A 71,278-nucleotide genomic window follows, 5' to 3' on the forward strand; every position below is an offset into this window, starting at 1 on the left:
TGAGGCCTTTGTGTTCGTTTAGGTCAGAGAGACCCTGCCCCTGTGGGTGGATTAGCACCAATATCAACACCACGGGGGCTGAGTGTGTGTGAGCATGCACACCCACCAATTATCATGTTCTTACTGACCAAGGACACCTTGCCAAAAACCCAGCAAAGGCCCGGGAGAAAGGATCACCTCTTAGACCCTTGCAGTGTGTGTGTGTGTGTGTGTGTGTGTAATTGAGGGGAGAGTGCATGTGTGATGGATTGAGCATGTAAGTCAATATGGTGTGTATACATGTGCAACTGGGGAATGGTGCATGGATGATGTATGATGGACTTTTGTAGGTGAGAGAGTGAGTAATGAGGGAAGGAGAGAGAAAAGAGGGCAGGAAGAGATGGGCAGGCCTGCTGAGCTGCTGTGCCCACAGCATGGTGTGAGGCTGGAGGACCTGAGAAAGCTGGCAAGGTGAGATGGGATGCCCCCAGTGTCTCCAGAAGAGCGGGCTTCAGTAAGCTCCATCGCCTCCTCTGGAACTGCGGTGTCCAGGTTCTGCAGCATGTCTGAGTTGCTGCTCTATCATTCCATTGTTCATTCTTATGGCACACAGTAGCCCAACATCAGTACCCCGAACTTCAATCACCATTCCTGATAATAAGCGCTATTGGTGTATATACATCTCAGCCATCTAGACTGCTGCTGCCGCCGCCGCCTTGTGGGTTCCTGAAGCGCTCCTTTCATATAGCGCAAGTGTTTACATGGGTTAAAACCTAAAAAGAGCTCTAAATTCAAAAGACACACAAAGATGCCCAGGCCCGTAATCCCAGCATAGGAAGCCTTGGGCAGGATTATCATGAATGCTAGGCCAGCTTGGGCTATAGGATGAGACCATATCCCAGAACGCATATTCCATATACCTCTCTCTCTCTCTCTCTCTCTCTCTCTCTCTCACACACACACACACACACACACACACACACACACCTCACTTAAACACCAGTTACTCACACATACACATTCTATCGTATGAATACCCACATATACACAGTACATGCTTATGACTGTGCCTTTTGCCACCTACACACTCTTTACACACACTCAAATGCCTAACTTACCTGCTTTCCTTCACACTCACACAGACTAACCCTCAGTTTACACACCCACAGCTCAACAATGTTGACCAACCTCCATCCCTGTTCATGCTCTGTTGCTCACCCTTCCCCACAGTTCACAGCCTTTACATACTCACCCTTGATCCCCACATGCGTGACCCCAGGATCTCCCTTGTGCCTTCTGCTCTCAGAGCCAACGGCCAGCAACCCATGGGTGACCTGAGAGGCCCTTGTGAGCCCCAGCCTTCTGACAGCTGCCTTGGAGTCACAGCGTCCCTGTCTCTCACAGACACATCCAGAGGTGTGTCCTAGGTGATTCGAAGTCCAGTCCAGTCTGGAATAAGAGTAGACAGTGTCCACGATGTGTTCTCTCTCTCCTATCGAGAGGAAGAAATAGAAGTAGAAGCCAGGGTGTTTGGGAAGAAGAAGGGAACCAGCAGTGTGTGTGTGTGTGTGTGGGGGGGTCTATGGGGGCTGTAGAAGTGAGCACAAAGTGTGTTGTATGTATACATACAGAATCCAGCATTCGAGCCAGGTCCCAGATATCAACAAAACCAGCAGTAGCTCCACTCTCTAAGCTTATTAGCTTCTATACTGGAACATTGGTTGTTCGGAATGTTTTGGGAGTGCCCAGACTTTGGGGATGGGGTGACTCCATCTTTGATTTTAGGGCTCTCTCTGCACTTGTTGGGAGGAGCCATGTATGTTAAATATTCAACACTACCTAGAAGGTCACTGTGTTGACTCTCCTTATCCACAACACCCATTTCTTCTGCCATTACTAATGAATGGTCAACCAGCCAGTCCTACAGAAAACTCCTTCCAACAACCGCCTGTTTCTCCAGCCTCCTTTCAGCAACCTGGGAGAGAGTGTATGTCTTCATCTTTGTCCTCTTCACCCCCAGTCTCTCTGCAGGACACTTAAGCTTCAAGTCCAGCTTCTGTGTAGCTCCCTAGCGTCCTTGCCATTGCTGGTGCCCCAATCCTGCCTCCCTCAACAGCAGTGGCATCTTTGATACAGTCTTCTCCTTTCTCTCTTGTCTCCTGGATATCGTGTAGTCTGCTTGATCTCTCAGTCCCGAGGCTCCTTGATTGTCACGAGCTCCCATCTCTCTGTCCATCCTTACCTTTGATCTGACACAATCCATGATATTTTGAAAAAGATTTATTTATGTTATGTATGTGAGCACACTGCCACTCTCCTCAGTCACACCAGAAGAGGGCATCGGATCCCATCACAGATGGTTGTGAGTCACCATGTGGTTTCTGGGAATTGAACTCTGGACCTCTGGAAGAGCAGTCAGTGCTCTTAACTGCTGAGCCATCTCTCCAGCCCATAATCCGTGATTTTAAAATATATACCATAAGTTGTTGCACTTACCTGTGTATCTTGGCTCTAAAACTTTCCTGGCTCCAGACCCATAGCAATAATGAGTGTCTGTCTCATGGACATCTCATGTCTCTCTGATATCCCCAGGCTACTGGCATGACCACCTACCCAGGGTCTCAGGTTGGACATTTGGGGCTCATATTTGAATCCTTCCCCATCCAAGTCTCCCAGCCCATTCCATTATTTCTGCCTCAAAACAAATTCCTAGCTATTACCTGAGTGTCTGAACCCTCCACACAGCTCCACATTCTGAAATTCAAAGGCCCAAGGAAAGAAGATATTATGCAGTGGGGCTTTTGTAGGTGGCATCTGCTGTGAAGATGGATCATTCAAGGACGGGAATCAATGGTGTATTCATGAGAGTTTATTAAAGGGAGAGTAATAAATGCTTTAGTAAAGAGAGCGTTCCCCATGCCCTATAGCATCCGAGGGCACATCAAAGGGTCTGTAGGCCTCGATCTCAGACTTCCTAATCCCAGAGCTGCAAGAGCATGCTCACACACTCCCCAGTCCTGCTTGGGGGACGGGGGACGGGGGGTGGGACTAGTTGCAGGTCTCTGGAGGATACCGAAATCCTAGATGCTCACATCAGTTTTACAAACAGCGAGAGATTTGTGCATGACCTGCATCCCTCCTGAATATCAGCTCATCTGACTTGCAGAATCGTCCTCCATACAATGCAGATGCTTTGCAAACAGTGGTCAGACTATATTCTTTAGGGAACCACCTGATAAGAAAAAAGGTGAGGGAAGTGGTCTTTAAATGTTCGGTATAGGAGTGAACCACATGGTGAGGAGAGTCAATTTACTCTGTCAGAGCAGCCAGAAGTGATCTTCCTTTCTTCTGCCTACTTGTGTCTGTTAACTCTGCCCCATGAGTGCAGCCACTGATCCTCGGTCATGGACCCCATGAGAGTCTTCTCTGAAGACGGAACACCTATGCGGCCAGATGCTGGGCACACAATGCAGATGAGACCTATCTGTCCCCGCCTTCCCTCTCCTAATGGGACAGGCTTGAAAGACCCAGTGGCAGAAGCAAAGGTTGTGAAGGGACACGAGGCTGCTGGTGTGGTCATGAGGTGACTCTGAAATAGCTGTACTTAGACAGAGGCTTTGCAGGCTCGGAGCTTCCGGTTTACTTTGAGAATCTGGCAAGGATAAGTCTAGGAACTATATAATCCGCTTCATATGTGGAGAAATTCGCTTCTACTGCTGGGTGGACAGTGATTTAGAAAGGACTCAGAGGACTCAAGATGCACAGTTAGGTCAGGCCATGTGCTCAGCTCTTGGCCCAGGGAACTGGACCTGCCTGCGTGACTCACTGGGCAGGACTGGGAGGCAGCGCTCCTGAGGACGTTCACTGCTACTTTGAATTTGTGTTTACTGTGGGTAAGTTTAGTGTAGGAAGTAAAACTGCAGACAAGGACAAACTACCATGTGAGCATTCCAGGATGGCTTAAGGTATACAGGCAGGTGTGCCACCACTATCCTGACATTTTGGCATCCCCAGGTATCCTGGAGTGGCTCTCCCTCCAAGATTCTAGGGGTGTTTGTCTTATGCAGACCAATAACATAAAAGTGCTATTCACATTCGGAATATTTATTGAATAGGAGCTAATGCAGGGAAATTAGCGAGAACTCTCTTCTCCTTCTGGATTCAGGAGTCCGTACAGTAAGAGGCAGGAGCTGTCTGTCAGGGGTTCTCAAAGCGAGAGAGCTCACAGAGCTGTGCTCTATGTGGCCCAGGCTGACACACTGTCCCCTCCACCCCTCAGTGGAGTCAGAAGCCCAGACTCACTGAGAAAATTAAGCAGTGTTGACAGAGCGTACTTCCCAGTCACCATGAAGGGGCCTGACATGCGACCTTGCCCATCCTTAGAGACTTCTAGACTCAGCCGAATCTCTTCCTTAGGCCCAGATAGCATGCCTCCCATATTCCCCCGCACCCAGAACCCTCACAGAGTAGAGGGAGGGGCAGGACAGAGGCAGATGGTAGAGGCTGCACTCTGGCATCGCAGGGCCTGAATCCCGATTCTGTGACCATGAAACCCAAGTCCTTCCTGGAACTCACCCTAGTCTCTGCCTTCTTCACCTGCTGTGTTTGTGAGATGTTTGTGTGGTGCCTACTGAGGGCCAGCACATTAGGGGTCTTGGTGACAAATTAAATGTGGTCCTTGCTCCCGAGAAGCAGGAACTGAATGGTTACAGATTAACCCAGCCTGATGGGGTGGGTTGGCTGGAGCCTACCAGGGGAAGCTTCCAGAAGTCATGGAAATAGGGTTAAGGGATGTGAATGAGTGGGAGTGATCCAAGTGGGCTCTCTCTCTCTCTTTCTCTCTGTATGGGTGTGGGTGTGTCTGAATTTCTCTCTGTGTCAGTCTGTTTCTCTGTGTGTGTGTCTGTGTCTCACTGTATGTGTGTATCTGTCTCTGTGTGTATCTCTTTGTGTCTGTCTCTGTGTATCTGTCTGTGTCTCTGTTTATCTCTGTCTCTCTGTGTGTCTCTGTCTGTCTCTCTCTGTCCCTCTGTGTGTGTGTGTGTGTGTGCGCGCGCGCGCGCGAGTGCACGTGTATGTGCCTGGAATGGGTGATGACATTCCAGAATGAGAGGAGCATGTGGGCAACAGGTACGACTCTTGATCCACCAAATCCATGCATGACATGACCTTCTCTCTGTGACGGACTTCCTGTTCTGAGACCCCCCTCCCACCAGCATTCTCCCCCTCTTCACAAGGTCACAGCTAAGGGCTCAGTACCAAAGTGTTGATGAGAAGTCAGCAGAGAACCCAGGAGTCCATTTCCCATGTCATCTGTTGCCATGGCAATTCAAACTAGTGCCCCCCCCTCCTATTTGTGTTCTGCTCTGGGGCATCTTTCTATGGAACTGAGAGGGAGCGATTCCAGGTAAGGAGGAAATGACAGCCTTTAGCACTGCAGTGGTGGCTCACTCCAGATGGGTACAGAGAGATGCAGCCTGATGCTAGGAGGGATTGGGATACAGGGAGATGGGGAGTCAGCACATCAGGCTGCAGAACTTGAATGCCCATGCACAGGAGCCTGGACTTGACCTTGACTCCTAAAGTAGCTGTCCACGCTTCAAAAATGGTGAGAGTCATAGGGAGCACTGAGTCATGAGTTCTCACAGCCCCTGTCCCCCTTCCTACCCATGAAATGGGGGTCAGTCTCTTTCCCACCATTGGGGACCTCACAATTTCACTGTGGCCAGACCATGCATCAAGAGGCAGTCTAGGTGTCTTGCTGTTCTGCTGCTAAAGAAGCCAAGGACAGGAGGTGCCACGGCTGCTGACACCATGTAGAGTCCAGAACCAGGATCTCACCCACACCCCAGGGCATGCTCCTGCTTCTCCGTGGACAAGTGGGGATGGGTGAATGGGGTTCTCTCTCCTTTAAGTTGACTTACTATCTTAGCACTAGCAGGCCCCAGCTCAAGGGGGAGGCCTTGAAGATGGGTCAGAGCCTTTTCTTGTTTAGGTTAAAAGGGCGGGGGTGGATTATTTAAGAAGAAGCATTCAAAAGCTATTCCCAGGGGCTTCAACCTCTTCTCCAAATCAATTTTTTCTTAGATTCTTCTTCTTTTGGGTAAGGCCTGGTGAATCCAGGTAGGGGGAGGCTGCCTCTGGGCCTGTGCATCCGCGGTACCATCTGTCTGGCATGCCCTTCCTCCTTGTCTCAGTCTGCAGTCTGTGGATCAACTGCAAAAAGTATTTCAAGGCCCCACCAGAAGCCTCCTGTGATTCACTCAGGTCAGGTCAGGTATCCCTCCATGCCCTAGGCTTATCCCAGCCACAGCACTGTCTTGTAATAGTCACTTCGTGTCTGTCCTTGCCCTGAATAGTGGAGTCCCAGAGCAGGAGGGAGTTGTGTTAATTAGCTAAGTCATTGTACAAGATGCTGGAGATGGAAGCTCGGCCTCACACAAATTATGCAAATGTACTTCTGAGCCACATTTCTTTACCAGAGGTCCCTTGTTAGTCGTCCCTTCATCCCCCTGTCTAGAACCTTCTTGAATTAAACAATAATAATTTTCATATTGTGACAATGATATTTGGCCCATACAGAATTATTTGTTGCTATTATCACACAGAGAAACAAACTAAGAAAGTAAATGTGTCTGTGCTCGCGTCCACCACTCCCCTCTCAAGATCACCTTTGTTAACATCCTTGCTTATGTTTGTGAGTGTGTGTACATGCATGTGTGTGCCGCATGCACACACAGCATGAAGCCCATGGAGGGTTGGTGGAGGACAGCTTGCAGGAGTCTGTTCTCCCCACCCACCATGTAGCTTCAGGAATCAAACTGAGGTCTTCAACCTTGGGAGCGAATGCCTTTGCCTTCGGCTCCAGCTTTCTGGCCTGCCTTTGGCTTGCTGGACTGACTATCCATGTGCTTTTAAGGATGCATTTCTTTATTTTACTGTGGTGTTGGGGATTAAATTTGGAGCTTCTGGTGTGCTGAGCACATTGCTCCCCAGAGCTGCATCACCAGCCTCTGTGGGGCTGTGGGTGTTGGGGAAGAGGGGGGGGAGGGAGAGAGCCACGTCCTGCCAGAGTTCCTCCTGTGCTCTGGACAAATGGACGTGGGAGGACTGCTGGACGCTTTCCACTTGGCCCCAGGTGAGCATCTAAGCCACTGACCCCACTTGATGGGGGGGTGGACAAGGGGCAGCCCCTGATAACAGGGGCCTTGGGGCAACACCCTCGGCCCCAGTGATACGGAAGAGAGGGTAGAGGGAGAGAGGTTCCCACACAGGTGAGAGTCCTAAGTCCAGTCGTGACTGGAGCACAGGAAAGCCTTCTATCGGGAGATTAGAAATGGCTTGTTAGGAGAAAGTCTATCCCATCGTCCATGCACAGCAGGACTTGATGAACAGAGACGGTCTATGGTTTTAGAGCTTTATTGTAGAAAGGCAGGGAGAAAGAGAGAAGGTAAAAGGAAGAGAGAGATCAGCCATGGCCAAGAGGAGAGAAGGGGAAAAGGAGAGAGAGAAGAAAGGCTGGAGTAAGAGAGAGAGTAAGAGAGTGAGAGTAAGGAAAGTAAAAAGCTTAAGAGAGCGAGGAGAGAGAGTAAGAGGTGAGAGAGAGAGAGAGAGAGAGAGAGAGAGAGAGAGAGAGAGAGAGAGAGAGAGAGGAGAGTAAGGGGAGTAAGAGAGTGAGGTGGGGCCAAGCAGTCCCTCTTATGGTGGGCTGTTTTCTTTACTGTTGCTAGGTAACTGGTAGGAGTCTAGCCTGAAGGTCAGAAGCTTGGGACATTGTCTACATGACTACTAGCTACAGCTTCTCCTGTGGGGGCTGGGGGGCAGTAACTTCGACAGGAGCCAGGGGTCCAGGAGACATGAGGGAATGCCTACCGACCCTTGTAGGTGAATTATCACCACCAGGTTCTACCGGGGTTCACAACCTCAGCTCGACTGGAGACCAGCCTGTCTGTGTATAGCCCATTGCCCCACATCTGTTTATCTATTTTATTTTAGTTTTTAATTAGTATAATATTTATTCTAATGACATCATATCACACAGATGCTTTCGTGACTTTTTTTCTTGCTTGGTGTGTCTGGGGCATTCATGTCATTCTAAAGCTAGTCCTGTGAGTGAGTCTCAGACCCGTCACTGTGGTGTTGGAGAGAGAGGCTCTTGGCCTAATGTTTGGAGGATATGGTGTAAGCTTTAATTTTGCAAAACGTAATTTAATGATGGTTCTTAAATGCTTTAACCTCCCTTCTAGCCCACCATCCACCAGAGGTAGAAGAAAAGAAAGGTTACTAGGATATGGGGGAAGTGGACCTGCTTAGAAATTGTTCTTTGGAGCAAATCTCATCTGCATTGTCAGGAAATCAGCAGTTCAGTGCACAGGTCAGTAGCGGCAGCTCGATCCACTCGCAAACACTTCACAGATCCACCAGCAGTCCAGTTCAGTAGTGTCAGGATAGCAGCAGCGGTGGCTCAACCTAGCAGAGGCAGCCAGGCCTCAGCAGACTAAGCACGAGTCAGCAGGAGAACCAGGACCACCAGGAATGTCAGGAGTTCTTGGCTGTGCCTCTCTCAGTGAACCGACGATATGCCATTGAAGACGAGAGACCAAGAAGCATTGCACAGCTAGCTCTACAGGCAAGCCCCGTCACTGTCCATTGGGTCCTATTTATACTCCCTCCAAATGTCATGTGTCCTCTACGGGTCTTGCCTCGATATGTGTCTTGCCTCAGCACATGAGTCTCTCTTAGCAAAACTCCATGTGAGCTTGTATCAGCCGACATCACTCTAACAACCTGCCTGAGTCCACGGAAGCAGCAAGAAGCCACCAGTGCACCACCAGAAGTTTTTTGGTGTGTTTCTCTCTATCGGGCCCTGACAAATGATGAGCAACGGTAAGACACACCATTCCCACCCAACACCATCCACTGTCGGTTGGGTCCTTCTAAACAGCATGTGTCCCAGCGAAATGTTCCTTCACAAGTCTGCCTAAGCAAAATGTTCCTTCACAGTCTGCCTAAGTGAGACATCCTCTCACCCGTGTCTGCTTCAGGGAAACACTCCTTCGGGCGTCTGCCCCAGCAAAACACTATCTAACACAACTGACTTTCCAAAGAAACCAGAAGTCTCCACTTCAGTATGGCCTATCTGCCCGAGGGCCACTGTGTCCCTGAGAGGGCAGGCTGGCACTATTGCTGCTTGTTGCCATCCAGTCTGTCTCTGGAGCTTAGCTAGTGTGCAGAGGTAGCCACGCATGTTATCAATTATCGTCCTGAAAAGTAACTGGCTTTGTGACCCAGCAGAAACTTGCCACACCCTAGACCATGCCTCTGAATCACTGGGTCACAAATTCCTCAAGTCCTGGGATATTCATAATCCAGTCGCTAAAGCTATACGTTTAGCACTCTTACTATACTGTCTTATGTCTGTGTTCCCATTGCCTCTCTTTAAGGTTCCTGGCATAGGTAGGCTGGGTGAATTAAAGTGAGCCTGAGACCAGTGGCCTGAGGCAAGGATCATGTGCATGACCCACCTCCTGGTCCTTCAGGGTGTGGCAATCCTGGGATCCTGTCGGGGTCTGAGCTTCTCCAGTAGGCTCCCACCACCGTGCCAGGCCATCCAAAACCAGCCTCCAAGTCACGCTGATATCCCCACATCCTGAAAACACCAACCTGCAAAGCCAACTACTGGGTTTTCACTTTCCTGGTTGGTGGGTGACACCTGGAGGGTGCTGGGTGGGGTGGAAGTGTTGATCTGGATTTGACTGGAGAGCCAGCTGCCTGCCTATGTTGAGTTGGAGGGGCGCCACATTTCATCATGTCCACTAGAGGGAGATGATGTTTCATCTTCCAAAAAGCCACAGTTGCCTCTCTTCAAAAAGCTGAAACCCCTTCCAACTTCAGTTTTATGGCTTTCCAGAGGCCTAAGTGTGGGCTGTCCCTGAGCAGGGGCCCTTGTGTCGATCCAGGGAGGAAACCTGCTTAAGAGCCGTCAGGGAATGGCTTCTGAGGACATCTTGGAGAAGAGCCTGATGAGGCAGGAGAATGCCAAATTGGACTGTTGCCCCAGACCCAGTGGTGCACCCACCTGCTGACCTGTCTGCTCCTTGGCCGGTCAGCCCCTTTCTGCTGGTGGGACTCAGGACAGTATCCCTGCTGGCCAAAAGCTGCCTGCCTCTAATGCCTGGCTTTTCTGAAACCTTAGAAGAGACTCACCTAAGCTTAGGCCTCTGTATCGCTGCCACAGCAGCTAAAACAATGCCCCTGTGAAAAGGTGTCTCTATTTTTCAGGGCACAGCCAAAGAGGGCTTATGTGGAGGTGAGATTGGCACAGAGAAGAAGGAGTCTGAGAGGGAGCCGGGGGAGTGTCTGAAGGAATCCCTTCTAGAAACTTCTGACGTCTATCCTGTGCTGGCTCATGAGACCTTCCCCTAGGCTCATTTCCATCCCCCTGAAGTGGGCTGGCTGTCCCTGGGAGCAGTACAGAGGCTGGAAGCAATGACTGGGTTTCAGGCAGCTCCACTGCCTTTGCTGGGGAAGGCCTGGCCTTTCCCACGCCTCCCCTGGAATGCGAGACTGCTCCTGGGAGTTGAGCAAAAGTGTGACTTTCCCTCCAGAGTCAGAAGGTTAGCCTCCCAGGCCTGGACCAGCATTCTTGACCAGGAACCAAAACAAACAAGGGGACGGGGCCAGGGCAGGCTCAGAAGCAGGCCTGGTAAGCCCCTGTCTCAGCACCCTGGTTTCATTCTTTGTGGGAAGGAGGTGCGATAAATTTAGAGACCGGTTTGGTGGAGGTGGGACAGAACTCAATAGCCCCACCATGTGGTGGTAGACTGCAGGGAGCAGAGCTGTGTATAGCCCAGCAGGTTGTCACTGGGGGAAACAAACAACTGCCCAGTCCTTTTTATCCAAAGAGACACCTTCTAACACCCCAAGGGGGCAAATGCAGAAGATGGAGTTTAGGGAGGGGCCTCCCTTTCATAGATGGCTCCAGGGTGCAGTCACATGCAGAGTGACTTTTTGAGATGGTGGAGAGGGTCTCACACAGGAGGTAGGTGGAGTAGTGTGTAGGCTTCAGGACTGCTGAGCAACTCCAGAGCTGATCTTGTGCTGCGCGGGCAGCTGAGGCTGCAGTAGTGGGCCTTATGTACAGTCTCGGAAAAGATATCTAGGCCTAGGCGGGCCACATCTGGGACAGCAGGCAGAAAAGGGGACCAGGGCTGGTACCTCCTCTCTGGGTGTATTTAATAGTCAGGGTCAAGTTTTGTTTCCAGAACTGGATGCCCAGTTGAGTTCTCCCCATCTTCACGTAGAAGCCAAAACAACTCCCAGAACCAGGCTGAACCTATAGGAAGGTGAGACCCTGGTTCTGGGAGGGCACTATGGTACCCCATCGTCCAGATATGGCCACTGCTTCTCTTTGCCCATCTGTGTTTCAAGTTAATGAGTGGTCTTTTTCTTCTCTTTCTTTTCTCCCTTGTCTTTCCCCACCCTCTTCACTTCCTTCCTTTCTACTGGAGATTTAGCCACAGGTCAGCTGGGCTGCAGCAAAAGAGCCAGTCCATTTAAAGCCTGCCTCACCTGCAGGCCCTGCCCTCAGCGAGCCTCCTCCTCCTCTGCTTCCCTACAGGGCCAGAACACCTGGGGAGGTGGGTGAAGGCTGTGATGAAATTCCTTGGAAAGATTCATTTGCCTTGGTAGAAATCACCAGGTCTAGATGCTGGAGCAGAATGAAGAAGCCAGAGAAGCGGCTACACAGTAAGGTAGAGAACTCCTGTCTTTGGTCCTGCTTCTCTTTTCTATCAAATGCCAGTGGCAGTGAGGCCTTCTCCAGAGTTTTTGTGAGGGCCGGTGGATGAAATGGAAATCGTTCACGTGTAGGACGTGCTCACTAAATGACCCCTTATCGTTAGCTCTGTGTGCTACTCAGCGTGCAGACCCTCAAGAGCGAGGGAAAGAGAAGTTCGTGTGCATGTAAGATGGCCAAACCTGGGGTTGGCTCAGAGTCTGTTTGCAGGAGTGGTGGGGGCTTTGCACACTCAAAGAGAAACTGGAGAAGGCAGGGACAAGTGGGCAAGACCAGGAGGGACACTGACGACTTCCTTGCATTGCTGTGATAAAGCCACTATGACCAAAAGCGACCTGGGGGCGGGAAAGTTGATTTCATTTTATAACACAGTCCTTAATGAAGGGAAAGTGAGGCAGGAACTCGAGACAGAAACCTGGAGGGTGGAGCTGAGCTGGAGATGACAGAGACACACTGTTTATCGATTTCCTCCCCTCGGCTTGCTCAGCCTTCTTTCTTCTATACTCCAGGGCCACCCGTCTAGGGAGAGCACTGCTCACAGTGGGCTGGGCCCATCCACATCACTCATTAAGCAAGGAAATGTCCTGAAGGCTTGCTCACAGGCCACTCTGATGGAGACATCTTCCCAACCCTGCGTTCTCCTTCCAGATGGCCCTGGCTTGTATCAAGTTGACAACAACAACCAGCCAATCACTAAGTGATTCATAGCTTTTGCATCTGAATTGGTCTGTCCCTCAGCCTCAGTAATGCACTGGCCCACACTGGTCTGCTTGCCCCTCTGGGGAGGTGGACTTTAGAGAGCAAAAGACCCTGGCTTTGTGTCAAGTGTAGACATGTGACAGTGACTGGTTCAGGGACTGGGCTATTGATCCATTGGGTCAATGAAAAATTTGAAGCTTTTCTAGAAACTTCTATACAGTAGCTGTCATGGTCAATATTAACTGTCAACTTGATGGGATCTAAGGTTACACTGGAGATAAGCCACCAGTGAGAGATTTTCTAGATTAGTTCCTGAAGGAGGAAGATCCTAAGTGGCACACTGGATACAAAGAGGAAAGAGCCGAGTGCCAGCATCCATCTCTTCCTGCTTTCTGACTGTGATTAATGTGAGTAGCCGTCATTGTCTCTGCCACCCTACTGTCCCTGCCATGCTGGACTGGAACTGTTAGCCAATACTGGCTGTTCGTTGGTACCAAGAAGTGGAATTGTTGCAGTGAGGAACCTGACTGGGTGGCTCTTAGGCCTTTGGAAGGGTTTTACAGCAAGAGCATGGCAGTGTTTGGACCGTTGGGCTGGGTAAGTGCTTGAGGGCCCGGCAGGCTGTTCCTGTGAGAGTCCGGAAAACTGGGGCTGTGGAGGGAAATACTGACAGCGGAGGCCCTGCTCACGAGCCTTCAAAGGACTGTGTGCTTTACTGACAACTGGGCCAGAGGTCGTTTGTGCGATAGCCTGAAAGAGTCTGGCTGCATTTTCCCTAAATGCTGAGATCTTGAACAGAGGGTACGGTTGAGCCTCAGAGTTCCTTCCCTGTTGTCCTGATGCAGCTGGAAGTCTCCTAGTGGTCGTAGCCACCTCTGCAGTACACACTTGGCCTGCAACGTTAAACTTACCCAAGATCTTGCCTCCAACCAACTGGACTTTCACATATATTCTCTTCTTCCCCTTTTGCTCTCCCTCAACCCCGCTGTAGACCTAGATAAGAGGACCAAGCAATAACTGAGTGCTGTCCTACCTAGGAGTTGCCTTCACCCAACAAATGACTCATTATTCCTGGACCTACTCATCAAATGCTCTAAATCGTGAAACGCAATTTCATTTGAGAGGAGAGCCTGAACTGAAGGGGTAGCTTCTACTTCTCTGGGGAGTCCTTGGTCTCTTCCCCTGTAGATAAGAATCTGAAGAGGCCTTGTGGTGGTCCTGTGGGTGTTGTGGTTTCTGTGGATGGTGCATATCTCTTGCCCCTTGTTCCTAATGCAGTGGCCTGACTGGGATGTCCTGACAGGGTGGGAAGAGCAGGCCTGTACACTTCCCTTACCTTCCCTATTTTATCCCTGGTGCTGTGGCAAGTCCACCCCAGTCAAAACCCCTTTGTGGGTTTTGCAGAACTGGGAGGCAGTTTTCACTCTAACCCGAAGTTTAAATGGACAGCCATACCTGCTTGCTACAGAAAAGGTGAGAACCGCCGGCAGTCAGCATACAGCCACTGCTCAGTGCAGCCCACTCTGGCTAGTTTTCTGTGGTGGCTGTGATGTACAGCCAGTAGTGCTGGGCTGTTACACCCGTTGGGTCAGACCATGTGTGTGGGTTTTTTTGTTTGTTTGTTTGTTTGTTTGTTTTTGAGACAGGGTTTCTCTGTGTAGCCCTGGCTGTCCTGGAACTCACTCTGTAGACCAGGCTGGCCTCAAACTCAGAGACCTGCCTGCCTCTGTCCCCTAGTGCTGATGTTAAAGGCGTCAACGCTGTCCACCAGCTCACTGTGTGGTTTTCCGTTTTCCCCCAGATGACCTGGAACTTGGACTGCTTCTGCCCCCATGTTTTGTTAACATGAATACTGCGTTCCTGTTGTGAACACCTATCATTTGTTGCTCATTGTGAATGGGGACACTAGTGCCCAGAGCATCTGCAGGCATCCATCAATGTGTTTGTAGAGGCTTTCCTTCACTCCTCCAATATCCCTGAGGAAAGGGAATACTCATTCAACAGTCTTCAGGACCCAGGAAAAGGCCAATGCATGTCCTGGGGCTGGCCAATGAGGATCCATATTACCTCGGTCTTAGGGATTGGTTCAGGAAGGGACACCGTACAGGTTGGTCCACTTAGGGATGATGGAAGGCAGGATGCAGGCTGGGCAGACAGGAAGTTTTGAGGACCTGCTGGGAAAGGGAGAGAGGACAGGGGGTGGGGGGGCAAGGCAGGATGCAGAGCAGTCTTCTCAGTGGAGGCACCTGTGCCATTCCCCTCTTACATCTTGTTCTTCCTGCCTTGGGAACTTTGTTACAAAGTTAAGGCAGCACCCATGTTGCTTTAAGTGCTGCACACTTCCGGGTCTTGGTTTCCTGCCACACTAACTGATGCTGTTGCCAACATCACCACTATCTGAGTTCACCCGTAATGAGAGGACTTCTTTGCAGTATTTTTACAGATAGAAGGTGATGTGGTGAAAGGACAAGTGGCCACCACACTGTGTCCACGGGGCAGTGGCCGCCACACTGCGCCCATGGGACAGTTGCCGCCACATTGTGTCCATGGGACAGTGGCCATCACACAGTATTCATGGGACAGTGGCCATCACACAATATGACACACAATATGACCTTTAGGTAATGGCTCTAATATAGTGGCCATCACCCAGTGGCTATCACTCAGTTGTCATCATACTGTGGCCATCACACAGTTACCATTACATGGCTATCACACAGAGGTCATCCATCACACAGTGGCTATCACAGAGACCATCACACACTGGCCGTAACAGTGGCCATCACATGATGGGATCACACAGTGACTACCATACAGTGGCCATCACATAGTCAGCATCACATATTGGCCATCACATGGTTTCCATAGCACAGTGGCCATCACAGTGACAATCAGACAGTGATCATCACACAGTGGTAGATTATGGCCACTACATAAGGCTCTGCAGACACAGTGTCACCTGTTTAAAACGCTGGTAGGATTTAAAGCCCCCCACCTCCTGCCTATATGACATTCAGTATGGTTTACAAAACTGAATTCTGATGAGACTTTTTTTTTGTACCAAGCCAAAGTTGTATTTGTTTTCAAACAGAAAATTTATGTTAATATAAAACAGATAAAAACAGACAAATATCAGAACACACAACACACAAAGACTAGTGCAAACCCTTCCCGCTCACCACCCCCCCCAAGTTCTCAGGCCTTTAGTACAGTTCCCCAAAGACTAGACGGTATAGGAGAGTCACAGTATTGAATCATAAAGGACAGACATGTTTCAAAGGGTCTGGACACAGGTAGTGGGGATGGGTGGGGGGTGAACACTGTCCTTCCACCTGCAAACTGCAAGAGGGTCTCAGGGACTCCTTGCTGACATCTGGAGCCCAACCGCATCTGCTAGCTTCTTGTCCACGTTGAAGGGTTGCATTTTAAAGGATAAAAAGTGCACACACACACACACACACACACTTCCATAAGGCACAGACAGATTGTCATATGGATAGTTCTGTTAGGGACTTGGGTGAAACAGTGAGACACTAAAATATTAAGGAACGCTGGGAGGCCCAGTGTTCCCGAGCCATGTCCCCAGCCAGGGCAGGATGGACAGAGCAGTGAGCAGTTACCGCTTCCCATGTTCCAAGGCTGCACAATGCCATTCGAAGCTGGAATTCAGGACTCTTGTGCACCCCCTTCCAGTGCCTGGAAGTGACAGGGAGTTTTCTCCCCAGAGACTCCCTGTGGGTGGTCATTAACTGGTGGGATCTTGGCTGTTTGGCAAGGGCTCACTCACCATAAAGAACACCCCTAAGGTGGGTGCAGAAAGTATTGTGGGCATCTATCTAGATGGATCCAAGGCAATAGAATGGTCAAGAAAGCCCACATGCTCCACCCTGTCTTGCCCTGTTGAAGATACCACTCAGGCATCAGGGCTGGGTGCTTGCTCTCTGTTGCCCCTTATAGCAGCTGACATCCTGAGGGCACTCAGCAAATGTTTGTTGAGTGACTTTGTGTCCATATATATACTGGATGCTATTTCACCAACCCCCTTGACCACTCCTAACCTGGCTCCTGGTCTGATCTGCAGTCTTTTACTGAGCACCTTCGATGTGCTAGCACAAGCCCCAACTCCAGAGTGATCAAATCAGTTTATGATCTGGCCTCTGACCTGAGAGCTGCCCTCAGGCCTTGCCTTTTGTCCCAGTCTTCAACCTCATGTTCTGACCATAAGCCATGCTGGTGAGTGGATGCTGAACAAGTGAAAATGTGTGTCGCAGCCTGCATAGGACAGCTGCCCAAGAGGGCCAACCAGTAAGAGGAAGGGCCTGCTTAGCCTGGGAAACACTATTTCCCAGAAAATTCCCAGGGGGCAGGGATATGGCTGCTATGTATAGGGGGAGGCCCTGGCCTCCCCATCCTAATCTTGGCTTTTGAGGTTCACAGGGCACAAATGGGCAGTAAGCTTGGAAAATGGCTGGGGTGCTCTTCAAGAAGGGAGTGGCCGCAAGGTCCCAGAAAGGGGCAGCCTAAAGTCCCTCTCCAGAGCAGCTCTGCATGACGCCCCCCTGCATGACGTCGTCCCAGTGCAACTGGGCAGTGAGGGACCAGAACTTCCTACACAGGTGTGGGCGCCAGGCTTTCCAGGTGAGTCTAGAGAAAGAAGACTCAGGCTGTATTGAGCTTCCTAAGAAGCAAGGCAGGCAGGCCAGGGTGAGATACAGGGATTGGAATCCCAACCCTGCCACTTCCTGTTCTGTGATACTTAAAGAGTCTCACATCTCAGAGCTCATTTGCCAAATGAGGACAATGTTGTATTTCCTAGACCCCGGGTACCTGTGTCACGCAGCTGATGGCCTTTAACTGAAGCTGCATCCCAGCATCCTGCGGCTAAGGTGGGTGTGGCTTATGAAGTTGCCCATAAGATGGTAAGCCTTCTAACCACCCAGGATGCTAAGGTGGGTGTGGCTTTTGAAGTTGCCCATAAGATGGTGAGCCTTCTAACCATCCAGGATGCTAAGGTGGGTGTGGCTTTTGAAGGTGCCCATAAGATGGAGAGCCTTACAACGAGCCAAGTCTCAGATGGGACTCAATATGGCACTAAAACCTATACACAGGGTCCTGTACAAAGGTGCCTCTTTAACTCAGTGCCCAGGCATGTGGACGGTATGAAAGACACTGGCTTCTTTTCCCTCCTGCCCGTTGTTGAGATGAAACATACACATACACACTTTCTCTAGGGCCTGACTCCGTCTTTCAGAGCACAGGCAAATACCTGACTTTCAGAACAGAAACACCCCCTTTGCTCTGTGGGAAACAAGGCAGCTATTTATAGCAGCTGCAGAGCAGGTTAAACAGGCCTGTGGTTCCTTTCTGTCCTGGTAACAGGTCACCAGGAACATGCCTGGTCCACCCCGAGTCTAGGACCTCAGCTGTTGATGTCCTGGTGGTGGCTGTGGGTGACCCCTGATACACCTCAAGGGTCTATCTGGGAGGGCAAGAAGCAAAGGAGAACTTGTTCCCCTTTCTCTGAAACTGTGGCAGTTAGAGACAATATTCAGACAGGACCACGGCTGCCTGGAAACCCGGCCATCATCACTGGCGATGAGGAGGCTCTGTCCATGCCCAGCACACATAGAAGCTAAAGGCTTGGCTGTGTAAATTGAGCTGTGTAGCCAAAGCACCTGATTCTCAGACTCTCACCGAGGCGAACAAGGGTTACTCTAGCTCCTTAAAGGATTCAGCTGCACCAGGGCAGTGGTGGTGCACACCCTTAGTCCCAGCACTCGGGAGGCAGATTTCTGAGTTTGGGGCTAGCCTGGTCTACAGAGTGAGTTCCAGGAAAACCAAAACACACACCAAAAAAAAGAAAGAAAGAAAGAAAGAAAGAAAGAAAGAAAGAAAGAAAGAAAGAAAAAGAAAGGAAGGAAGGAAGGAAGGAAAAAGAAAAAGGAAAAAAGAAAAAGAAAAAGAAAAAGAAGAAGAAAAAGAAGAAGGAAAAGATGGGAGAGGAAGGAGGAAGCCGTGAACAGGTCAGATCCAGACTCTCTCAGAGTAGCAGTGGAGGCCCAAGGCCTCCAGCCACCAGGGGCACTGAGTGGGGCTTGGGCTGCTCTCAGGTGGTCCATGGCTCCTTGTCAAAACCTGTTCCTTGAACCTCACTTCCTAAATGTTTCTCTTCCCCTCTTTTGCCCTCCCTCACAGCAAGAGAGGGCCAGATTAGGCGCTGTGAGGAAACAGTTGCTCCTGGCAAGGTGTCTCAAGCTTTCTCTCAAAACAACAACAACAACAGCAACAACAAAAACAACAACAACAAAAACAGAGCGGGTCTCACCAATGCCCTGGCACCAGGCTTCCAAGTAGGAACAAAGAAGAGGGAGGTCAAGGAACTTCACTAAAGGTACAGCTCAGGGTAGGTGGATGCACATTCGGGACAACCCGTGGCTCTTTAGAAGGGAGGGGTGGCACACATGGCCAGAGCATCCTCAATGGCAAAAGTCTGGAAGCCTACAGACATAAGTGAGCCAGTGAGAGGGTGACAGGGCCAGGGGCCTGGGAAATGGCAGCAAACAGGCCCAGGAGTGGGGAGCATTTTCAGTCAGTTCCTCACCAGTAGCTAACTGGTGTACTTAACACCATAATAATCAACAGGAAAATGAGAGTCAGGACAAGGACGAGGTAGGGGTCTGGGTCTTCTAGCTTCTGCCAGCTGCTCACTGGGACATGTCCTAAGCTCTTAATTCTACCTTGGGAGACGCGGAGTTGTCCCAGAGAACAGGAAGGACGTCATAAAACTCCACAGCAAGTAGGGACAAGGCTGAGGTGTTTACTGTTCTACTGGCTGGGGATAAAGGACTCTAGTTGCTACCGCTGGGGCACCTGTCCTCAGCTGCCTTGGGAAGGCTACTCCTAGGCTGAGTGAGAAGCGAAAGCCACCTGTTCTCCGATGTTCTCCGCCCACCTTCTCCCCTCAGCAGGAGCTGCTGTCTGGAGCTGTAAACAGTGAGTTATTTTTGCTCTCCCTTAGAAAATCTGAGTGCCATTGAGGGAGCTCTGTGTAGGTTCAGGCCTCCTATGTTCAAAGCTTAGCTCACTGTAGAAAATCTAAATCCCCAGAAAGTGGACGACCACATTAACATTTGGGCCCGGATTGCACATTCCTTAGTGTTAAATACCCTCCAGGAGATGGATCCCTACATAAAACATTCACACATTCTCTCTCACCCATTCTCTGTGCTGTCTCCCCACCCCCACCCCCCCACCCAGACACACACACTCAACCCAACCCCAAAGAAGCATTGCACAGACAGAGGGTACCCTTTCCCAGCTGAAGGTCACCAAGAGGCAGGTGATCTGCCAGGCAGTTCCTGAGCTGAATCCTGGGACAGGCTTTTGGGGGTGATGTGTGTTTGAGCCAGAAGCAGCAAGTATTTGCCTGGGCTCTGGCCCCCAGGGCCTCATCTCCATACCTGTCCTGCCTTGCTCATCACTGCGGAGTGGCAGACAAGAGATGGCTCCTGACCCCAGGCTCCCTGATAGCCATGGTGTCGCCCACCTAGCAGGGGCTTTCAGAAAGGTGACCTTGCCTTGGCCGAGCCAGTTGCACGGCTACGGCCTGTAGATCTTGATAACATCCTTGATGGGCCGCCGGCAGATGGGACAGCAGGCCCGTGCCTGCCTTCGGAGCCGCAGGCCGCAGCTGTGACACAGGCACATGTGTCCACACGTGTAGATGACCGTGTCCACCTCGCTGTCGAAGCACACTGTGCACTCTCCATTCCTGCTGCCTGTCGGCTCGGGTGCAGAGAAGGCTGGGGACACTGGGGGACTCAGTGGGGAGCTGGGGGCTGTCACTGCCAGAAGGGAGATAGGGTTTCATTAATGGTGTGGCTCTCAGAAGGACTCTGAATGTAGCATTCCCGTGGTGGCAATGGGCACAGTCCCATCTTTGTTTACATTTTGAATTTTACCCGTTTTTGATAGTGCTGTCTCACAAAGCACAAAGATAAACTGCCTTCATCAGCAGCCTTTGGGCTTCTGATTCTCTCTATTTATTCACCCACTGAGCACAGCAGAGAAGAGCAGATGCAATGGCAAACACCGCTGGCCTGCTCGGCCAGCAAAGGCCAAGGTCACGGGCACAGCCAGAGGACCCATGTCATGAGGAAGTCCTGCCCCTCCGGGTTCTGTGTTTCCTTACCCAGAGACGATTCTGATGCTGAGGATGACTGGTTGACGCTGAAGGTCATGTCTGAATCGCTGTCATCCTGGGAGCCACTGAAGGACCCTGATGGCGTCATGGTCTCAGAACTGGACTGTAGGGTACCTAGGAGTCAAACAGACTCTATTAGGGTGTGAGAGAGAGGCACAGGCTCTAGTGATGGATGAGGTGACTATCCGGGGTTCTGTGGATGTCTGTGCTCTGCCTCCTATTTAGGTGCCTTCACAGGTATGGCTATAGCTCTATTATAAGATATAACATAATATATTGTATATGATTCATACGCTATATAATATATGCATACTTTAGCTGTTATAGCTCCTATTTCAAAAACAGCCTTGGGATGCTGGGCCAAACCCAAAGAACCTTCCATTCGTTAATCCCACTGTGATGCGAGGAAGGGCATAACTCAAGCAAGGCTACCACGCTGCTGCCATTAGAACTATTGGTAAGGAAAGGCTCATGCCACTGAAGGTAGGCTTCCAACGGAGAAGCCTCTCGGAGGCAAGGCCTGAGTGTGGAGCCAGCAGAGGCTCATCCTGGGGGTGCACACTCATCATACAGACCTCACTTTCCTGAGTCCGTCAAGGGACTCCCAGATTTCTGAGCTGCTCTCCACGTTTTGCTTGGGGCACTAGAATGGGGTTTTGTCACAGTTACCGGATTCCAGACTCTGAGGGCACCTCTCCCTGCCCAAGCTCAGCGCTAACTCAGAAAATAGGTCCTTTCTCAGGAAGACGAGAGCTGCTGCTTTTACTCCATTTGAAGGAAGGACAACTATCATAGTAGCACCTTGGAAAACTTGTCTCAGGCCGAAATCTTAAACTAGGTGGTTCAACAGCAACAGCAACTGTAAAAAGCTCAAAACATCCTAGCCAAACCCTACAGACACCTGCTTCTCCTTCAGACACCCAGGCTGTGGTGTTACGGCACGCTGTGTCAGACACCTGTTGAAGCCCTTCCATCCCATGGCAACCTCACTCTCTTTCACCCAGGGCACTGACCCCCAGGAGAGTGGGATGTGCCCAGCTCTTCAGGGCTGTGTGACTCTTGGATGGTAATCTGCCTTTCTGTTGTCTTACGTTTAGACGGGGGTAGTCATGTGGATTCACAGGCCATTAGGAGCATCAAGGCCAACGCGGTGGCATGGTGACTCTTTCTGCTATAAGCTGGACTGTGAGCGTGGCGTTATGCTCTCTGGGAAGACTTCCCTGACCACTGCACTCAGTCCCCCAAACTTGCCTCTACTGTAGTGGCAATGTCACACCGTGTAGCTGTCCCTATCAGCTTGTCACATGAAGCAAGTGGGTATCCTGTCCTCTGCTGGCCTGGCCCACAGCTTCTGTCCTTTGTCTATGTTTGCTAAGAGCAAAGACAAAGCCGGGCGGCCCGAGGCCAGCCTGGTCTACAAAGTGAGTTCCAGGACAGCCAGGGCTACACAGAGAAACCCTGTCTCGAAAAACCAGAAAAAAACCAAAACAAAACAAAAAAACCCCCCAAAACAAAACAAAACCAAAGACAAGAATTGTCTCCAAAGGCTCAAGCCTTCCCTCCACTCTCTGCACTAGCGATGCTTCTCTTGCATATGCCAGTGAATTTCCCTCGTCTTTTACAGTAATTTTGTTATTTTTTAAATTTTATTTATTTATTTATTTATTTTTTAAAAAAATCCTAGTGAGATAAAGGAAATAAAAATAAGTAAGTAAATAAATAATAAAGGAAATAAAACCATCTTCCAGCCAAGCCCTGACAGCAGCTGTCTTCTACAGGGATCTCTTATTGGGGACCCCCGGTGCACACTCACCCAGGAGACGCAGCTGGCCCGCCACACCGCCGCGTACCGCGAAGAAGGCCCAGAGCGCCTGTGAGGTGTCCACGCACAGCAGGCGTCCCCGCGGGCGCCCGTTCACCGCCAGCAGGACGTCGCCGCCGGGTCGCAGCGTGAAGCTGAGCGCGTCGCCTCCGCTGGGCACGGGCCCAGCGCGCGCCACCACCCAGTATTCCTTGCGGTCCAGCAGCGCAGCGGGATCGGCGGGCAGCTCGGATGGCCGCAGCGCGCCAGGATCGCAGGACGTGATGCCGAAGGCCACGGCCGCGGGTGCCGCCAGCCCCGGGCGCCCCACTTCCACGCACAGGCTCTCCCCTGGCCGCAGCGGCCGCTCGGAGAACACGAGCGTGCGGCCGCCGTCGGGGCGGGGCGCGCAGGCTAGCCTGCGGTCGGCGGACAAGCTCACGTCGGGTCCGCGCGTGGCGTGGAAGCGCAGCTCGGCGTCCAGCAGCGCGGGCGATGAGGCGGGCCTCGCGCGTTCGCGGGCCACGCACGGGACCGCGGCGTCGGGACGGCCGAGAGCCAGGTGACCCAGCTTGGCCACCACCTGGTTGTTCTCCAGCTCGTTGTTGTCGAAGTTGGCAGCGTCGTGGCTGCCAGGAGGGGGGCAGGCGCTGAGGCGAGCCTGGCCCAGGCGCAGGGGGGTCAGCGTGTCAGCGAAGGTGCTTTCTATGGGACAGAAGAGAGGTATCAAGAGGCAATTGGCACCCAGGACCTCAAGCCTCAGACCTGGTCCCTTAAGCCCTAAGGGCACTGGACTCCAGTTGCCCCTGACCTGCAACCTCAGATCCTGCACACTACCCAGATCCACCGACCTCCAACCTCAGGTCTAAAATCCTACACCCCTGATTCCCTCTACCTCTAACTTCACAGTCCGTAACTCCCAAACCTCAAAACCTGGAGCTTACATTGCCAAGCCCTGCAACCTCAGAAATGCGACTCTAGACTCCGGCTCCTCTAGATCTCGTATCTCAAACTTCAGGCCCTACTCAGATCACAGACGGGTCAGGCAGAACCCCATTGCCCTAAATGTAAGGCCCTGGCCCCCAGATCTGCCTGACTTCTGATCCCTAGCTCCCCTGGATCTCACCCACGCTCTTCCTGACCTCAGACTTCCATCCAGGTTACCCTGGCTTTATGGCTGCAGGTGGCTGGACTGGCTTGTGTTCCCTGAGCCTCCAGCCTTGTTATACCCAACCTCCCACTGCTTTGGAAGGGCCTTCTTTCCCTCCCATCTCCACCCTGCTTCCTCTTTCCTCCCGCCCTGCCCTGCCCGTTCTTGAACTTGTGATCTTCTGTCTTAGTGTTCCAAGTTCTGGAGTTCATGCACCATGCCTGACTTCTTGCCTCTTCCTTTGTCCTTTTCTCTCTCTCCCTCCAGAGGTTTTCATACATTTGCACAGCTGGGCATTGGAAGTTCCTTTATTGTTTCCCTACTTAAAGCAAAACATCAACCTAAAGAGCAAATCCTACACTGGGGCCCTAGCCTGTGGCAGGCTAACCTGAGCTCGCGGATCTCATTGACTACAGCAACCGACAGGCATGAACTATCACTACGGCCATTTAGCATGGGAACGGAGGCACAGAACCCACGCTGTCTTGTCTAGATTCAGGGTTCTTTACCACAATGCCACCAGGAACAGAAAGGACAGGGCACATGACAGAATGGAGATAGGGGAGGAAAGAGGAAGCGAGGATGCCAGTGTATTGAGTGGGAGGTGCTGTTTGCTGACAGTACAGTACTGGGAGAGCAGGAGTCGGGGAGAGTCAAGAGTTCCATCTAGCAGGCTCAGTGCAAGGCTGGGGTGTCAGAGAGAGGCAGGTAGGCAGCAGGAAGGTGGAGTGTGCATTTGGGAATTCTAGACTTTGCAAAGTCCTCTGGGGTTCCTGTGTTGCGGGCTAGTTTGAGAGGTACTGCAGGTTCTGAGGGGCAGGGATCTGGGTGCCCCATTGGAAGTGCTGGTCCCCAAGGTGAATGCTGGACTGAAGAGTTACTCAGTCCTGCGAGAATAGGTTGTAATGAAGAGAGCAGGCCTGACCACCGACTCTCCGGCTTCTGGTTTCACTATGCTATATCTCCTGCTTGTTGCTCCTGTCGCCCCGATGGCAGCTCCCAGAGGCCCTGCAGCCGGCACACCATGCTTTTCTGGTGAAGCCTCAAGTATTTTGTTGCAGTAGACAGAAGCGAGGCTAACATGGAAGTTCAGAGATGGCATCCACGTCCTGCTCATGTCCTCGGATCAGGGGACATTGTCTTGCTTTATGACAGCTTGTTCAAGTCTACAGCTGTTTATACATATGCACACATAACTATCTTCAGATTGTGTTACACATACACATACATACACCCAACCACACCCTGTGTGACTCTAAGAGCTGAATATATATTTAAAATATGTTTATATGTACTTTTAAAACATTTTTGTTGTTTTTATGTTCATGTGTGGTTTTGTGTGCGTGTGTGTGTGTGTGTGTGTGTGCGCGCGCGTGTGTACTATATACCTGATACCCACAGAAGCCAGAAAAGGGTGTTGGATACCCTAAGATTGGAATTACAGATATTTGTGAGCCACCATGTGGGTGATAGGAATAGAACCTGGGTTCTCTGGAAGAGCCGCAAGTGCTCTTAACTGCTTGAGCAATTTCTTCAGCCCCATGTGCACTGCCTTTTGCATGTGTTTTATGTGTGCTGTCGTACACAACTCAAGAGAATGAGTGCACCCAGCACAAAATCCAGGGCCTTCTATCTCAGCAGTAGAGGGCCTGTGGTCTCTACAGTCAGGTACATGATGCTTTGCAAGGCCTATGGAGGACTACTGCTCTGGTTTCTGTACCCACACCCAGATTTCCTTGGTGAGAACAGCCCACCCTCACTGTTATCACCTGAGGAGTTGGGGTCTCTCTACCTGGTCAGTCACTACTACCCAACCCCATGCCTACAGCCACAAGTCGAGAGATGGGGATGTGAACCATAATGCATGGGATGAGGCCAGTAAGTCTTGAGACCCAGAAAAGCAGCTGGTAGGCCAGAGGACTGCTACAGCAGGTGGCCCTTTGTTTGGCCCACAGGATAGCCAAGCTGAGGAGGAAGCAGGAGGGAGAAGGGAAGATGCCTCCCCAGGCTCCACCCTTTGCCGCTCACTGCTCACCGCTGTGACCCTTTCTTCCTTAAATAATATGGAAGCAACTGAGTATTTCAGACTGTCTAGCCTGTGATGACATGGCTTTGGTGTGATATTTGTTTAATCTGACCGAGACATTGGGCAGAGGAAGGATGGGAGCCACTCAGACTCACACCTTTGTGCCAGGAAGAGGGATGGTTCTCCTCCAGCCAGCATCCCTGGGCCCCTCTGTGTTCTGGCATGCCAGTGTAACTTAGCAGATGTGAGCCTCAGTTTCCTTAGCTGCAGGCTGTCCCAGGGTGCACTAATTGGTAACTCAGTCCTGATGTATGTGGCATAAGCCAATGATCATAAATATAAATATAATGAGTGCTAAAGGAATCAAAGTGACTGACTAGTGAGGAGGGGCAGGCACCCAATGCAAAGGGCTTCCTCAGAACGACAGCAGGGCCAAGCTGCAGGCTGTGCCACCTGAGAACCTTGGGTACGCTGGGTGCTGGAAGCCAGCTCTGCTGTCATTGGCTTAGGTGAAGCCTAAACAGATACTTTCCATATCTCCTAGGGGACTCCGTGTACAGCCAGGGCTGAGAGCTTTGGAGCCAAATACAGACAAATCCGGTCTTGCAGACCAGGAGCTTCAGGACTGGTCACTTTCCTTCTTAGAACCTGGCTTCTCCACTCCGTGGGGAACTGCACCCTGGACCTAGCTCGTCCAGTGTAGCTGGACCCATTGCAGAAGATGCACGGCGTACATTTCCACCAGGCCAAAAGCTGTGTGCATCCTGTAGGCCCCTTTGACTTGAGTTCTGGAGCAGTGAAGGCAGTCCCAGGCCTGTGGTGCTAGATGAAATAAAGCCTGCACACACTGGAATTTTAGATAAACAAATCGGTGGGTATGAGCATGTCCCAGATACTGCCACAGAATGTGCTGGTGCTACGTTTTCTGTTTTGTTTCTCTTACGTTCAAATCTAAGTAGGTGGCCTGGATTTTTATTGCTCCATTTGACAGCCCTACCCCGACATCATCCTTGGGTCTTGCTTCTCAGGCTTGACTCAGGTATGAGAAGAGAGGGGGTGATAAGGGGGTACTGGGTGATGTTTTTGGGGGGAGGATTTCATGGCTGAGAATTTTAAAGCAATAAATTACTTCCCCAGAAGTCTAGAGTACACAGAGCAAGCTAGACACTGAGCTACCTACTGGTGGGACCTGGGGTACCTCTCTCCCCAAACCAAGTTTTCCCAGGGGTCTCTCGGGGTTGTACGTTACACTATCCCACACCTGTTGCCTGTTTTAAATATTAAGTCATGGTAGCTCAATATCCATTTATTTACTGGTATTTTTAAAAAGTTTTATTCAGGGCTGGGAATCAAAAACTGGAGCCTTGAGTGCTGGGTAGTGCTCTGTCATAGAGCAACAGCCACAATTGAGACAGAGTCTCACTATGTGGCCCTGGCAGGCCTGGGACTTTTCTATGTGAACCAGGCTGGCCTTGAACTCACAGACATGCACCTGCCTCTGCCTCCTGGATGCTGGGGCTAAGGGCATATAGTGACACACCAGGGTCTTCTTATTTTTACTATCCCCCCACCCGGGGCAAACCTAATTAACTTTGGAAGAGAAAAGAAAGAAAACATTACACAGATTGTTACTAACCCCTGGCTACTTCTGGGGCATTACCTGGGCAGTCTGTGAACCAAGATTTTCTAGGGTGGTGTGTCCATCCCCAGAAATGGTTGGTCTCTAAAACCCCCTCATTCCCCAGTTATCTATTTACCCAGATATAACCATTATCAACTTGCTTTCCCCATGGGAAAGAAAAGACACCCATCGCACCAGAAGCTTCCAGCACATAAGCCTGGAAATGTTCTTGTTGCTCTTTTTAATTGTACACAGGCCTGGGGTGGAGAGCTAGCTCAGTGGTTAATAGCACTTACTGCTCTTGCAAAGGGCCAGGTTTAGTTCCCAGCATCCACATGGTGGCTCATAACTCCCATTCCTAGTGACCTGACTCCCTTTTCTGGTCTCCACCACATGCACACGTGTGATGTAGGTACATACATTCAGGCATGCCCTCATACCCATGAAAAAAAGCAACACAATTGCATGTGTTGTGGGAAGGGAAATGTGCCCATGACCCCACATCCCAGAGACAGAGCTCCTCAACACTCAGTGTCCCTATTACATGTGTGTGTGATCACTGTTCCATGCCAAGGGCATCTCATCAGCTGGCACAGCTCAGGGACAACTGAAAAATAAGGAAACTGAGGCTCAGGTTTGTTTTGTTACATGGGGGGCTCTGCTCGATTCTCCCTAAGGGTCACAGAATACTGTGGGGGTGGTGATGATGCTGCTGATGGTGGTGGTGGTGTGGATGCAGGTTTGCTGACTGAGAAAATGAGAGTAGGGGTCCTGCGTCTCCTAGGTGTATCCAGACTCATTCTGTCATCAAGGCCCGGCTTCCAATCTGTATTTTTAAAACATCCTCACCTACTTGCACTGTTCATGTGTGGTTGTGGTTTCTTGTCTGCTCACAGAGACGTGGGTTGGAAAGTCAGACATGATTGCTTCCCATTTCTACAGGGATAAAGGGTGGTGGGAGATCTGGGAGGCGTAGGAAAGCTGAGGTTTCTGAAACCTTCATGGAAAACCTTTAAGGGAAAAGGGTGGGCAGGGGTGTGGTTAATGCCCAAGGGAGGCCCTGGCATGGAGCAGAGCTCTTCACAGCTCGGTCTGCCTGAACTGCCTGAACCCGGGACACAGGCCCCGCCCACACACAAGAGAGCAGGTTCTTGCTTTCCAGCTGCTTGTTCAATTCAGGCAATGCCTCAGGCCACATCCCCTTCAGGCACCATTTCCTATAACCTAACCCTGCAATGATTCCCCTGAACTGATCAGTATCACGAACCTGCTTTACAGTCGAAAAGAACTAAAGTCAGGGAGGGCCCAGCTCTGCACCAAGGCCCCACTGACGGGTGGAGAGCTGGGTCCAGGCAATCATCTTAGCAACTCTCGTGTCCCTGCCTGTTCTAACCACGTAAAACTTCTGTGGCCTCTTTATTTCTGGGGGGGAGAGGAGAGTCAGATCCTGGACCCCAAGTCTGCCTCCCATGCCTAGTGGTGAGGTGGGAGAGGGGGGCTCCCAAAACCAGAATCCAGTCCAAACATTTAGCTATTTATGCCATCTTCTCATAACAAACAAACAAGCCAAGCAATTCCCAGCAACCTCTAGCGCAAAGCACAGGCTATTCAAAGCACTAAGGAGAAAGATGAAAGAGCAGCTACTTCTAGGAAAGAGGTGTCTCAGTGTGGGAAGCTTCAAGCTACAGACAGGTGGGCAAGTCAGTCTGTCTTTCTGTCCATCCTCTCACTTTGCCCCTGTGTACTTCCTTACAGGCAGGTTACATGCAGAGATGTGTCCCCCTTCCCAGAGAAACCTACTCTCCTCACACCTCCCAGGTCTAGGCCGGGTTGTTTCAAGTGCAGGCTACAGGCTCAAAAGAGAACAACTGACTGCCATCCACTGGGGTAGGAGAGATCACACAATGGCCTCCCAAACCCACCCTGAGCCCCTTCACAGTTATCTGGCTCTAGCTGCTGCTGTGTCTGACTGCCCACTGGCACAGGTTCATCTGCAGGGTGAATGAATAAGAGCCAGCAGAGGAAATGCATGCTGGGATTGAGGGGGGCACAACATGAACAAAGGAATGGAAAGAGGGAGTGAATGGAAGCTTAGTGGTCTAAGAGTGATAAACTGGCTAGCCAAGGCATGGACTCTGGGACCAGCTCATGTGGGTTCCCTCCCAGTCCCGTAACAAAAGTACTCTCAGAGCCTCAGTTTCCTCCTCTGGAAATTGGACACCATTGCTTTTGTGAAAATCAAGACACACGAGGCAGCTGGGTGACTCAGGCGAGCCAAGCCCATGGAGCTGTAAACTCTGGGGATGTGCAGGCTATGCCAACAGACCTACCCAGAAGCTGTACTTCGTCCGTGATGCCATAGACGTCGATGAGTGCCCAGAGTGGGCCGCCCACAGCCACGCCGCAGTGGAACAGCACTGGCTCACCATCGTTGACACTGTAGAAGACGCGACCGTGGCGATCGGCCCAGTAGGCCAGCACTGTGTCCCGCAGCGCCAGGTTCTCGGGCAGCGCCTTGGCCCAGTAACCAGGCCGCGTAACCAGGTCGGGGCAGGCGTACTTGGGGATATCCTGTGCGCTCATGAGAGACGGGTCGTGGGCAGTGAAGCCGAAGCGCAGCGCGCCGCTCCAGCCGGGACGCACGGCCACCAGGCGCAGCCGCACCTGCTCGTACAGGCGAATGGGGCGCTGCGTGAAGGTGACTCCGTTGCAGAAGCTGTTCCGTCGCGTGGCCCTGCGCGAGTGGCCGTCCAGACGCACGTTCTTGCCCTTAGCCTGCGCATGGAAGCGCGGCGCCTCGCCCAGGACCGCTCGCCTCTCTGGGCCCGGGCCGTAGCAAGGCCGGGTGGCCAGGAGGCGTGCAGGAGGGCTAGAGTCTGTGGGCAGAGAGGAGGCATGTCAGCGTTAAGAAGTCCTGTGGCCAGGAATTTTATTAACCATTTCCATAAATTCCACCTTAGACTGGGCATACATTTTAAATTCTAAAATTTAGAAGGTTCTGGGCTAGACCTAAGGAACGCCTCCTCCCTGTCCCTAACCATGTCAAATCACGGTACACATTTCACAGATGAGCAAGCCAAGCTTGATGCTGGGTGTGCACTAAAGGGCTTCCCCAGTTTCACATCCAGTTTATGGCTTGAGGTCTGATGACCTCTTCATTCCCAGCAAACTCTCCCAAATCTAGAAGCTTCGTCCGAGGACCACATCTGAGCTGCAGAGTGCCCTGATTCTTGAGCATCAGTGGGGATGTCTAGCTGTTTTCCTTAAAATGCATGTTCAGATCGAGATAGGGATCTAGGGAGCACACATTCTGTTGGGATCCCTATGGCAGCCGGCGCTCCCAGCCTCTGGTGTCTAGAGCTGGACCTCAGCGGCAGCCCTATCACTCTCCCTGCCTGATGTCCTTGTCTACAAACGGGTGTAGTAAACTCCCATCGCTACTGAAAGGCAGTGTGGATCAAATCCCCACATATGTGGGGACACCTGGTGTCTGTCATGGTCCACTGGTAACCATGCCATCTCTCTGTGACTCTGTCCTAGCCAGGACTCTGGTTTTCTCCATTCCCTGATGGTCATAAAGTTAGCTTGTCTAAAATGTACCTTCTGGGGGATTATTTCTGGGGAGATTTTCTCTGAGGGGCATGCTAGGCCGTGAGGGAACAGCTGTCCTAAGAGAGAAAGATTCTCCTCTGAAGAGCTGACAGCCCAAGGACCAAAGTCTGACATGAAATGAGGCATCTGTGTTGGTGGGGTCTACTGCAAGAGAACAGTGTGCTGAGCTGGAGCCGAGACCCTGCGCTGGGGCTTTCTTGGAGAGCCTCTCTGATGGGTGACTAGAGGCAGAACCTAAAGGAAGGGAAAGGAACGAGCGGGTGTAGGGAGAGCGCCAGGCGGGGCAGCAGTGCAAAGACCCAGAGGAAAGAAAGTCTCAATGCAGCAGCCCAGGGCTGGGGAGCAGTGGGGGCGGAGCTTATAGATCCCTGCCTTCACTTTAACCGTTTTACTCTGAGGGAGCTTCATGAGTGGAAGCTCAGAGTTGAGAGGAAGGCTACGCTGGACCTTGGGGCAGGATGGGCTGTTGGGAGAGCCATCGCTTGGACAGGCCTGCTGGACCCAAGGCTCAGCTGTGAGAAAGGCCAGTAGGTGACAAAGAGGAGTCAGATTCTGGATGTGTCTTGATGGCCGAGGAGATACAAAGATTCTAATAAAATTTCCACAGGAATAAAAAAACAAAACAAACCCACAAGATATATTTGCATTGAACATTTAAACAATACTCAACCAATAGAACCCGTTTTAAAAAGGGGGTTGGTTCTTTAGTGTATATTTGAAGAGGAAGCAGAGAGAAGAGGTAGGGGTAGGCTTGTGGTAGGTGTGGCCCAGGGGTGGGGCTTCCATTACACCCCCATGCCCAATAAAGACCTGACCACACCAGGTCCTTGATAAAGGCTAGCTGCTGCCTGCTAGCCTAGCAGTTAGCTACACTGGCTTCTCCGACAGCCTGTTTGCAGATAGGGAAATGGGGCAATGGAGGGACTGCAAGCCCTCAGCTTAGGTCAGTCCCCTCTGTGGACTCTACTAGGCTACTGAAGTGCAGCCATGCAAGTGTCAGGGCCACTATTGGTCCAGGTGGACCAGGCACAGCTTCCAAGTCTGGGCATCAGTAAGAGTCCATCCTTCTCCACACAGACCCTGCAGTCAGTCCCTGCCTCCTATGGTCCCTCCTTCCCCATTACCATGCCCAGCTGCTGGGGAGACTGCATTCAAATCCAGCAGCTGGGGAACAGTCCTGGTGGTTAACCAGTACAGACCTTTCTATCTGGGACAGGCTTTTACTTACAAACGGTGCAGTCACCATGCATCCAGCAAACATCCCAGGGTCGCTTACTCTGTGGTGCTTGTCCCTCAGTCTCCTTTCCATTCTCTCAATAGAGCAACAAGGGCCTGGGCGGGAAGGCTGCGGGAAGTACTCACAGGAGGTCCCGAACTGACACCAGAGAGTGGCAGGCTGTGTTCCTTCCACAGCTCATTCAAGTCTTTCATTTATTCACCCGATCCCTGCTTTCTGCAGACCCCACACAGTGATTGGCATCGCTCCAAAGGAGCATAAAGAAGGCAGCCTCATGGCCCAGCACCCAGGACCTGTAAGTGGCAGTGATATCCACAGAGACAGGTCTTGAAAGATCAGAGGTGGGTGCTGTGAGCCAAGCAGGGACTGGTTGCTGTGGGGAAAGCGAAAGACTGCAGCAGGGGGAGGGGGAGGGCTTAGGGTGCCAAGGCTGGGTAGCCACTGCTGTGAAGGGTTGCTGTATGTGCCATCACTGACCTGGCACTCAGCTGGATGGCCCTAAATGCCAAGCCAAGAGGCTCAGCCCAGGTGGCAGGACCCAAGGGGAGAAGGGGCTGTGTGCAGACTTCCAGCAGACCAGCCTGCGGCCAGTCAGTACTGCCTGTGATGAGAACTACCAAGACCTAAAGAAGTTCACAAGATAAACTCCCAGCAAGCAGGATGCCCAGTGTCAGCCATGAATGAGCAGGGTCAGTACACACAAGCAGCCTTGGGACTACAGCTTTCGCCGGTGCCCAAAGACCAAGGTCCTGCCTCTGCTGAATTCTCCAGGAAGCTCCAATGGGACTCCACGGCAAAGCCGTCAGAGCACCCAAGTGCAGCGTGAGTGTGGTTGACTGTACTTCTCTTCCGGCCCCACGCTCTCTGTGCACCGGTCCTATCTGACCATCACAGCCCCTCACCAAGCAGCCCGGGAGGCTCAGCAGCTGTTAATGGAGCCCAGTCTGATGACTCAGGCAGGGAGGCAGGCGCAGAGATGGGGAGATGCATCCTCTGTGACTTTCAGGCACGGTCCCTGCAGACCCCACTGTGCTTGTGGACAGCAGGCATCCAAATGCCTTAGGCTGACATATTTGTTTAATTTTGATTACATGGTTCAACTTCCTTCAGGGAACGAGAGATAAACACTCTGCACACACACACTGAAACCAGAGACCCGGTGAGAGGCAAAGAAAACCAGAGTGATGGGCAGGATAGAGAGTTAGTGTGCTCTGGACACAAACTGAAGACACTTAAAGGCCAACAGGCGTCCTGAGGTGCATCCAACACCTGCTTTGTTGGGCCCAAGGATACGGGAGACTTGAGTTCTCAGGAGGGCCAAGGCTCTACGTACAGCAGTGGGCAACTGTATTCATTCACGTCAACGGGGGCAACAAGAGCTGTGTCCCAGAAAGCTGGGGGCAAGAGATGAATCTTCTCAGCCTAAGCCCACGGCACTGTTCATCTCTGCGCTGGTCCTACCATAAGGCAATGCCCTCTACTCTGCATACTCCCCACAATGGGTGCTTCTCATCATGACTGCTGTTGGCTTTTAAGGGGAATCTTCACCTGCAAGATTACTGTACCCACTTCTGGTAGACAAGCAAGCTCTAGGCAGCCACGACCCACAGTGCATAGCACAGGAGCTAAGGCATAAGTCCCAGCTTGCCGACCCCCTTTCTGCAGCAGTCTGCGCTCAGTCGCTTCCCAGCTTTGCTAAGCCTCTGTTACTGTATACCTAGTCCTGCCCCAGCTCCAGCCTTCCTGGCATGTCATGGTGGGACATCCTGTCACAGCTGCTGAGTTGCAATCCATGAGCACAGAAGTTCTCAGCTGCTGTCACCAAGACCAGATTCAGACACCATCATCACAAGAACGTTCAGCTAGGATGAGGCTTCCAAACCACACTAGGACAAACCCATGACCCTTTGCTCACACAGCCAAGGCCCCAGGCTAGTGACGCCCATCTAGTTAATGTGAGACCCAGTCAGCAGAGGGATTTCTAGAGGTGGGACAGAGCGGACCTCAGCAGCTACCTTGTCATTGACAACAGGGACAGTCTCTGCCTGAACGTCACAGCCAGTAGCGCTGGCCCCACCCAGAGGTATGGGGTTTTCTAGAGTTCACCCACAGGAACGATGCCTGACACCAACCCATGGCAGATTCAGGCTGGAGAGGGCAGATTGGGTGTCTCCAATGCCCAGTCCTGAACAAGCCTAGGAATGATTCTCCTTGGGTGGTTCCTGCTGTGTGGCTCTGGGCTCAGTCTGTGCTTTGCTACTAATCTGCCTGAGAAACCCTGAGCAACCCTTTGCCTCTCAAGGATGTAGCTTTGCCATCTGTAAATGGTGGATGACCGAAGACCTCCACCTTGGGGTGGCTGGCAGGGATGATGGGAACATCCACAGATGCCTCCCAAAGTTCTGGCCCTTAACAGAGAGTTGGCAAATATTCATGTCCTCCATCAAGGTGCAATCAATGGGCAGGCCCTGCCTCCAAACAGATCTCTATTGGCGCCAGAGAGCACTGCCCTGTAGCCATACAGCTTCAATTCAAACCAAGCAGTGTTACGTTTGCTGTGTGACCTTAAACTCCACGCTTAACATCCCTGAGTTTCAGGAAGACCTAAAGACTAATGGAAGTCATTCTGGGAGCCCTTCTGGTCTCGTCTGGAGGATAGCACAGGCTTATGTGATAAGTACTGTGGTGCACATGGTGGAGGTCTGTGAGACATTTAGCTCTTCAGGGTTTCTCTGTGTAGCCCTGGCTGTCCTGGAACTCACTCTGTAGACCAGGCTGGCCTCGCACTCAGAAATCCACCTGCCTCTGCCTCCCGAGTGCTGGGATTAAAGGCGTGCGCCACCACTGCCCAGCTTTAGCTCTTTCTTTAATCAGTGTATTAGGAACACAGTTTCTTCCAGAAGGCCCATAGTTTGGCCAGGAAATGCCACCTCAAACCCTTATGGCTACCTCCACAGACAGAGGCCTGTTCTTACGTCATCGTGTGCCGGGCACAGGTGCACTATGCCAATCCTCCCCAGTCCTCACGCCACTGACCCTCTGATCTATGTCAGGCTGAAGACACGGCACTCACTGCCAGCCATGCTGGAAGCCTCCACAACGCTGGAGCAATGATGGCATTCTGGCTTCACCCAGAAGCAGAGCTTGCCCACCTTTAACAAAAGCAGAGGCTTCGTTGGGAAACCCTGCCGAGCTCCAAAGATGTGCTGGACACAGGTCTCCACACTCGGTCCTGAAGCTGGAAACACCCCTGCGGAGTCACTACCATCCATTTCCAACACGGAAGAGAAACTGAGGCTACGAGGCCAGACTCGGCCTTCCTCCAACCCACCCATCTTCAGGGCAGCTGGCTATATGCTTGGGGAAAGGGCAGTGTGCAATCACAGGCCTCACTGAGAGCAATGAAGGGTGTACAGCCTCCTCTCCCCAGAAACAACCCACACCCCGTGCACACAATCGGACATTCACTTCAGAGGTATCCTGAACCCTTGGATCACCCATCCTTAGATTGTAGACCTTGAACGAGAAATATCTGGTTCAAGAAATGGTTGCTCTAGTACAACATGCAAACCAGTTCTGCAGGCAGCACAAAATAATATAGGATATGCCTGTGTGTGTGTGGGGGGGGCAAGCTTCAGAGATAAGAAAACACACACACACACACACACAACCCTGAGGCTTCCCGCCATACCAAAAGGGCAAGGGACTTGGGTGTCCTTGGCAGCAGAGGAGACCTTTCCATTGGTGGGTTTGAAGTGGCTAGAAAATGACAAACTCGCCCTGGCTCCACTGCCAAACCCAGCAACAGGCGCACAGGGGACTTTGTTCTTGGTCTCACAGGCCTCGCTGGCCAGCACCCTGGGTGGACGAGAGCCAGCCCGCGCTGGAAACCGCCACTGGCCGCCTCCTCTTTGCTCTGCAAACAGCTATCAACACCCAAGAGCCATGGAGGGCTGGGGGTCCCTCAGGGCTGCTGGGGAGAAAGTCTTGTCTGTTCTCTGGGGCCCATGAAGTGTAACTGCCCCCTCAGCTGCTCTGGCTTTGAAGGGAGCCCAGGCAGAGTGTCATCTGGCTGTCCCTCCAACTGTATGTCCCCTTCTTGGCCAGGTTCATTCTTGATGAAAGGACCCAGGAAACGCCAGCCTTATGGGAGCCAGCTTCAGGGTTAAGACCTCAGAGCTGTGAAGGCCAGAGAGAATGTCCCTCATTCCTTCCTTTGCACATCACTTCCTCCACCGCATGACAGCTCCGTAGCATCTACTCTGTGCCAGTGCCTGTGTGGGATGTGGGGTGCGCATCCCAGTGAGTCCCAGAGAGGGCTCCCCTGCTGTCTCCTTCCCCCTAGGAGGTAGATTTAGAGCTGAAAGCAGCTCTAAGGACACACAGACTAACTGCACAGGGAGGTCAGAGGAGCTGTCCATCAGACAGAAGAAGGACTGGCAGATGTGGTTCAGGCAGGGGAACGGGCAGCAGGGAAACCCGGGAGGGGAGAATAAGCAGACAGCATTGGAAGCTTTGGTGGAGCAGGAGGATGCAGAGGGAGTCAAGGGCTGTGTGATAAAGGGTCTTAAAGCCCAGGCAAGGATCGTCAAGAAAGCTTGGGGCTGCTTAAGAGTTTGAAGCTGGACAACGCCCCCAGTGGATCTGCCTCTCTGAAGAATGAAGTGTAAACTGTAACCTTCCTTTATTCCCTGCCTGTTCAAATGGCCCAATAGAAGAGGCAGGAGAAAGGCAGCCAGGATTTTGAACATCGAGTCCAACTGCCGCACCCCCACCCCAGTGGCTCTTCTCCAGGCAGCCCTGGCAGCTGCTCACTGATAAGGGCGGGAGCTGCCCAGGCCTGTGTTTCCCTCTCTTTGCTTTGCAGACAGCCACTCCCCCAACCTGGTGCTCTTAGTGGAGGCTTTGTGCCAGGTGAGCACCTACAGGTTCTCCTAAGAGTTGGGTGTTTGTGCCAACAGACCTACTCAGCGCCTTGAAGGGTGGACATGGAACAGGAGTGGAACAGGCTCTCTAGCACACTCCTCTTCACAGACTCACACTGCAGAGCATGTCCACCCCAGGTCTCGCTAACATCCCAACCTGCAAGGAGAGCATTGCAGATGTAAGTGAGGCCATTGTGGACTTGGCACGGAAAGGGACTCTGACTGGGGCAGGCAGAGTGGCCGTGGAAACCATCCATCAGCTGTTTACAGCCTCAAAAGAAGGTCAGCATTTGGCGGAACTCGGGACGGACAAAGGCAAAGAACCTGAAAAGGGAACACGGTGGCTGTGGAGGGGGGGCTCCCACGGAGGAGGAGCTCCGAGGGAGGGCCTGCAGCCCTGAATGGAGCTAGAGGGACACCTGCTGGAAGGCTGATCCTTTGAACCCAGGCCCACCACCCCAGAGACAGAGGTGGCTGCTACAAGCCCTGCCCCTGAGGAAGAGGACCTTGGAGAGGCAGAGGAACTGCCTAAGCCCCACTGACTGAGGTGGGCTGACAGTGGGGTTCTAAGCAGCCATCTAAAATGGGATCAAGATGCTGTGACCACAGCCTGTGAGGAGGCTTAGCACATAGTAGGCCAGAGTGCGCTTAGTTTTGCACCGCAGGCTGGCTATTTTAGTGTCTCATCGTGCCTACTGCCCTAAGAGGTGAAGGAAGGCCTGTGCTGAGCCTGTGAGAGCCTCCTTCGTACTGGGTTAAGGCTTCCTGCAGCCAATCTATAGGTCAAAACCCATTTCATAAATGGAAAGATGAGACCTAGAGATGGAGAGGGTGTAGCCACCGCCAGGGCACAGGTCAACCACACTTGAGCAAAAGCCCACACTTGTTTCCATGGGACAGGAAGGAGATATTGGGTGTGACAGGGCAACTTAGTCTTAATCTCTCATCTCAACAAATCTGGGGATGCGGATTCTTTGCCTCTAAGCATAAAGGCCACAAATGGAGTCCTACTGTGTGCAGGAGTCTAATTTACTTCTGTCTCTCATTTCCAGAGCTGGAGGAGAGCAGTACCATTGTCACTCTGATCCTAAAGATGACGAGGGGGCAGAAGTTCAGAGTGGGGAGCTAGCTTGTCCGAGGACACACAGCTTACAGGCAGCAGGACAGAGATTTGCACTAAGCACTGCCTCCAAGCCCAGGGCTCTTTCTTATACCTCTCTTGGAATTCTAGCCAAGTCCAACTGTAATTGTTGTAAGACCCTGGGTCCGGCTCCAGACATCAGTGCCCAAATCTGTCAAGAGGGAGATAGAGCCGGGCAGTGGTGGTGCACGCCTTTAATCCCAGCACTTGGGAGGCAGAGGCAGGCAGATTTCTGAGTTCAAGGCCAGCCTGGTCTACAAAGTGAGTTCCAGGACAGCCAGTGCTATACATAGAAACCCTGCCTTGAAACAAAACAAAACAAAACAAAAACAACAACAACAAAAAAAAAAACCAAAAACAAAAAGCGGGAGATAGAGTGAGATGGCACAGAGCCCCCTGGTTCTGAGAACAAAGCCCCCATCTTCCGGGACAGAGTCCTATGCCACAACCCAGACAGACGGAAATTCCAGTCCTCCATCTTGTGCCCTTGAACACCAAGGACCTTGAAGGACAGGAAGCTCCCTTGAGGCCTAAGGAGAGGCTGTCTCCAGTGGAAAGTTACTGAGTCCAGCTTTGGAGGCACAAGGTGGAGCGTGTGCCTACCCATCCCATAAATCTATCATCCTGGGGGGCCAAGGGGAAGCGAGCACATGCCTAAGGGCCATAACTGTGGTATAAACTGGGTGGTGTTGAGGGTGCAAACAAAATGCCCTGGGCCCTCTGCCAGCCCACAGCCAGATTGCCCCCACCTATCCACTTCCCCAAATGGCTTACTCATTAAAGAGCTTTTCCTACCAGTGGGAGGCAAGGTCTGAGGTAGGGTGCTACTAGGCCAGTGGAGTCCCCGTGAGAAGGAATGAGGAAGGATTAGGGTGCTTGGCGGCTGTTCACAAACACCTGCCATTGAGCTGAACCACATAGAGGCTGGCTGAATTAGCTGGAGAGGGTGGTTTCCCATCACCTCCTGTCCTGATCTGTAAAATGGGTCTAACTCCTACAGACAATTAAGGGGACATAAATGCAAGGGTGAGAGAGCCATAGAAAGCATTCCTGGCTCACCGGGGCACCCTATCCCAAGATTCCAGAACAGACTGTCCTCCGAGGATATATGTGACATATGGCTATGGCCACTCCAGACACAGGCATTCATTCCCTCGCCCTTGCACCAGGGGCCTTGACTTGTGGAAGTCCTTCAGCACTAAAATCTGTCTCTCTCGACACAGCAGACCTCTGCCCACACTGCCCTGCATATCATGTCTGAAAGTAGTTCACAGGCAGGTCCTGGAGGCCCCAGCTGCTAATGGGGGACATTTCCAATGGAATGGCAGCTGCATTGCCTCGAAAGCCCCAGGACAGTGCCTATCCTCTGACTGGCTTTGGCAAAGGCTGGGATGTATACTCCAGATATGGCGGCTTCTCAGACAGAAACCCATGGTGAGCCCACCAAGAGCGTGCTCAACTTTCCATGCCTGCAGGTGGGATTCAGGAGAACCATGCAAAGAATGCAGAACTGTTAACTGAGAGTTAACCTGCAGGGGGCACCCTCCTCAACCCAGCAGTCCTCAGGACCATTCCTGCCCTCCAACGTGCAGAAACTGTGTGCCCCAGGGTAAGACACTGTTTCTCTTAGTAGCACTCTCCCACCAGTTACACGTGGCTAACAGCAGTGGCTATTAGGGCCTGTGCTGAGAGTTAAACAAGTTACTGCCTTAGGATAGTGTTTGACTCAGACAGGCTGTTGTACGTTAGCAGTTATTATTGCCCTGTGTCTGACTCCTCTGAGAACACCTGATCCGGGCTCACGGTGGAGCAGTCTGCTGGCTGGGTGGATTCATGACTCTAAGGCCCAAGATGAACACTCTTTTGGTCCAGAGCTAGGCACACCTGGATGGTATCATCGCCTCAGTGTGCCAGGAGAGGGTGTGGCTTGGAAGATCATGCTACTCAACTGGCTGAAGGGGATGCAGAGCACAGATGTGGGTAGATAATCTAGGACCCAGGCCGACACGTCCTTGATAGCCAGAGTGGGGACAGGATGCTCCTGCCTGACATCCAGCCTCTCAGCTTTGCCCACTGAGCTCAGGTTAGCAAAGGTGGGCCTGTGGTGCCGGCTGTGGCGTGGGTATGCAGGTTCCACTGGGCAGGCACATGCACCCTGAAAGAGGCCAGTGTGGAGCCACACCCACCTTTGTGGATGCAGAGCCCAGGGTGCTGGGAGGGGATGTTTTGCTATAGGCAACCGGGATACAGATGAGTCACCTTCAGATGACAGAGAAGGAAAGTCCCAGGATGCTTAGGGTGGGGACAAGGGGCATCCACTTGATAATGGACAAAGGTTCCTGAGGGCAGGCCTGAGGTTGGGTGGCTCACCTGACTCTTCTCAGCCACCTAACCCAGGGCAGGTTTTATTACTGCTCTGAGTCTGTTTCCTAGTCTTGTGCCTTAGCCTTTGCTCCCACTGTCTGCCTCTAGGCTTCTGTTTTACACCCCCAGAGCACAGCACTAAATACAGACAGGAAGTACTGAGTCTTCCCTTTCCACCCAGGGAGGATGAAACAGTCTGACCCTGGCCCTGGTGGGGGAGCTACGGAGTAGATTGCACTCGGTCTGTAAAATCCTTCAACTATCACACCCCTCCCCACAAGTCACCCAATTAGTACTGGCCCCAGACCTCCACAGTTCTGCTCCTGTCTTCTCCCCCAACCTGGGGTCTTTGACCTTGAGCCCTCTGCTTTCAAAGTAACTTTTTCCCAGGATGGAGTACACCTCCTCCAGGAAGCACTCCCTGACTCATCCTCAGGCCTCTCTTGTCACTCACCATCACTACTGTGACTTGCCTGGTGTCTAGTGGATGCACTAGAACCTGACTCCCCAAGACCAGGCTATGGTCCCTGTCCCAGCTGAGTGTGCCAACTGCCCTATCAAAAGCAGGTGCTCTGGAAAGGGCCTGAGAGCCTGAGACCAATGTCCATGTGCCTGAAGGGAACCTTCCAATCTAGCCCTGGATCTGAGGTTGAGACGGATCCAGCCACCTGCCAGCCAGTCCTTATGGCCCCCAGAGGCAAGACTGGGAACTTCTTTCCCGAGTGACAGCCATGACCATGATGGTCTTCTGTCTTGCTTACCAGACCCTACTCAATTGACCCTGCCTTCCTGGGAGCTGCCCCCCATATTCCTGCTTCCCGCTGAGGATCTGGGGTGCAGTGTGGCCTTAGCCTAAGGTCTGGGCTCCAGGCTCTGCCCTCACCTCCCCTGCAGCCAAGTGGCCCCAAAGGCTGTATTCATCAGAGGTACATTTGGCCTGTGACATGGACATAAGCGGACACTCTGGCACTTAGGAAGCCTGGGTTCAAGGCCGGTCTAGACCATACAGAGTGAGAACCTGTCTCCAAAGAATCCTCTTGGACTGTAGAGATGGCTCCCTGGTTAAGAGAGAGCCATTCCCACTCTTGTAGAAGACCAGCCTTTGGGTCCTAGCACCCATAATGGGAAGCTTATGATGTTTCTTCAGCTCTAAGGGGTCTCAATGTTAATCTGGCCTCTGCAGGCACGACACATATGTGGTGCGCACACACACACACACACACACACACACACACACACACGGCTTGGAGAGACTGTTCAGCAGTTGACAGCGTTTGCTGTTCCTCTAGGGGACCCGAGTTTGGTTCCCAGCACCCATACCAGACAGTTTAAAACCACGAGCATTCCAGTTCCAGGGAACCCGACATCTCCGACTTCCAAGGACACCTGCACTAACGTGCACAATCTCACACACATGCATATACATAATTAAAAGAATAAGACATCTTTACAAAATAATCCTTTTATAATGAGTGCATGCTAGTATATTTTCTATGTTGTATCACTAAAGAGCATTTAGTAGCTGGAGCTGACCCATAGTAGACAGGCATATTGGTGGCCCACCTTGGTTTGGGGATAGGGTGGCACTAAGCTGGTCCACGCTACAGGAAGCATGCCGCCCTCTGGTCATGGCATTCAAGCCTGCACCCCATGCTGGGCACATGATAGATGTTGGTGGCCACAGAGTAACTAAAGCATGAAGCCACATGGAGACCCTAAGAGCAAGCAGACACTCAGCTGGACTTCCTTTCGGAGGTAACCTCTTCCAGAAAGCATTCCTAATCACTCACAGTGAGGGAGGGGCAGATGAACCAGATAGGATGAAACAGAAGAAGCCCAACTTGTCTGTCCAGAACACAGACCACTTCTCCACCTTGCATCCATCCACACAGGACAGACCCCAGCTCCTATATCCACTGTCTGCATAGTGCAGCCCATGGCATCCTTACAGGGCCTCACCAAAGGGAACTTGCCCAGCCTACACGGCAACATGTAGGTCTCCAGACAGTTGAAGGAACTTCTGTGGCCTTGAGAGGCTTGGCTCAGATAGAAAAGAAAATGTCAATGACCTGGAGGGAAAGAGGGGTATACATGGCCAAGAGGACAAAGGAAGCTCAACTCAGCTCCACACTGCATCTGAGAGAAGAGGGTACAGAGAAAAGCACCTGTTGGCCTTTCGCTGGCTATGGCAGGGTGACCAAGACTGCTATCTTCCCAGGGGCTGAGAAAGACATGGCTCAGAGACACCAGCAGCTACTTGCTCTGAGAGCACCATCTCAGCAGTCAGACAGGATGCTATGCAGCAAAGTGGCCAAGCAGCTGTAGGGCTCTGCCCAGGTTTGCTTTGTCTAGGAGGGCCTTGTTTGAGGCTGATGGGAAGAGGGGCTCTGTGGGAAGGATCATTCAAAGCAGGGGTGAGTACGCCCCATCTAGACTTAGCAAGCTATGTAGTAGGTTAGGAATCCTCTCTCTGTCTCTGTCTCTTTGTGTCTGTCATCTTTATATCTGTCTCTGACTGTCTCTCTTCCCCCTATGTAAAATGCTTCTGTCCTTGACATTTCTGAGCCTTCATCTTTTATCTGCGAAATCAAAGATAGCCCCTTTGAACACCCGAGTCTGCCATGGCAGCCCAGTGCAGTCTGGGCATAGCTTCTCAACCAAAACTCCCAGACAAGTAACTGGCTATTGAGCAGGCTTGGCCAAGCACTTGACAACTTAATGATTAAACCAAGTCTACAGTTTGAATTTAGCATCTCCTCCAAACAGTGCTACAGGTGAACCCCAGAGGTGTACAGGGAAGGGGCTAGAATGTGCTGGTTGGTACCCACCCCATCCTGGAATGGTACTCCCCCCCCCATTTCTACCCAGTTATTTTCTCCTTATAAAGTCCAGGGGAAGCACAGGACGAGAACAATATTGTGGGGCATTAGGAACCTGATGGATCTTTGTCAGCTAAGTCCCAGCTTGGATGGAGCCTGTGTGGGCTGGCCTTACCTGGTCTCTCTGTGTGGCCCGCCTCGAAACTGGAGGGCACTTTACCTTACGTTGCAGGGTTGAACTGCACCTGGGAAGGGAGGCTGACACACACAGTAGGAGCTCAACAGATGCAACACTTCCTGCTGACCCTTGCTCTCTCCTGGGTCGAGGGTATACATCAGAATATGTTGGTGCAGTTTGAGAGAGCTGCCAAGATTATGAACGCCAACCAAAGGGCACTTCACTTTCTTTGGCATTTCCTTATTATGCCATGTAGCGCACACACCATGTGCATGGTGGAATGCCCAATAAACATTATCTAAACCATGGTGGCATTTAATAAGTGTTATCTGAGCCTCGACTGAGAGGATAGTGCCTGTCAGGAGGAAAAAAAAAAAAACCAACAACGGAGGACTTTGGAGCTAAATAGACCCAGATCTCAATTCTGGCACTGCCAACTAGAGGAGCTCTGTAGGCAAGAACAAGCCATTTGACCTCCAAGAGCCTTGGTTTTTTTGGTTTTTGTTTTTGTTTTCCATTCATCAAATGGGAGTTATGACTCTGCTGGAAGGGGTTGCTGGGAGGACTAAACTCATTCATTCATTCATTCATTCATTCATTCATTCATTCCCCAAGCATCCAAACATCCACTGTGTCCTAGCCCCTACTCAACACACAACAGTGATCAAGCATACATGTGTCACACAGTGACTATGCTCAGGAGAACCATAAAGCAGAGAAAGGGGCCTGGGAGGGGATGACAATGTCAAGACTCAGTCTATAGCAGGGGCCTGAGGGAAGGGAAGGAAGAGAAGGGGCAGCTGCTCGGAGGTCAGAGGGAAACTTGCAGGCAGCCTGCTCAGAGTGTGATCAGAGTGTAGCAGCCTTGAGAGGCGTGCTTGGCTTATGACTTCAGCCACATATGCCGGGAGCCTGGTGAAGAACCCAGGTGCTCAGCAAACGCTAGCCCTCGATTTCCAGTCCTGTGGAATGAACTCCACCCCACACACATGCTCCTTCCCTGAGAAGGAGAGCACAGGCTCCCTCGGGGCCAGCCTGTGCCAAGTACTCCTTCAGCCAAACATACAGGCTCCATATACGCTCCACCACCCGGTTCTGAGCCTGCACTAGGCACTAGGTTCTGGGCCGGGCAAACCAGGGAATGAGACAATCAAGGCATGGAGTCTGTCCTCGCAGAACCCCTAGAGAGTCACAAGAAGACACAGTGATGGTGCAGCACGGTCATACAAACACGAAGCCTTATGAAGGTGTCCCCATTAGGGCAGAGAGTGTAAGGTCCCTGGGAAAGGTGACCAGGGAACCTGGTGGTGAGACAAGAAAGAACAGTCCAGGTGTGAGAGGATGTATAGATGCCAGAAGTCAATGGCAGGTGGATCTAAAAACAATATATAAGTCTGCTTATTTCGGGCATCTGCTATCTGATGTGCCTCCTCACTGAGGGTAGGAGGTTCCCACACAGCATGGGGTGACCTGCCTTGACTCTGAACCTCCAGCCTAGAGTGCTCCACCCACAGCATCAGACTCCAGGGGAATGGGCACCCCAGCAATGTGTGAGCACCTGGTGAGACAGCCTGTCCCTTGCCTTGCTCCAAGTGTGACCCACAGGTGGCAGAATGGCTTTTTTAAAAACCAACCAGAATAGCACAGGAATTCTAGTTGAGTATGTACTGTGTCTCAGTCATGGGCTTCTGTGACTGCCATCTCTGATGAGACCTCAGGTCCCTCCAGATCGGTGGCTGGGTCTCTTCAGCCTAGCAAGAGCCATGTGCACAAGAAGCGGTTATCATTCTGTCTAGTACAGACCCAGGTTCCAAAGCCACCTCTGAAGCTGACCAGCCTGTGACTCCACCTGGCTGACCTTAGGAATGATCCAGTGAAAGCCACTTAGGGGCTTGTTAGTAGAAGGGGCTGTCTCTCTTCTCAGTGGTCTTTGGGTCGCAGGTTGGCCCAATCCCTTCCAGAAGAGACAACTCTATTAGGATATCTGCTGGAGGAAGGGCTGTGGGGGTGTCAGAACAGAGATGGGGTGTCAGCTGGGCTGTGCTAAATCTGACCTACAGCCAACTTGCTTCTTCTCTGAACTACCCTCCCCCAACACACACACACACACAGACACAGACACACACACACACACACACACACACAGAGAGAGAGAGAGAGAGAGAGAGAGAGAGAGAGAGAGAGAGCGCCTTTGCTTGAGGATGCTGCGAATGCCCAGTTTTATGCCCAAACACTTCTGAAGACTTGGGACACAGTGGGGGTGAGGGGCGGGGCAGACAGGCTGACAGGGCCCATGCAGTCTCCCACCACTGCCTGTCACCGGGTCATTTCTCCTGTTCTGAGCTTAAACTTCTTGTGTAAAATCGGGATGCCTTTTCTTAGGAGGACGATTCTTTGCAGACAGGCTGTGACAGCCTCGGCGCGCTGACATGTTCCACCATCACTAGGTATTTTCAGCGAGGCGTGGCGTCCCCCGGCCTCCGCACGCCCGCCCCACGCCCCTCGCCCACCGCCTTTCTCGGGTCTGGGAAATTCTAGGGCGCTTTTAACTAGGGGGCGATGCGCCCCGCAGCAATGGCTCAGATGGGGCTGGGAGGGCCCCCAACAGAACGGACACCCGAACGGGGCGCAGCCGGGCGCGCGTGGGAACGCCGCCAAGAACTAGCACGTGTGCCGGGGGCGCCTGCGGGCTGTACGCGGAGACCCGGGACACCCGCGCCCTGCAGCCCCCCTGAAGGGTTCCGGCCGGGGGAAGCCCCGATACCTCCCTCCGGCTCGCTCATTAGCGACCTCCGGCTGGAACAAAGGCGTGGGGCGCACGGCCAAGGCCAGAAAAACCAGGAGGGGTCCGCACATCCCTGCAGGGGTGCGGCTCCGGGGCTCGGGCTCCGGCAACCAGGCTCTGGCTTGCACCCCGGCTCCGCGGCTGCGACGACCCGGGGAGGACCAGGCGCTCCGCGCCACTTCGGGGCGCGGCTCCGGGCGTACCTGGCAGGGTCCGGTGCACCGTGTTGCCCATCGCTACTCCGAGACTCGCGGCGCGGGGCTAGCTGGGCGGGCCGGGGGCCGCGGCCGGGCTGCGGGGCATTGCCGCTGCACCGGCGACCGGCGGGCGGCAGATGGGCGGCGCGGGCGGCGGCGGGAGGAGGCGGAGCCATCGGCCCGGGCGCGCCCGCCCCGCCCCCGCGCCCGCCACCAACCGTGCCTGGGCGGAGCTGGGGCCACCGCCGCGTCTTTTGAAAGTTTGTACCGGTAGCGCGCTAGAGAGGCGGGGCTGGCCTCCTGCCCTAGTCGTTCCCGCGCGCACCGACCTTGCTCTTTTTGCCACTCGGGAGGGGTCGCCGGGTGCCGAGTCCTCGTCTAGGCATTCGGCCACTTTGGGTGGTGCCTCGACTCAGGGACGACGCGCACACTTGCAGGTCACGCCAGACAGTGTCAAGGGCTCCTTGACAGTCCATCCAGGGTGAGATGGGGGGTGGGGATGGGAACTTCTCCATCCCCTAGGCCGCATACCTAGGAGGAGAGACTTCAGTATGTAGTGGTTGGGAGGGGGTGGGGCCCAGACTTGAGCTCACTGTGCCTTCTTCATTAAAGTACTGCCCACACCCTATGTACCAGGCCCTCTGCTGAGCCCCAGACGCAGTCCCGGCTCTCAAGGAAGAGAAAATTAGCAATCAAGATCACAAAGTGATCAAAACCAACAATAACATTGAAGTGTCAGGTAGGGCTGGCTGAGGGTTTTTGAGAGAATGAGGTGGCATGTGAGGTGGGTAGTGTTGCCAGGAGGGACGCGGGAGGGGGGGGCGGGGGCTGAGGGGTGGAGGGGCATCCACTTCCACCGCATAAATCTTTTCTCAGAACCTTCCAGCCTTGGCTACTCTTCTATACAAAGGCCAGCTAGCCCATGCCACCCCTAGTCCAATTCACAGACTAACACACCAAGGTGGGTGAGGTGTAATACTGACTCTGTGAGGAGACCCAGTCCCTAACCATTACTTTCAGACTCCCATACTCAGTACTCTCGTCAGTTTAGGAAGCAGGGTTATTACCTCCACAGCACAGACAGGGTAAACCGAGGGTCAGTGGGTAGACGAGATGTCCAAACCTATCTCCCAGTGGCTGAGGGCAAGCTCCCTCTGAAACTGAGTAAAAAGGGGTGCTCAGAGGAGAGCCTCCTGCCTTGGTTTCTCGGTTGTCCTCAGACTCTCCTCTGTTGTTCCCCAGGAAGCCATGGCCAGACCTATTCTGTACTGAGTTTTTAATTCTCAATTACAAGTGCTCTCAGTTATTTAAAATTTCACCCCAAACTCTGGTGGGCAAAGGTACTTTAGCTGGGTAGGCCTTCACTCTGTACGACCCTGGGGTCCTTACAGAGGTCGCCATTGCTATAAAAGGAGTTGAGGAATTTCACTTAGATAAAATGGCTCAGGACAACAGGACTTTGTGGCGGCAGGGTGGGGAAGCTGCTGTTAAAAAGCCATTTTCAGACCACTCCAGCAAGTGGCTGTGTTTCAGTCACCTCCCCAGATGTTCACTGCAGCCGCTGAACCCACCACACCCCAACTGTTCTGGTGTGTGTCTGGGGGTGGGGAGGATATGTAGATTTGAAAGCCTGAGGTTGAGCCTCTCGGTCCCCATGTGGATGTGCTGTGGGGAAATGCTACATCTTCCACATCAGTGGCAACAGCAGCAGACCACACAGGAAAAAAAAAACAAATAAATCAGGACCAGGGAACTTCTTGAAGGTCCAGAGCTCCAAATTAGTGTGTTAAATAACATGAGCTTAAAGCAATGTTATCTTCAACATTGCTTTAAATGGAGCTGATATCGCCCTGTGTGACAGTGATAATTCAGTGTGGTGGAGGTGATAAGCCTGCGCCCGTAAGATAATAAATTAACCTTATAAATGAGCATCTGCCTGCCTCTCTCTCTTCCCCTCTTGTCTTTTTTTGGACTCTCTAGCTTGACATGCATGGGCTCTTGGGAAGGACGGAGGTTGTCCTTCTATCTACAGTCCAGGTAGATTCTAGACTGTCTCTTATTTGGGAATGTATGGTAATTGCTCCATCACTGAGGTCCCCCGGCATCTTGTCCTGTCCTTCAGCTACACCCTTGCTGCAGCTGCTGCCTTCCTGTCCTTCCCAATCTAAGGGGGCGCATTCAGCCCTGCCTCCCCACATAGTGCTGGCTCACTCAGTGCATACTGAATAAAATATCTGCCGAGAGACCTGGCTCTGATGGGCAGAAGACAGAAAAGAAGGATGGAGGCAAAAGAGAAAGAAAGAGGAGGAGGGGAAGAATTGGAAAGGAATGAGTGACAGTAATGAGTAGAAAGTGACAGTAGTCCTGCCTACTCATCTTGAGTGACAGGTGTGGGCAAAATAAGCAAACAGAATAAGCAGTGCATTAAAACAAATGGAGGCTGTGGCCGGTCCAGTACAGGCTGAATTGCTCATACTAAAAGCTGCATTGGCTCTGAAGCCCACCCCTCACAAGAAAGCTAAGCTGATGAATGAAGGTGAGGCCAGTGGCTTAGCCACTTAGAGAGACCCCTGTGGCAGGAATAGGAAACCACTAGGAACGTTGCTGTGAGGGCTTCTGGGTTCCATGGATTTCTAGAATTCACTAAGAGGCAGGAATATACTGTGGTGGGTCATTCTAGGGTCCCAGGCTAGAAAAACCACAGAGGGCATCCCCTGATCAAGGCTGATCTCCCATGGCCCTGCTTCTGTACTCCCAAGAAAGCAAGAAACTTCAATCAGCGTGAGTTAGGAGATCTGGGACCAGACCTGGTGCAGAAGCATGGAACAACAGGAGGAATGTGGGTCCTTGCTCATGTGCTGTGCCTGGGACTGACCACAGATACGTTCCATGATTCTCTCCTGCCTCTGCCACACCAAAGAAGACAGCTTGCAAATTCAGCTGTAGACAGAGTCTCAGAAAGTGGAGTCCCTTGCTGAGGGCATCCAGCATCTAAGAGAGTGGAGATGGTTACCCAGATGAGACCATCTCCAGTGTTCCTCAAAGGTGAGAAAAGAGAGGTTCTACCAGGGGCCCAGGGCACTGCAGCATAGAGGAGAGAGTGGCAGGCAGAAGTGTCCCCACAGGGCCCAGGGGACGGGACAGGTAGGACACCTCAGACTTTGACCAGAGCCTTCAGACCAGCTATTCCAGCACACAAGCCCCTGCCTCATCCGGTGGTAGACTACCACTTTCCTTTGGTACGAGCCCCACATGGGCTGTAGGTCCTGGGTGAGCATCACTGTAGTTATACAATGCCAGCAGCCTGTAGAGCAGGAAGCAGTGAGAAGCCCGGTCCTGGCCCTGCTTCTGTGGGGCCAGCTCTGACAGATGCAGCCCTGGCAGCGACCTGCAAAGACTCACCTGAGCTGGGGGTGCCCATCACAGGCACATCCACAAGCTCGGGAAGCCAGAATCCAGGCTGCAGTTGGATTACAAAGCAGTTTTAAAGTTACCACAAGAAGGCTGCAGAAGGCCCGTGAGTCCTGGTGAGTCTGGGCTTCAGAGCAAAGCTCTTGTCTCATAACACCAAGGGATATACTCCTGAGACTGGGTGCTTGCCTGAAATGCACCAAGCCCTGGATTTGGTCCTCATCATTGAAGACCAAGCCTCAATTTGCAAATCTCAGGGTCATAAGCTCTCTATCATTTTATCTCATTTGCTGTGTACAAAGTGCCAGCAACTGGGTAACAGGTACCTGGCACCGCTGTCTGAGTCCCCATCACCACCTGCCAAGGTGACCATGAACCTCCCAGGAAAGGAAACAGCTTCAGTGATGAGGAGGAATAGCTGTCAGGCTCTCCCAGTCCAGAGAAGGTAGAACGCAGAAGGCTCTCATTTCTCCACAGAGGAAGAAGCAGGCTCTGAATGATGGAGTCACCTAACACAGCCCTGAACAGAGGAGCCAGGCCGTCTGAATTTCTCTAGCTCCAGGATTCACTCTTACAGTACTGCCTTCAATGAGCAAATCAGCTCCGTCTGGCACAGAACCCAGCAGCCAAGGGGGAAAGGAAAACAAGCCTGGTGCCATGGTTTTCCTCATTTACTTATGGATACATGTCTGGTCCTGAAGATAGCTGTAGCCACACGAAGGCCATTTTTATCCAGTGACGTATGAACCATGTTCAGATGAATGTAGACATCAAGGTGGGAATGTACCTAAAACTCAGTGGAGGTCACTGTGCCAGAACCTGAGGCATGGGTGTCCAGACTCAATGTTTCCATGATCCAAGGTCAGGGTGGAGGTGATCTGATTCACAGGGCAGAAGCTGGAGGCAGGGTGGACTGGAGTCAACCCATGATCCTAGCTTTCATTGGCTGTGGAAGTACTGGGGTAGTTACAGCACAAAGGTGACCCACACTGCATGAGCAGCGGGCCCTCCAAAGACCTTTGCACATGCTAACATCACAATAGGGGAAGGAGGTAGTTTTACCAAGGTCTCTAAGCCCAGCACGTGTGGGTAGCTCGCTTGTGGTTATACAAGAAAAGACATTGAACATCTGGGCTCTGGTCTGTTAATCTCCAGGGTAACTTTTGTGGTGAGGTAAGATAGATAGATAGATAGATAGATAGATAGATAGATAGATAGATAGATAGATAGAAGATATAAAATAAAAGGAGCCAAGGGTCTCAGACTTGTTTCTGAAGGCCCCATCTTTGTCACCTCCTTTAATCCTTGTCTCCATCAGCAAGGAAGGTGTTATTATCATCTCTACTCTATGTTGGGAGGCTCAGAGCGAGAGAAACTTATCTAATGCCACTCAGTCAACTGTGGCACAAGTGGGCCTGGAACCCAACCCAGTCTGACGCCAGAGTCCGTGCTTTTGTTATCTTGGCCCCCAGGTGGCTGAGAGTTTACAGAGAGACCAGCCTGCCATACTGGAGCAGCCAGCGTCCTGATGACTTCGTGGAGTTGTAGAAAACTGGTCCTGGGCATATGGACTTTTAATAAAAACTAGAAGGAAGGGTTCTGTGGTGCTTAGGAACCCAGCTTCAACCAGAGCTTTTCCTTGACTGACTGGAGAACCCTGGGCGGGTCACATGCCCCTGTCTGCCTTGTTTCTGAGTATGTGCAGTGAAGATGACCAGAGCACACATGCATCTTGGTACTGGAGAAGTGGCTCATGAGCCAACCACAGGAGCCACAGCATGGGAAGCCTCCAGTGTACCCAGGATGCTAGCCACCCCTGGGCCCATCACTATGTGCCTGCTTGCTGTAGCACCCTCTATTGAGAAGTCCAGATTGGTCAAGCAGAGTGGTTTGGGTCCACGTTCTGCTCTCTTCAGGTTGGTGTTGTTTCCAGGCTCTGGAACTACATCCCTATAACAGGGAGGCATTGGCTTTCAGTATTATCCTCTGTGGCAGCAAGATCTCCCACTTTGTCAGACAGCAGCTTACTCTGTCTGTGAGTGAGTGTTTGACAGAGTGAAACAGCAGCTCACAAACAGAGTGAACTAGTCTGACTATCGACAGTGTTAAGGGGAATCTAAATGGGCTAAAATAAATGAAGGGCCACGTGCTAGTCACTGCCAGCTTGGCTCAATGTTTTAAAGAAATTAGCTTCAAGTTGATTGACAGATCCAATGCAACCCTAACACTGACAGGTGTGAGTGTGTGTGTATGTGTGTGTGTGTGTGTGTGTGTGTGAGTGTGTGTGTGTGTGTGTGTATGTGTGTGGTGTGAAAATAGATTCAGAAGAACTAGAAACAGAAGGATGGAAGACAGTTATTTACAATGACGAAGAAGAGATGGGGGAAAAAGAATGAAATTGGAGTTTCTTTAGTGGGTGCCTTTTGGTTTGTGCATTTCTTAAAATTAGCATAGAAGGTAGCAGGTTTCATAATGACAGATACCTACTTTGCTTTGGTCGGTCTCCTCATCTCCACCTTCTCTCCCTTCACCACCTCCCCCATGCCCACGGCCCTCTCTAACTTCCCTGGATATTAATGCCAATCATAAGACTAACTAAAACACTGTGGCTTCGTGTTTGGATAAATGACCAGACCTGTTGGGTAGAAGACAGAAGACAGACACAAACAGACGTGTGGTCTGTGCTAAGCATAGGATAAAGACAGTCTTTAATGACTAGTGTTGGTCCAGCTGGCTGTCCAGAGAGGAGCAGAACCCTGCCCACACCATCACAGCGGCGGCAGAAGGATCTAGGCTAAAGGAAAGAGTGGCATGGAAGAATATCTTCGGCGACAGAGTGCAGGTCAGTCCACAAAGTGCTCCTCTGGCATGCACAGCACTTCAAGTTCGAACCCCAGCACCTCATGAACTGGGCATGACTGTTCACACCCATAATCCCAGCGCCAGCACTTGGGGTGGGGAGGCAAGAAGATCGGAAATTCAAGGTCACCTTTGACTCGACACAGAGTTTGAGGCCAGCCCGAGCTATATGAGATCCTATCCCTCTCACTCACAAAACCCAAAACCACGCAGGTGGGCACACAAAAAATATCTTCACGTCAGGCATGGCACACACCTACAATCCCATGTTCAGGTGATAGAAGCAGGAGTCTGCTACACAAGGCATTCCAAAACAACAGTAAAACCAAACAAAAAGTTCATCCTTAAAAGAAACATGTAGGTGGGCGTGGTGACTCAAGTCTCTAATCCCAGAACTAGGGAGGCTGAAGTGGAAGTCTTGCCACAAGTTCAAGACCATCCTAAGCTACATGAACCTTTGTCCCAAAATACCCACTCCCGATAGACTTGTTATTTATTTGATATTTAAAAAAAAAACAGAAAACAACATGACCAAGAGGTGTGGAGATGGCTTGGTGTGTAAACTGACTACCACTCAAGCATGAGGGACTGAGTTTGAGTCCCCAGAACCCATGTAAAAGGGGGGAGCATGGCAGCAAGTGCTGTGACCTCTGCACTGGGGTAGGGTGCGGGGGAGGGGGTTCAGCTTCAGGCTCACCCTGTCTCAAAAACTAAAGTGGAGAGATAGAGGAAAGACACCCAACGTTGACCTGTAGGCTCCAAATATGCCCAAACTAATAACTACATAACATGTATTTGGGTGTGAATGAAATATAAGAGGGGGCAAAATCCAGATATTTCACCATAATATTTGAGTGGCCCATGAGCCTGAAGGTACCGAATCTCATCAATGATCAGAGAAACAAAAACCAAAGTTACAAAGAGAGAGCCACAGCACCCCAACTGACTGGCTGAAACTTAACATCTTGATAATACTCAGTGTTGACTAGACTGTGGGAAACCAGGAAATCTTACATGGCTGATGGGGTATAAAGTAACTACATATTTTGGAAAAACCATTTAGCAATATCTATTACATATTGAACTATTTATATCCAGTGTTTATTTATGCCTGTTCAGCATGCATTTCTATTTACCTGTATCCTTTAGGTATCTATTAGACAGTATCTTCAGTACTATAACTAAGCCAGTCTCCATGATACGGCAGTCACACTGACCACTGGGCCACGCCAAACTGACAGAAGAGACAGCCTGGAGCGAGGAGGGGTGACATGAGGTGGTGGTCATCTGGGCATGATATGGTGGGCAAGATCCGACCGAGGGGGCTTACGGAGGCCTGAAAGTTTATTGTCTTTTAGAGAAATCTCATTGCAGTCTCTCCTGAGCTGTGAGTGTCTCAGCTCTGAAATCCACAGTGGAACTATTCCGAGTAAAGCCAGACTATTCCCAGCAGTCAGAGAACTGCCAGAGAGATGCAAGGTGGTCTCACAGAGTCAGAACTGGAACTGAGGGGAGCTGCCCCAAGCTGCATGGTCCTCTCGGCTTGCACCTTCCAGGCCAGGGTGAAAGGTAGGGCCCTGGAGTACTGCAGAAGAGCTTGACCGACAGCTGGAGGGGTGAGGGTGTCAGCTCTGCTGTGGAAGTTTGAACACATTCCTTGCCTCTCTGAACTTCATTTCTACATCTGCTAAATAAAGGCTAGGAATAACTGCCAGTACCAGCTGATGTGACACCAGAGTGGTGAGTTGGGTAAGGGAACCAGGGTGTCATCTGGCCAAGGGGCTACTGGGGCTGCTCTCCTTGGCAGCAGGCACTGCCTTCAAGTCACATGGGAATTCCTTTTGCTTGTTTGTTTATTGAGTTGGGGTCTCTATATGTGGCCCCTGGCTGTTTAGAAACTCCCTGTGTAGGCCAGCCTCACCTCAAATCACAGATATTCACCTGCCTCCGCTGCCTCCTGGATGCTGGGATTAAAGGTGTTCACCATCATGACTGGCTCGCTCACACAGTGTCCTTATGGAAAGAACAATTCAAAAAGGCACAGAAATCAGTTCAAGAGCACACAGGGACCCAGGGGACAGGCTATGAGGTCTCAGCTGGTCCTTCTGACCTTCAAGACCTGGACCTTGAGGTATCCCAGCCAAAGAAGGCTATATGGTATGCTGTCCCAAACGTAGTTTAATGCCTACTCCCATCCCTAAAGTCCTCAAGGGGCAGGAGTCATTGGCTCAGGAGCAGCTCCACAGGGCATCCTTCATCATTCCTGTGCAAAGACAAGACCTGCCCTTAGCTGGATCCCAGAGAGACTCTTTGGACCGCCAGGTCACCCTGGGTCACTCTCTGGTCCATCTAAGGGGCAAAGTGCCCCCCCCCCCAGATCTAGTCTCCCATACAGTGAGGGCCTACTATAGATCCTAGATCAGGCCTGAGAGTAGCTGCTGGATATTAATGAGACAGGAGTGCATATGAGGAGTAGCCGAGTGGCTGAAGAGCACCTAGGCAGACAGGTGGAGGCTGCTTGGCCACAGGCAGGACAAGGGAAAGATCAGAAGAGCCAGGCTCCGCAGATCTTTCTTTCTTACAAGAAAAAAAAAGATGCATATTAATTGTATGAAGTAAGAGGGTATCTTTGTAATCTCTGTGATAAGTTTTGATCACAGTCCCTGGTACCCTTTATTGGGCCCTGGTCTCCCTCACAGAGGCACCCAGGATGGGCACACACCCAGGATGGGCACACACCCAGGATGGGCACACACCAACCTTGTGATTCAGGAACTGAATCCTCGGGGTCTCAGGTTGTCACAAAAGGAGCTGGCTTAGCCACCAGCCAGAGCTGCTGCTGGGAAGGAAGGGAAGAGGTGGTATTTTTGGGACCCATCACATGAGACAGACTGAGGTCCCCCCTATTTTTAGCAACCAAGCTGCAGGTACCTATTTCTCCCCTACTGGGAGAAAAAACCTTCAACAAACATCCGCTCACACTAACCCAATAAATTCCTTAAATAAAGCAGCTGCATTTTGGCATCCCCTGCACTGGAAACACGCTCCCTGGGTTTTTAATATCACACACGTGGCTTGCATAATTTTAACCTGAGTACTTGGTTGCTGTCTTGTTCCATGAGTCACTGTTTGGGGTGTCAGGATCTGGGGGTGAGATGGGCGGGCTCTGTGGATGTGCGGGCCATGTGCAGTGCAGGGAGTCTGCCTCAGGGGATGGGCTCTCCTGATCCTTAGAGAGGGAAGGCAGTGACAGGGAGGCCCCGAGGCCACTGTGATACATTTTCTGACTCTTCAGACCACGTGACAGACTCCCTCTCCACAACCCCTGCTGTGGTGTCATCATGGGTAAAGCCTGCCTTCCCACCTACCCACCAGATCCCTCCCCGGCCTGGCTCTGGAGGACTTCCATAACCTCAACCCCTCCATGGCTGTGTTCAGCAGGCATGCTGAGCATCCTGTAGCTTCAAAGTAGTTGTACCTGTTGTCCCCTACCCTGTTGTCCCCTTACCTAATCTCTTAGCTCATGTCATCTCCTCTGAAGACCCCACAGTCCTGACCATCTAGACTAGGCTGATGCAATCTGTTCCATCCTCTCCCGAGCTTGGGGCTGAGAGGGAAGAGGAGATTGGGGTGGGGGGGTTCTCTCTCTACTTCATTTCATACCAGACTCTCGGCCACACACTGACAGGATTGCTGCCTAGCTGCCATCCTTTCCCCTTGAGCCTAACATGGTCAGGGGGCCTTTCACCTTCACGGTCCTCCAGCATCAGCTCTGATGTGCCTTTAGTAGATGCTCAAAAAAATATATATATATCCACTGAACGAATGGAGCAATTCCTCCCAACTCCCAGTGAAGCTCTTTCCTACTTGAAAGATGAAGAAGCCGTGGCTCAGAAGGTTAGTGACTTGCCCAGGGTCACATAACCTGCATGGAGGAATCCAGAGTGAGCCCAGGGCCGTGAATGCGCCCAGCACTAGGTCCCGTATCTCCTTTTCTCCTCTGTGGATGTGGTGAACACGGCAGGCAGGGAGAGGCTGAGTAACATCATTAATTAGCCAAGTTGGACACTGTACGGTGAGGACATAGGTTTGATCGTAGTCCACAGGGAGCGGGAGAGAAACACCATCCATAAAGAGTGTCACTGTCACCATTAACTGTGCCTATCTGTTCACTAGTTTATTGTAAAATCAGCTTACATGGAGCACTGTTGTCACCTCAAAGAGCTCAGAAACAGAAGGACCATTTATAGCACAGTAAGCTGGCTCCAAAGGCTTCCATCAGCTTCATGGAAGGCGGCTCTTTCCATTCAGAAGTTCTTCCATTTGTCCTTCCTTCTGCTGCCCCAGCTCCATGGCCATGACATTACCACCACGAAGCCCACCATGGTCTCAGGCACATGAGAGTGAGGACCAGTGAGCCTCAGAAAGATGAGCACCAGAGTGACTTCACTTATGGATGGGGCGCGGAGGTGCAGAGGCCCAGTGAGGGCTATGATGGTGACCTCATTGCGCCCTCGCTGCCCATGGTCTCCATGGCACTGCTGTCTCCACCTGGGCTGCCACCTGCTAATCAGCTTCCCAACTACTGTCCATCTGCCCCAGGAGCTAATGCAACCCTACCATGGCCTTCCCCACTTGGCTCTGTAGCTAGGTCTGTATGATGTGTGTGTGACTGGAAACCGGAATTGTAGAGACACAGATGGAATCAGCCTTCTAGTCTGGAACCTCAGTGGATGTTAGCATCTGAGGGGCCAGAGAGGTGGGCCTTTGGAACTTCTCGTTCTGCCGGCCTGAGGGAGGTCAGGTTCCTCACCTCACCCTGTCCAGTGATTCTGCTGTGGGACATTGAAAGGGTTGCTTTGAGCTAATCTTGACCCCATGGTTGCTCCCATGCAATGACAGTTAAACCTGGTGTAGTAGTGAATCATGGGAAAGGGACAAGATAATGTCCCTTGTCCACACACTACTGAACACAGTCCCTTCCCTCCCAGGCTGACAGGCCTGGATCCCCAATAACGTTCCTGAGGCCCATGCTCGGCTGTGTGGTCCAGGCGTTTAGAGAAGAAATCCTTCCTTGCTGGGGAGTGACTTGACCCCAGACAGTTCATACCCAGATGCTGCTGGAGTGGTGAGGACACAAACACAGCAAGTCTCGTCTTTCATCAGGTGGTCTCCCCATGGTCAATAGAAAGAGGGACAGCTGACCTTGCCCTGGCTTGTCCACTACAGAATTTTAAATATCACTTACCACAACCTAGGGTAGGGAGGGGGCGGGACACACTGGAGGGAGCCCTGCATGTGGGCTCTGGCTTTTCCTCTAAGGATCCTCTGAGGGCAACAGAGAGATGTGTAGGGCTCTGTACACTTAGTGAGTGTGTGGCAGACCTGTGCTGAATCCTACTGTTCTGAAGGGAAGAAGGCCCGACTGTTGGAGCCACAGCCTGCTGGAGCTGGGGAATGGTTGCTTTGTCAGGTATGCGTAAGCACCCTTCCTTCTTGCTCATCCCAGAAGCCCAGGTTTATGTTACAGTTGGCAGAAGGCCAAAGGAGCGCATATTTTGGAGCACCCCTCTTTTCTTTCTCTTCCTTTTTTCAAAGTTGTATTTTACGTCACTTCTCCCAGTGCTGGGCTTTCTTCCGGCCAGCTCTCCACATGGGCTTTGGTGACACTTGTGGGGACAATACCAGCTGGTCTAAATCCGAGGGATGTACATTTAGGCTTCATGAGATAGATTCCTGCCCACCTTGCTGTGAATGGCACGGCTCTCTAGTAACACTGCTTCACACGGAGACTGGGAGGCATACAAATATGCAAGATGCTCGTGTCAGGAACATCCCTGGTGACACAGAATCAGCGGTGGTGACACAGTATCAGCTGTGTTCCTCGTGGGACTTCTTTTGATGGCCTTTCCCTTGGGCATGCATCTGGTGTGCTTTGTGTGGTGAACAGGCTGCACATAGCCGTGACCCTCTTTCTGTCATCATGGATCCAGGGGCCAAAACTCATTTCACTTTTTAGAGCCTGGTAACTTGACTTCCATTCTCTACCCTCATCTTTGGGAGGCAGCAACGGGGCAGCCCCAGCTTCTCTGGCTGGCAGAGGTCACAGGGAAGACACAAGTGCATCACACCTGCAAGGCTGGCAAGGACCCTGAGCACTGGAAGAAAGGATGGGGGTCGGGGTGCAGATGGGGCCAACTGTGATCAGTGCAGGGGTGGGAATTCAGGGCTCCTTTTCCTCTCTTCCCTCCCATGACACATGTGCTGAGCCGTCTGAGATTGGTATCCTTGTGCGTTACAGTTGAGGGTCTGGGGCTGTAGCTCAGTGGTAGGGGCTTACACAGCTCCCTGTCTTCAATCTCCAGCACAGCAAACAAAGGGAAGTTATCCCTGGGTTTCATTTTGGATGATTTCCACTTCCCTGCCTTCAAAGTCACTAACAACGTGAGGCCTACTGGGGATCTAGCCCAGGGCCTGGGCCTGCTCAGCCTGGCAGGTGCTCTCCCACTGCCCTGAGCCAGATCTCCAGAGGCCTTTCTTCCAGGTCAGTCCTGCACCTTCCCTCTCGTGTCCTTCATGCTGGAGCTTTCTTCCCTAGAACTAGTGGGGCAGGGCATTTGTCAAGATTCGTTTTTGAAAAATGTAACTGATAAACACTTCATCTGTGTGCGGCGTGCCTCGGGTGTTCTGAGGGGCGTGTGTGCTTTGGTAGCACAGTCAAGGTCTCACACACTTAGTCTATCTCACACACTTAGTCTTTTATTTTGGTGATGAACACTTATGATGTCCCCCTTGCCTCTTCAAACACACAGGATGCTGCTATTAACTGTATAGCAGTCTGTGAAACTGACTCCCCTGGCCTTTTCAGTTTCCACACGAGACCAGACACAACCGCCTCTCATTTGTCTAAACCATGTCTGGTTTGTTTTACTTGACACAGTGTCCTCCAGGCTCATCCGTGCTGTTGCCGGTGGTGGGTGTTCCTTTGTTTTCAGGGCAGAGTTGGACCCCTCAGGCATGCAGGCTGACTCCATGGAGTGGCCATTCAGTGCTCAGTCAGGACAGAGGGCTGCCTTCTCTCCAGGACGCCAACCTCTGGCCTTCTGGAAGGAACCACTGAATGTAGGATCCTTCTGTTTTCAATGTACCCATGCTACTGATGACTCAAGGCAACCCTTTGCCCTCATGCCCAGCCTTGTCTTTTTGCCTCTTGCCGTAGTGATGATAGCTTGTGTGGTCCTTAGAGCATCACCTGGCAAGGGAGAGGCTTAGCATCTTTTATAGTTGGACTCACCCCTTGGAATAGTCCTTTGCCTCACTCAATAAAAAGGACCTAGCACATGAATGGCGCGGGGGGGGGGTGTGTGGGGACACATTTTGCCAAATATAAGTTGCTACTTACACATAGAGAACAACGAAACAAAACTAACACATAATCAACAGATCACCCCATGTGGAGATTTGGGTAAGAACAGCCCCCAGAGGCTCACATGTTGAATGCTTGGTCATCAGGGAGTGATACTATTTGTGAGGGATGAGGAGGTGTGGCCTTGTTGGAGGAAGTGTATCACTTGGGGTGGGCTTTGGGGTTTCAAAAGCTCAAGCTCTCTGACTCTCTGTCTTCCCACTGCCTGAGGATCTGGATGGAGAACTCTCAGCTCCACTTGCATCACACCTGCCTGGATTCTGCCATGCTCCCCGCCATGATGATAACGGACTAAACCTCTGAATCTGTAAGGCAGCCCCAAAGAAATGTTTTCCTTTATAAGAGTTGCTGTAGTCATGTTATCTCTTCACAGCACACTGACCAAGACAGTCAGCAGAGAAGCATTTCTGAGGTCCCAATGATGCCAAGGCCAGGCAGCAGCTAAGTGTGTCTCCCTTTCCTATGCTGGAGTTGTGCAGGAGAGGGACATGGCAATGAGAAGCTAATGCTCAAATGGTCACAGGAGGCACAGCAGAGGAGAGTCTGTCCCAGAGAGGCAAGGATGGCCAGTTGAAGAGGTGGGCCTTTATCCTCATATTCCAAAGGTCCTTCCAAGAAGTCACCATGCTGCTGCTTCCTGGGGGGGGGGGGGTGTCCAGATGCTCCACACTACCCTGTGGGCAGATTTGCTGTCACTGTGTATTTGCAAAACCTGTCTTACTGTGGCCTCCCCCAGGACTATTGCTCCATACCAGCTAACCAGCCCCAAGTTCGCCTTCTGGCCACTACCATTCTGCTGGATTTGAATGTTCCTTACAGCACCAGTATCTGATTACTGGACCCATCGGTTCTAGTCAGTCATCCATGGTCAAGACCACACAGTGAGGTTAGATATGAATGACCACAGGATTTCTGAGACCCTTAGTGTCACACCCACACCAGCATCGATGGATTGATCCATTTATCAAAAGCCCATGTTCCCAGTGGAGCTTAGTCTTGGCTCATCCGTTGAGCTGCTCTCTGCACGCAAAGCCCCACCCATGATGCAATCTGGTACTTTGTGTTGTCTTCCTTCCCTTAGAATGAATTCCCCACAGCAAGCTGGCACATCACCTCGTAACACAGCCGGAGGCACAATGAACATCACCAGCTTCAGAGGGTAGTACTATCACCTATCAGACCATCAGCCTGCAGGGAGTGGCAGCTGCTTGTCTGGCCCCACCCTTCAATGAGCCAGCTCTCCATTGTGTCCTCCATCAACAGTAGCTCCTTGCTGTGTTCATTTGCTGGTCTCTGAACATTCAGCATCAAGTTTTCAGCTGCGGCAAAGACAGACATCTGGAACCTTCAGTCTGCGGGTGCCCGGAGGTCACATTGTTCAGGAGGGATTTGGGAGTCCTGGCTTGTAGCCTGCTTCACCCATTGATGAGAACAAATTGGAGAGCTGCTCTTTCCTCATCTAGACACCTGGCTGTGTTGCTCAATCCCGTATTGTCATGGCCACCACACCCTCTGTGCCACCACCAACCTCCTACTACCTTTGTCTCAGGCAAAGCCACCTGGCACTGGTGCTGCATCCACTTGGCATACTGTGGGAAATGCTGCCTGAGATTTGGGTAGGAGAGCCATCATCAGGCAGCAGCTGCAAGAATGGCCAGGGGCTGAGAAAGCGATTGTCACATAGATATGAGGCCCCCAGTTTGAATTCCCAGTATCCGTACAATTCCCAGTAACCAGGCACGGTGATGTACATTTGTAACTCCAGTGCTAGGGGAAGCAAAGACAGGAGAATTCCTGTTGCTCAGTGGCTGCCATCTTAGTGGAACCAATGATGTTCAGTAAGAGACTGTGTCTCCAAATAAAACAGAACAAAAACCCTGAGAGTCATAGCAGAAGACATCTGACCCCTGGCTTCCACATGCAGGCATGCACTCAAACATGGACAGTTCCACCTGAACATGTACACACATGTGAATGTGCATGGACACACACTGTGAATGTGAACAGACACACATTGTAAATGTGCACATGCTCCATATGTCCTGGGGAGACCGGTCTGCTCTCAGCAGCTGTGTGACCTTGGACAAGATAGATCACCTGCCTGAGCCTCATTGCCTTTATCTACAAAATGGGACCGCTAGAGCCTCTGACTGTACAGTCCATGGGAGACCAAGTAAACACTGGGTGATTAGCCCAAGGCCTGGTACTCAGTGGGTATTCAATAACTGACATCTGTCACTGACCCTCTGAAGGAGCGTACTGAGCCACATGTCCCTGGCACCTGATCTCCCAGGTCTCCTCAGCCCTCTGATTCCGATCAGTGTGGTCACCATAAACCTCACACAGCTAGCTCCAATAGGTTTTGAGAATAGCTGAGAATAGCTGACCACCATAGAACCTCTCACTTCAGAGCATTCGTTTGACCAAACACGACCATTCATGTTCAGAACATAGTTACAGGTTTTTTCCAACATCCTGGTCCCTTCTGCCTTGTGTGGGTGGGATGGCATTGTGACGGGGGGGGGGGTCCTGCCTCCTCCCCTTCTTCCAGTCAGAAACCTTGGCCTAAGGTGCTTCCTGAGGCTTTCAACATATAGCCTTCCATTCCTTCATCCATCATCACACACCATCACCCATCCACCCAGCATCCATTCATGACCCATCTACCACCCATCCATCCATTACCTGTCACCCACCCATCTACCACCCATCCCCTACTCATCCACCCACCCATCCATCCATCCATCCATCCATCCACTCGGTCATCCATCTTGTCCCTCTCATTCATGCATCCATCCTCCTAACGAGCTGATGAGTCAGCTCTGCTCTCTTCAACACAGTCATTGACATTCACTTTCCAGGGAAGCTAATGTCAAGGAAAAGAGCCAGCAAACCGAGCACAGCTTTCCAGGGCCTTCCTCTCACAATCTGACCCCTGGCTTCCCTTCTCTCCCCCTTGCCTACCATAATCTAGACACTCAGTGAGAACAGCCCTCAGTGGGGAGTGTCGGTCTTGGACTGTTCCCGGGCATTCCTTTTCACTGTGCAGGCTGCCTCCAGTGTGTGACCTGAAGATGGGTTTGCTGACTGACTAAGGCAACATCTGACTAGCACACCCATCAAGAGGAGTCCTGAGCAAGGTTACCAGAAAGATGGTTGCCCACCTTCTTCCCAGATACTCTCCATCTGGGAATGGAGGCATAGCCATGGAGACTCTGGCTGTAGGCCCTAGCCTGTGACCCTCACAGGCCTTGCCATTCCCTAAGCACCTTTGGCTTCCTACATGTCAGCTGTAGTCCCCACGTGGGAGCTCAAGCCCTTAGGATTCTCCTCCCCACTCTATTCAAACAAGTTTTTTCTGCCCTTTAACCAAGAACTGCCTCAGCCCCCAACGGTCACGTGAAGGTCACCTGGGGGCCACCTGAGGGTCTGTTTTACACATCCCCTGTGCCCTGTGACTCTCTACTCTATGGCACATCCCTCTTCTCAGCTCTAGGCTCAAGTGTAAGGATGCCTTGAGGTAGCTGTGTTCACTTGGACCCAAAAAGCAGAAATGGGCATCTTGATGGTAGCCTCTAAACTTGATGATGTTTTTGTAAAGATTCCCCCCCACCAAGGTCTCTGAACGACCCTTACACTCTTGGTGCTTTTCTAGCTGCCTGAGGCCTGGAAAGAGGCAGGAGCCTTGCTCTCTCTGAGTCCTCAGGGGAGGAGGGCAGGAAGCTTGCTTCTTCCTCCCCCACGTCTCCCAGGCCCTCCTCCCCCAGGCCCATCCCTCACTGCTGTTCCAAGGAGGAGGAAGAATGTCGTAGATGCTGTAGCTGTTTTTCTGGAAGGCGCATTAAAATATGTGGTCCGTGGGTGTGAGCTGGGCTGGGGCCTCACAGCTCCATGATGGGGAAAGCACCAAGTTGGGAGGGAGGCAGGAGAGAGGGGAGAGACAGAGAGAGATAGAGAGACAGAGACAGAGAGACAGACACAGAGAGAGACAGAGAGAGAGAGAGGAGAGAGAGAGAGGCAGAGAGAGAGGAGAGAGAGAGGAGAGAGGAGGGAGAGAGAGGAGAGACAGAGGGGAGAAAGAGAGGGAGAGAGACACAGAGGGAGAGAGAGAGGGGAGAGAGAGAGACAGAGAGAGAGAGAGAGAGAGAGAGAGAGAGAGAGAGAGAGAGAGAGAGAAGGAGAGAGGGAGGAGAGAGAGAGGAGGGGGAGAGAGAGACACACAGAGAGAGACAGAGAGGAGAGAGACAGAGAGACAGAGAGAGAGGGGAGAGGGAGAGAGAGAAAAGGAGAGAGAGAGGGAAAGAGAGAGAGAGGGGAGAGAGAGAGAGAGGGAGAGAGAGAGACAGAGAGACACAGAGGGAGAGAGAGAGGAGAGAGAGGGGGAGACACAGAGAGAGAGAGAGAGAGAGAGAAAGAGGAGAGAGAGAGACAGATAGAGGGGGAGAGAGAGGGAGAGAGAGACAGAGAGAGACACAGAGGGAGAGAGAGAGGGAGAGAGAGACAGAGAGAGAGGGAAGGAGGAGAGAGAGGAGGGGGAGAGAGAGACAGAGAGAGAGAAAGAGACAGAGGGGGGAGAGAGAGAGAAAGATAAGGAGAGAGAGAGAAGGAGAGAGAGGAGAGAGAGAGAGAGGAGAGAGAGAGAGAGAGAGAGAGAGAGAGAGAGAGAGAGAGAGAGAGAGAGAGAGAGAGAGAGAGAGAGAGAGAGAGAGAGAGAGAGAGAGAGAACAAGCATGCTCTGAGGGTCTGGCCCCTGGCATGGCCTCTGGTTTCTCAGTCCTGGACACAGATTTACGAGGGTTTACCCTGCGTGCCTACAGTTTGAGGCCATGGATATACACCGTGGTTATTTTGAGGAGCAGCAGGGAACTGCTCATGGAAACTGCCTGCCCGGCCTCTTTGTCCCCTCCCTATGCCCTGTTCACTGTTCCTCTCTAAGGAACAGGCAGGATGCAGACATGGATAGTTCCTAGTCTTTTGGTTCTGGTGGGAGCCTCCTGGCTGGGTAGGCCAGTCTGTTTGTTGGGGATAGCCTGGTCTATGAAGGACTACTGTGTATAGTGGAGTTGGGGGTAGGATAAGGAAATCTGGAAAGCTCATGTAGGCAGAGATCTGACAGAAGAGAAAGAGAAAGACTGTTAGCTGGGCATGATGGAGCCCCACCTCTATCTGAGTCCCCATCCTGTATTCTGTGAGCACAGAGAAGTGAGGTTCAGCATGTGGCTGGTGACCATTCCTGTCCCTGATTCACCAGGAGCAGGAGAGGTTTGAAGAAGACTGTACCTCCCAAGTTCAGGTTCCATCCTCCTCTGGTGATGGTGGTCCCAGCAGTCATGTGGCTGGGCCCCAAGGGATTGGGAGGTCAGAGGGCATTGAGCCAGATCGGGGGAAGAGCAGCTAGCCCACAAGCCTCCATCAATCTAGCACCCCAGGTCTAGTCCTGTACAGAAAGGTCCTAGAGAAGGCCTAGTCTGCTTTTCCTTCCATGGTTAGGAACCTAGCAGCCCTTTTATCTATCACAGTGAGCTTGGAATCATATTAAATGGTTTACTAAGAAGAGTGGGGTGGCAGCCACCTCCCAAGTGCTGATGAGTACTCTCTGTTGCTCCTCATCCCATCCTGCTGTGCTCATCTTGGTGTATCTACCATATCCCTGCACTTGGCAGCACATTATTACTGCCTAACCCCTATTAAACCGAAGACCAATGTTCTCCCAAATCTGAGCTTGGTTCTGGGGTCTTCAGGCCTGGTCCCCTGCCATGGTGATTTGCTCCAAGGAGTGAGCAGCATGAACCTCTCCAGTCATGAAGTATGGGGTCTGCAGGCAGCATTGGGCAGCCACACTTGCTCTCCCTCTGGAAGTATTCAGAGCACAATCTCCTTGGCAGACGCATGGAAGCCATCTTCAGCACAGCTAAAGAGCAGTGTAGAGCCTTGGTCCAGCCCCACCTGATGCCTGTGCTTGCCAAACATAGTTTGTTACTTTTATTTTTTTGAAACAAGGTCTTGCTGTGTAGCCCAGGCTGACTCGAACTTTCAGTCTTATCTCAGCTTCTTTTTTTTGTTTTGTTGGTTTGGTTTGGTTTGGTTTGGTTTGGTTTGGTTTGGTTTGGTTTGGTTTGGTTTGGTTTCGAGACAGGGTTTCTCTGTGTAGCCCTGGCTGTCCTGGAATTCACTCTGTAGACCAGGCTGGCCTCAAACTCAGAAATCCTCCTGCCTCTGCCTCCCAAGTGCTGGGATCAAAGGCATGTGGCCACCACTGCCTGGCCTATCTCAGCCTCTTGAGCAGTGGTTCTCAACCTTCTAAATGCTGTGACCCTTTAATACAGTTCCTCATGTTGTGGTGACCCCTAACCATAAAATTATTTTTATTGCTACTTCATAACTATAATTTTGCTACTGTTGTGAATCGTAATGTAAATATCAGATATGCAGGATATCTGATATGGGACCCTGTGAAAGAGTTGTTTGAACCCCCAATGGGGTCATGAACCACTGTTCTTGCACCTGCATCACCTCACCCAGTAGTGCTCCATCAGCAGTCTGTAACAGACAGGTAATGTAGCTATGGAAGTGTCAGTGACCACACCCCTTTCCCCTGCCCCTTTCCTCATATGTGTGCTGCTTCTAGTCTTTACTCCATTAGCTCAAGGCAGGCTGCAATATGGCTGCCCTTCTAGCTATGCTGGCTCTCATATTCCCCCAGAAGCCCATGCTCCCTGATTGCCCTTGGTGTTTTGTTCAGACACTTGTTTCTGGGCTTGTAAGTGGACCTCTGAATTCCTGTACCATGGCCCCTCAGCATGGGGACAGGGGCTAGCAGGAGTAAGGGCTGGCTGAAGATCCAACTTCTCGGCCACTGCTGCAATGAGAACTTGGCTCGCTGCCCTTGAGAGTGGGAGGCAGAGTCTCTCAGAGCACCACAGCAGACAGATGTGAGCGACATCTTCCCAGGTGTCCCTAGCTCGGCAGACATCCACAGACATGGACTCATCTTTGTACAGCTCAATGTTTTTAATAACAGATTTATCAGCCGGGCAGTGGTGGTGCACACCTTTAATCCCAGCACTTGGGAGGCAGAGGCAGGTGGATTTCTGAGTTCGAGGCCAGCCTGGTCTACAGAGTGAGTTCCAGGACAGCCAGGGCTATACAGAGAAACCCTGTCTCAGAGAAGAAAAAAACAACAACAAAAAACAAAACAAAACAAAAACAAAACCAGATTTATTGACATGCAACTCGCGTGTTATAAATCCACCCATTCAAAGTGCACAGTTCGTGACTGTCGGTCTCATTAGTTTTGTAACTGTCACTGTTTTCAGTCTTAGAACCTCAGAATGAAAACTGAATTTCAGCTGGAAACCCACACTCTCTCTCACCATTGCCTCTGCTTGTAGGCTGCTCTCTGCCTGCCCCTTCTGCGTCGAGTCCGCAGACACTCAATAGGAACCCCCATGACCACTGGTGAACGGACTTCACTTGACAGACCATTTTCCCGGACCTGCCCATGCTCTGCTGTGTGTTAACACTACATTCCTTTTTATGGCTGAATAGTATTCCACCGTATGGACAGGCCACATTTTACTTACCTCCCTTCAGGAGTGAGCTTAAGTAGATTCCACAGTGTCTGTGACCATCAAGCTAGCAGCTGTCATGTGGCTGTCCACCTTTCTATCCTTTTTTTAAAGATTGCATTTGCATTTACATTTTCCTTTACTTTTTCTTTGGACTGGCTGCGGTGTGTGTCTTCTGAGAGTCTGCCCTATTGCTTTCTCACCTTCAGTGCTCAGAATTCTTTTTGCTAGCTCCTCCCCAACATTTGTTCTCTGTCCTCTGGGTCATGATCATCCCAGATGAAGTGTACTGGAGTCTCACTTTATCATTAGCAGGCTGACTCTGCACTACCTTGGGGGCTTCTCTCTGTCGTAGGCCCATTTTAATCATTTGGCTTATAGTCTAAGACCTGTGTCCTGCCCCCTCACTCCTTTGATGATGGAAACGTACATTAATGCGGCCATGGACTGTAACACACACACATACACAGATAAACACAGACACACACAGAGAACACACACACAGAGATACAGAGCACACACTCACACAGACACAGAACACACACAAACACAGACAAACATACACAGAGAACACACACAGATAAACACAGACACACACAGACAAACACAGAAACAAACACACAGACACACACAGAGAACACACACACAAGATACAGAACATACAAACACACCAGAAAGACACACACAGAGAACACATACAAACACACAAAGAGAGACAACAGACAAACACACACATATACATGCAGAGAGAACATACACATACACAGTAAAACACACACAGGTACACACAGAGAGAACATACACATACACAGTAAAACACATACATGTACACGCAGAGAGAACATACACATACACAGTAAAACACATACATGTACACGCAGAGAGAACATACACATACACAGTAAAACACACACAGGTACACACAGAGAGAACATACACATACACAGTAAAACACACACAGGTACACACAGAGAGAACATACACATACATAGTAAAACACACACAGGTACACACAGAGAGAACATACACATACACAGTAAAACACACACAGGTACACACAGAGAGAACATACACATACACAGTAAAACACACACAGGTACACACAGAGAGAACATACACATACACAGTAAAACACACACAGGTACACACAGAGAGAACATACACACACAGAGAACACCAACAATCACAGACACACACAAAAACACACACACAAGGACACAACAACAGATAAACACACACACATACACACAGAGGACACACACAAACACACACAGAGAAAGAGAGAAAGAAATAGACAAACACACACAGAAACAGATGCACATAGACTGAGACACAGAACTCACACAAACACAGAAAGAAATACACAGAGAACACACACAGAGACAGACAACAGACAAACACACACATACACACACAGAGAGAACACACACAAACATATAAAGAGAGAAGTAGACAAACACACAGAGAGAAACAGACACACACAGTATACAAAGACACATACACAGACACCCAGCAGTCACCCACAGACACACACAGTGACATATTCTCTCATTTGTCCCCAGCCCTTCTGTAATGGCTTGATCTACTAATCCTGACAGCCCCACATGCCACCTCCACCGTATTGAGAATTAAGCTTCCAACAAGTAAGTTAGGGAACAGTCAGACCCCACAAAGCAGGATGAACAAATGACATTTGAGGACCGTGGGCTTCCCCTCCAAGGCTGTGTGCCTATTGTGCTCTGCCTCTGCCTTTGCATAAAGGATCTAGGGGAAGAAGCTTCAGCCTGGTGGGAAACAAGGCACAGACTCACTCATCTTGGCTACTGGAAGAAAAAATGGCCAAAGGAAGGAAGGGTTCTGCTCCAGGGAAGAAGCAGAGCTTGGGCAGGTGACACGCATGTGACCCCACACACCAAATGCCTCAAGCCTGATCAATATGGATACCCAGGCCACACAGAGGACAGGGACAGTAGGTGAGTCATAACTACACACTTCACTTGAAGGACTCTGTGCAGACCGGGGGCACAGACACCACCACTCTCATTTTGTAGACAAGGAAGTTGAGCCAAGATGGCAAGCTCCCTGCTGGCTACAAGCTGGTGAGCTGCCACGTGGAGGCCAGGACCAGTTGTCTTTGCCAAGAGCTTACGAGCCATCAACACTTGTGTCTTTGCGACTGGAGGACACCATGGTCTTGGCTCAAGTGTGGTTAAGTCCCTCCAAACTCATTTTGGAGCATGACTGGCTAACTAGAGTAGAGAGCAAACAGGAGAAGGTATTTTTAATCCTACCCTCCCCAAGATGAGTCCGTAACAGAGCAGAGCATCCCAGTCCCTCATTCCAAATGGGGAAACTGAGGACCAGAGACACGAAGTGACAGAGTCGGGGTTATATCACAGAACTCATTTCTCTGGGTACTGACTCTTCCTCTTCGCCTTCTCTATTTCCACCCCGCACCTTCCCCTCCCTTTGTCTGCTGGGGCTCGAACCCGAGGCTTCACGTATGCGAGGCGAGCATTCTAGCTTTCTCTCCTGTTAGGTCCTCTTTCATTTTTCAAAAATGAATGTGCATAGTCCTGCTAGCATTTGGGAAGATCCTTGAAGCAGTATGTAGGAGGGGCAAAGCTCAGAGAGGTGAAGTCCTCTACCCAGCACTACACAGCAAGGCAGTAACAGAGCTAGGGTAGAGACCTAAATTCATTCGTCCGGTGCAGCTCTCTGTGCCTACAGAAGTCTCCATTGGCTGTAAAGTGGCGCTCACATCAAAGAATGGGAGACTGGCTGAAAATAGTGCTTTCCCTGGGATTCTTTGTCTATGGCTCCGTTCTGGCCCAAGCCCTTCCAAGTGTGCTCATGGCTGCCCACCTGCTATTCCTGCCCCTTGAATCTGGGCTCACACAACTTCAGAAGCCTCCCGGGAGGTGGCATATCTTTGCCTTCCATCCACATAGGCTAATTCTGAGCAGGAAAGCATTTTCCTCTGTCCTCTTAGCTTTAAGAGGGACAGTGAGTTCTGGGAGTGACGGAGGGAGGAGAGAGCACGCACAGGCCAGCCACAGTAGACGTGGGGAGAGCCGGTGACAGTGCAAAGCCATACCCAATGATGCCAATCCCTCGGGACACGTGGTAAGCACCTCAGAACATAAGCAAAATAAGCCTAGCTCCAGCTTTACAACCAGAGCAAAAGGAAATTCAAACTTTACCAAGGCTAATATGGCAAATGGGGTGGGGGTGGGGGAGCAAGAGAGCTTACTGAGGAGACAGCTTCTTGAGGGACAGACCTGTCACGATCCTGTAGAAACAGGCCAGGGCTGCTAGACTGCCTACTTGCCAATTAAAACCAGAAATGGAGCATCTGTGAGAACTCTATCTGTTGTTGACATCTGCTTCATTCATAGACCTCGTAAGTTCTCCCTCACAGACGTAGTCAGCTCAACACACAGCTGTGCATGGACAGAGCTCCAGCTAGCACACAGAAAG

General features: G+C 51.5%; 1 protein-coding gene across 1 annotated transcript; it reads right to left on the bottom strand.

Annotated features, from left to right (window-relative positions):
* Nucleotides 1-19,747: 19,747 nt before the first annotated feature.
* Nucleotides 19,748-46,657, bottom strand: Neurl1b (neuralized E3 ubiquitin protein ligase 1B). Its single transcript, XM_021149958.2, has 5 exons — nucleotides 46,541-46,657; nucleotides 29,607-30,152; nucleotides 22,492-23,184; nucleotides 20,667-20,792; nucleotides 19,748-20,319 (listed from the first exon to the last, which is right to left on the bottom strand). Exons 1-5 carry the CDS (start codon nucleotides 46,569-46,571, stop codon nucleotides 20,075-20,077), a joined length of 1,641 nt encoding a protein of 546 aa, XP_021005617.1. The 5' UTR covers nucleotides 46,572-46,657; the 3' UTR covers nucleotides 19,748-20,074.
* Nucleotides 46,658-71,278: the final 24,621 nt, after the last annotated feature.

The sequence above is a fragment of the Mus caroli genome, unplaced genomic scaffold (genome assembly GCF_978045245.1).
Source record: "Mus caroli unplaced genomic scaffold, Mus_caroli_1 scaffold_18, whole genome shotgun sequence".
In the NCBI taxonomy this organism is placed as follows: domain Eukaryota; kingdom Metazoa; phylum Chordata; class Mammalia; order Rodentia; family Muridae; genus Mus; species Mus caroli.

Excerpts from the sequence above, each read along its gene's own strand:
- Neurl1b (XM_021149958.2), bottom strand. The coding sequence starts at position 46,571 with ATGGGCAACACGGTGCACCGGACCCTGCCAG. Across the intron at positions 30,153-46,540 it reads GGTGCACCGGACCCTGCCAG|ACTCTAGCCCTCCTGCACGC; the intron begins GTACGCCCGGAG and ends CTCTGCCCACAG. Across the intron at positions 23,185-29,606 it reads GGACGAAGTACAGCTTCTGG|AAAGCACCTTCGCTGACACG; the intron begins GTAGGTCTGTTG and ends TCTGTCCCATAG.